Below are 72,089 nucleotides of genomic sequence, written 5' to 3' on the forward strand. Positions count from 1 at the left end.
AGCGGTTGTCCAGGAAGGAGCGGAGCCATTGCAGCGCCAAACCACTGATACCAATCTCCTCGAGCCGATGCAGGAGGATGCTGTGAGATACCGTATCGAAGGCGGCACTGAGATCTAACAATATCAGCGCCGCCGTCTGACCAGCATCCAACCTTGCACGCAGATGTTCCACCATCACAAGAAGAGCGGTCTCCGTGCTGTGACCAGCACGGAAGCCATTCTGTGTGGGGTCGAGGGCGTTGGTCCGGGCTAGATGTTCTGACAGGGCCAGATTAACATGGGCCTCTGTCAACTTTGCCAGCCAGGGTAGCAGCGAGATGGGACGAAAACTTTCAGGCTTAGACGGGTCCAAGGAGGGTTTTTTAATAATTGGGGACACCACCGCCTGCTTCCATTTAGTTGGAACTACCCCCGACTCCAAGGAGAGGTTGACAAGGGAACGCACAACAGGGCGTCCCATAAAGGTCTGGTCTCGAAAGAGAGCAGGCCTCACTGGATCGGATGGAGATCCAGATTTAACTTGCAAAGCAAGTTTATCAAACCCATCCGAGGTGAGAGGGGGAAATGAGAGCAGGGTGATCTGACGAGGTGTCTCATTGGAACTTCCCGACGAGACCCCAATGCTAGGGAATGTCCGATAAATAGCTTGGACTTTTCCCAAGAAATAGGAAGCAAGGGATTCGCAGTGGGAGACAGAACTCTCGGCTGTAGAGGTAGTCCGCTTAGCCATAAGATCTTTAACCGCCTTGAAGATGGCCTTTGACGGGTTGGTGCTGTTCCGGAATTCTTCGGCATAGAAGGCCGCTCGAGCACGACATATGGCCCGATGATAGAGCTTGACGGACGCGGCATATGCAGCTTTTAAATCGGCCCCATATGTCTTCCGCCAAGCCCTCTCCGCCTGTCTATTGGCTCCCTTCAAGGCGCGTAAGGCCCCATCATACCAGGGACTCGACTCACGAGGATTGATCTTCGTCGATACAATAGGTATCAGAGCGTCCAGAGCCCTAGTAAGCCAGGAGCAGAAGAGGTCATACCCCTCGTCTACATTGTTAGATGGGCCCAGGGGCTCCACTAACAGAAGACGATGAAAATCTTCCAACCTGAGTTTATTCCAAGGTCTCCTAGGTACCCGTCTTGCTGAAGAAGTGGGAGTGGTCGCTGACACGGGACACTGGATAGACACCAGGAAATGGTCAGACCATTCTACTGGAGTAATCGCAGTGATTTTAGCCTCAGTCAGATTGGTGAAAAAAGGGTCAAGAATATGTCCCCCGATGTGAGTAGGCTGGAAAACCAGCTGGGAAAGTTGAAGAGCCTCTAAGTCCAAAGAGATGGTACGAGCTGTCAGACTGGACAGTGTATCGAAATGCAGATTTAAATCACCCAGTATGGAAAAATTGGCGCAGTCAGTGATCAAGGTGCCGACAATATCCGAAAAAGTATTTCTGAACAGCACGTCACTGCCCTGCGGACGATATACCACCATCCCAGAGAGTGTGAACTCTGGGCTGACAGAGACTTTAAAAGAGGCACTTTCACAGCCAGCGATCTTAAGGCTGTTCCACACACAGGGAAAACGAGACCTAACTATCAGCGCTATTCCACCCCCTCTAGATGCTCTATTCAAGGTGTACATAGAATAGTCAGAGGGGCATGCCAGATTAAGAATGGCAGTGTCAGCTTCCTGAAGCCATGTTTCAGTTATGGCGAGGATATCCGGGGCTTCATCCTCAATAAGGTCGTACAAGTTCTGCTGATGTTTCAAGACCGACCTCACATTTAGGTTCGTAATCCGCAGAGAGGGAGGAGAGCCCCTACTATGGTGGACGACAGAAGGATATTTCCGGGGGAGAGGCATTGGGGGGTCAAGTATCAGGCCATTGCAGGGACAATGATACGGACCACAGAGAGGGTGGACAAGCGGAAATGTACAGCAGAAGCTCACCTGGCCGATGGAAACCAGGCTCTCCCTGGAGTATGTCCGCATGGCGACGAAACAGAAGTAATGACTATCGCAGACCAGAGCCCGCCACGTCCCGCACGGCCTTAGCGCGGACGGGCGCAGACGGGCAGGACTCTGGCACGACTCCGGCCACGCGAAGACACGCCCGCTGCGCGATCCCGCTGCGCTAGGGGAGGAGCATTAAATATGCGTTCCCCCGCTGGCGCATGCGCAATGAAGCGCTGTCAGTCTAATCCCTCACCTCACCCCAAACCAAGATGTCCGCCACCCCAGGACCAACCCGCCAAGCGGCGTTGAGGGGCACGATTATAGTGCAAGTAAGGGGAGCAGGAGAGCCAGGGTCTGAAAGACCTAAAAGAAAAACAATCAGGTGAGTTAAAATTCAGCTAAGCAGCAAGCGCCGTAACGCTCCTGTCCGCAGTGCGCTCCTTGTCAGGGGGAGGGAAAGGCGGGGACTCGCGTTAAATATGCGTTCCCCCGCTTGCGCATGCGCAATGAAGCGCTGTCGGTCTAATCCCTCACCTCACCCCAAACCAAGATGTCTGCCACCCCAGGACCAACCCGCCAAGCGGCGGTGAGGGGCACGATTATAGTGCAAGTAAGGGGAGCAGGAGAGCGAGGGTCTGAAAGACCTAAAAGAAAAACAATCAGGTGAGTTAAAATTCAGCTAAGCAGCAAGCGCCGTAACGCTCCTGTCCGCAGTGCGCTCCTTGTCACTGCGGACCTTGTCCTATGATCCTAACTGACCCAGGGAACATGGTAGAAGATCGAGTTTAGTATGTCTGAACTCAGAATAATAAGGTACATCTTTTCGTAAGGTTTAATTTAATATTCTGCGTTTGCAAATGCCACTTTTAGAAAGTTGACCTTTGCTTGCCTAACCATTTCAGCCAGCCTCTGCGTGATGTGTATCTGCTGTCTGGCTTGTGTGAGTGACAGGGCTGGGGAAACCCAGATGGGCAGGGCTAGGTAGCCTGGTGGTGAATAGAAAGATCGACAGGTAGATGGGTGGGAGGAGTACACCTGGACTCTGAATAGGACTGTGCTCTGCCACCACAATGCCGGCTCCGCCCCCTGTGGAGCGTCTGATGACTCTGCCCTGCACTCTGAAAGAAGAAGCCTGCATCGCGTCAACAAAGTGCTCCAGAACTGGACTGAACTAGGCAAGGGCCCCCCTGGCCTGGGAGAACAAAAGAAATGCAGTATAAATGTAGGAGCCCTGCTCCTAAGAAATCAGATCCGCTTTTGACCCAAGAAGAATCTCTGCCTCAGGAGGAGGCACCGGAAAAGCTGTAAGGAGGAAGACTGTCCCTTTCCTGGGGGATTGGCCTGCAGTGGTGTCCTTGCTGCCAAAGGAGAGAAGAGGAACCTTTTGCTGAAGACTTTGCTTTATTTTTATTTTAAAAAAACTTGTGCTTTTCAAAACGATGTCCAAGGGCTTGGAGGTGAGCTTGCCCCCTGAACTGAGCCCCAGGACCATTGGGCTCAACCTGACCTTCACTCGCCCACCGCTGGACTGTGGTGTTCCTTCCCTCGCCGGAGCCATGACTCTCGTGCCCCCAGCCCCTCCTTGAGCCGTGACCGGATTGCTTAGCCGCCCCTGCCTTGGGAAGAGCCTTGCTCGATCTGAGCCGCTCTCCCTACGCCGTGCTGAGCTGCCCCCGTCACCTCGCTCGCCGGAGGCCCACTGCGCACCTTCACCCCTCCCGCCGGAATCGGCGTTGTGAGCATCTTCAAGCCTCGGACGGCCCGGACGTAGAAAGCGTGCCCAGCTGCCCCGCTTTGCTCACTTGCCAAACCTGTAACACCCCGCTCTTGCTGTGAGCCTGAAGGACCAGACCCCCCTCGTGAAGCGTGGAATCCCCGGACGCCGCCTCGCCCTTCTGAAAGAGCCGCTGAGTGTCCCGCAACCACCTTCACAAAAAGAAACAAAGGTTCTCTACTTACGAACTCGACCGCGAGCTCACATCAGATCCAGGGTCCGCAACGTTCTGTCTTCCCTGCCGTCTGACGCGTGCCTCCCGGTTGCCGCCTCAGCGCAACGTGCGCTGAGGCCCACAGTTCACCTTGTTGCCCGCATAAGAACTTTCTGTATAAAAAGAACTGTCCGTATCATAGAGATCGTGGACCCACCGTTTCACCGTTACTGGTTCTTGTACTAAATCTGCTGAAAATATATAAAAGCCGTATTTTTGTATCAAACCTGCATGGTGTCCGTTTGTGGTGCATGCAAAGAGTTTACTGTGTGTATAATTGCAAGTGCTTAACCGTGTACGCCCTGAAGTTTAGCCTAGGCTGCTCGCGCCACGCACCTAGAGGGTGAGCAGGAGTTATTCTAAGGAGTCATCCTTCGCCCTGACTAGAAGTAAAGGGTCCCTGCTTGTCGCTGGTACTTGCCTGCGCCAACCAGAGTCCCCTCATTTCTAACAGAAATGGTGCCATATGACAACACCAGCCCTCTCATTGCACAAATATGCACACCTACCCCATTGCCACGCACAGTGTGCACACAGGTAAGCTAAGGAAACTGTCACAGCTACCAAAGTGTGACACACCAATGCACATGTAGAAGAAAGTCTGGGCACAATCATGCACAGCACCTATTGACATGTGCACCGCCATGGGGCAAGTGCAACAAGGACCATTCGAGAAATACGAAAGCATGTGTGGTGGTACAAATCAAGATATGCACATGACAGGACAAAGGTATGCAGGAGATTACAATGGCCAGTCCATGGCCAGATGTGACGCCTGCCAGGTCAGACAAATCAACAAAGAGTCCTCAATGAAAAACATGTTGTGCCAGTCCCTAGATGGCAACAGGACCCTGTAATCATGAATTATGCATGGCTCGCATGGTATGCCTTGACACCTCACACCATGGACAAGTAATGCATGTACCACTGCATCATGTCAGGAAGCAGAGTAGTGCACATAGTAAACAATGTGATGATCAGTCAATTGTGCAGTGTAGAAAAAGTGAATGACACACAGCTAACACAAAGCTTGCGGGGTGCACTACAATGACCATTTCCCATCTGATCCACAGGTGACCAAGAACTTACTGCAGAGGACAACACCAGCAACCTGCAGAGCCAGTCTCCCCCCCCCCCCGGGTACATGGATTCTTGGATGTTGACTCCCAGGATTCCCTGGACGATGAGCTCGAAGCCGGCCCATCTGGTGTGCCAGGGAACAACAGGTCCCAGGACCCCATTGTCTCCCCCACCACATCTGTGGCAATAACAACTTCACTGCAGACCCCTGTTGTTACGGCCTGTGCGGCCACCGCCACCACCGCCACCACCACCACTAGTGCTGCCTGCAACACCCTCCATGTCCCAGAGGATGACCACACCACACTACCGACGGAGGAGGGCAGGGAGAGGATGCGGGTGCCTACAGTGGTAAGGCAACAGGTCCGTGGCAGCAGGGTAGATGGGAGGTGCAGGGTCACCCACAGACATCAGGAGGCTGAGACCCAATCCCTGGAACACATCACCAGAGTCCTTGGCGCATACGAACAGGCCCAGGGACAAACGGGCGGGTCGGACGAACTGTTGCACAAGCTCATCGTGCTGATGAGGTCCATCGACACCCGCATGCGACAAATCGTGGACCTCTTAGGCCAGCAAGTGGCAGTACTGAGGGACAGGCCTGCGCCACAAACAACACCTCTACCTCCCTCTGGTGGGCCGCAAGATGACAGTTCACCATCCTCCCCTGCGCCCACAGAGGAAATATACACCCCCTTACATGTCACCATTGCAAATAAAATATCCTTACACATATGTTGTGTGTCTGCTCGTCTTTATTGCAGGATGTACAGTCTTCATCATTATCACAATGTACCAGGAGTATGGGCTGTATGTAGGCAAGGAAAAGTTGAAGGCACCTAGGGAAAGACAACAGAACAACATTCACTGGTCTGGGTGTGGCATCACAGACATCACACAACACCTACCATCAGGATAACCCAACATACACAGGTCGCAATGGGCAAAAAGTGTCAACATACACATCCTGTAGATGTTCCCAAATGACATGTCCCAGAAACATTGCCAACCACTGCTGAGTCTACAACTGGCTGCTGTTACATTTCTCACATACCCCTTCACGACAACAGCAATATCAGCACACAATGGGTATGTTGTACATTGTCACCTACCTTCAAGTGAAGTAGCGGGTGATGAGCTGTTCACGCAGGTCAACACCTTCCTCCTCTCCACTGTCCTCATCACTGGACACAGGTTGGTTTGCAGGCTGGGGCCTTGGGTCCTCACCATCATCCAGGAGCAGGGGAATCTCCTTGCGTATGGCTAGGTTGCGGAGCATGCAGCATGCCACTACAATCTGACACACCTTCCCGGGTGAGTATGCCAGTGCACCTCCGGTCTTGTCCAGGTAGCGGAAATGTGATTTGAGCAGACCAAAAGTACGCTCCAGCACACGAAGTGTCCTCCCATGTGCCTCATTGAAGCGGACATCAGCCAGGGTCCTGGAATTCCACAGTGGGCTCAGCAACCAGGGACGGTTAGGATATACAGAGTCACCTAGGTATGACAAACACAAATAGACATTGCAATGTCGCTGAGGCATAGGGCAGCAGGTCACACACCCAGCATGCCATACGACTAGGCATACTCACCCACAATCCATGCACGTGCGGGAAGCAGATTAACCATCAGCTGGGGCACAATGCTGTTCCGCAGGATGTAGGAGTAATGGGCCGAGCCTGGGAATTTGGCACACACGTGGGAGATGATCATATCTGCCAGGCACACCACTTGCACATTTATGGAGTGGTAATGTTTGCGAATCCTGTAAATGTGCTCACTTGCCTGTGGTGGCACAAGCCCGACATGGGTGAAATCAATGGCACCAACAACATTGGGGATGTGTCCAAGGGGATAGAAGTCTCCCTTCACAGCTGGCAATTCAGCACCCCTGAGGAAATGGATGTATCTGTCCTTGTATATCATCATGGCAGACAGTACATCACACAGCACCATGCTGAACATTGGTTGTGAAATCCCACCAGCGCTGGCCACAGTCTCCTGGAACGATCCAGTGGCAAAAAAATGCAGGGCCGCCATCACCTTATAAGTAGGGGTGAAAGCAGTTGAAAATGCCCTGCGAGGCTGCAGGTGGGGCTCCAACAGATCACAAAGGGTTTTTAGGGTGGTTCTATCCAGACAGCATTTCCGGATGATCGCCACATCCTCCATGTCCTCCAGCACCGTCAAGTGACGAGTCATATTTGGCCTCCTCCTATTTGAGATGATAGTGAACACGTCAATGCAACACATCATGAGATGGGCACAGCATATCACGTTCTGGATGACACAACGACAACAATGACTGCCATCAATATTGAGTTACAGACCAGCTTACATGGAGGGACACCTTCAGCTACACAATTGGCACACCTGTCAACTTACACAAAACAAGTGTCTCAAACACCACCTTGGTCAATGTGAATGTACATAGGGATATGGCCACAGTTCACATGGGCACGCCTGGGAGTATAGGATACAGCATATGTGCAACAAATCAAACCAACTGTCTCATACATAGCTGCTGCACCTGTCACACCTTCATGCGTCATTTCAACCTGGCACACATCCACCACACAATGACCACAGTTGGCGCAGAAATTACGAATGTGTGCATGAGCAGACATGAGAGGCCATGCAAAATGGATCATCATTCATTAAGACGAGCATTGCTGTGATTGTCACTGCACCTCAACACATTGACATGTGTATACATTGTAGAGTCCAGAACAACACTGTCCTGCCTACACGACCATCAAATTCATAAGTGACATGTGAGGGAGTACAGGCCAATTTACGAAATCACACACACAAGCATGGCATGTGTAGCCATCAGTGGAGTAAATGGAACATTGGCATTGTGTGCACAATGATGTGCCATTGACCATTTGGGTACTGTGCACTGTTGATGTTTGCCAGATGGCCATTGTCATTGTATGTCACCCATATCGCGGTAGCTACCGCCTGGCCCCAGCGGTGTGTCACCAGCACCCCCATTCACAGAAGTGCGGTAGTGATAGGCATGGAGACATGGGGAAATGGCGGTTGGAATGCTCCGCCATCCATATCGCGGTAGCTACCGCCTGGCCCCAGCGGTGTGTCACCTGCACTCCCATTCACACAAGTGCGGTAGTGATAGGCATGGAAACATGGGGAAATGGCGGTTGGCATGCTCCGCCGCCTGAATCGTGGTGCCTCGTGTCAATGTATGGCACCCATATCATGGTAGCTACCGCCTGACCCAGGCGGTGTGTCACTGGCACCCCCATTCACACATGTGCGATAGTGGTAGGCATGGAGGCATGGGGCATTGGCAGTTGGCATGCTCTGCCACCTGAATCGCGGTGCCTCGTGTCAATGTATGGCACCCATATCGCAGTAGCTACCGCCTGGCCCCGGCGGTGTGTCACCAGCACCCCCATTCACACATGTGCGGCAGTGATAGGCATGGAGACATGGGAAATGGCGGTTGGCATGCTCTGCCATCCATATCGCGGTAGCTACCGCCTGGCCACAGCGGTGTGTCACCAGCACCCCCATTCACACAAGTGCGGTAGTGATAGGCATTGAGACATGGGGAAATGGCGGTTGGCATGCTCCGCCGCCAAAATTGCAGTAGTGCACACCTGGCCCCTGCGGTGTGTCAACGCCATGGAGCTTGGCCTGGAGCCAATGGGAACCTTGATAGCGGTGGCATGATGCAATTTTGAAGATCGTGGTAGGCATGCTCCGCCACCGCAGAGGCGGTCATTGGATGCATTTGAAAGATGCACCATCGCGCTAGCGCACACCGGGCCCCTTCGGTGTGTCACCGCCATGGAGCTTGCCCTGGAACCAATGGGCACCTTGATAGTGTTGGCATGATGCAATTTTGAAGATCGCTGTAGGCGTGCTCCGCCACCGCAGAGGCGGTCATTGGATGCATTTGAAAGAGGCAGACCTGGACCACCAATTGCTGCAGCTTGACAGCTTTGAAACGACCCCAGGGGGCTATACACTTGTGGGAGTGAGCCTCATATTACCACTGCTCCCAGAGCCTGCTGCCTGAGACCCCTCACCTGCTGCTGCCTCCAGGGACTGCTGCCAGAGACCCCTCACCTGCTGCTGCCTCCAGGGAAAGCTGCTGAGACCCCTCTCCTGCTACTGCTTCCAGCAACTGCTGCCTGAGACCCCTCACCTTCTGCTGCCTCCAGGGACTGCTGCCAGAGACCCCTCAACACCCAATTCCGCCTCTGTTGTCTCATGTCCATGGTGATGGCAAGGACAGAGAAGATCCATGCCAGTCCTTTCATGAGCGAGGAGCTGGAGGTCCTGGTGGACGAGGTGCTCACACAGTACCCAAGGCTATATGGTGCCCCTAATGTCGTGGTAAGTCCTCAACAGTGAGGGGTAGGGCAGGGGGGGCACACATGGAGTTGGACTGATGCAGTATGTGCCTGGGAGTGTGGGGTAGTGTCATGCACTGCCTGACATGCTGTCTCCAGGGGGAGGGTGTGTGTACCCAATGCCACTGGTTTGCCTGCCTGCACATGTATGTATGAGTGACCTGTGTTGTGTTGTCAGCCATACAGTGATGCGGGCTGCGCATTCTTGGACACAGTGAGTCTACCCCCAAACACAGGTTGATATGTGATGCTCAACCCAACAATGGACTCGAGATGTGGGCAGGCTACATAGGTGTTTCAGTGCTGGCATCCTGCATGTGTGTGAGATGTGCAGGGACTGTGTTCCCCCTCACAACTGCATGCATTGACATCAGCTTTTCCCATGCAGATGTACCATGTGAGATGTACTCTAGTCTCTGATAGACATATCTTTGGATATGTGCTGAGTTTGTTTTATGCTGCTATACTGATATATGTCGGTACATAACACTGTGTCACTGATCATTTCCCCCTATTGTCTCCCATGCCTGCAGCTCAAGGTACACCAGTGTAAAGCCGTGTGGAGGGCCATTGCAGCGAAGGTGCGAGCTCTGGGGGTCTCAAACTGACGGCGCACCCACTGCCACAAGCGGTGGGACTGATGCAGCGTGGAATTTCAAATCCTCCCTTCGTCACAGACCAGATATCATACTAACGCTTTCACTCCGTACATTCATTGGTGGGGCCCACAACACCAACACTCTCACTTCATTGGTCTGCTCTTACGGGAGAGATAAGTGTTCCAAACGCTGACATGAAAAGAATACCTTATAACCTAAAGGAATTTTCTTTTAAATAAACATACACTAAATATCCTTAATCCAGCACATCTTAATCCTAAACCTCGAGATATTCCTTCCACTTAGCTGATGGATCAAATTAGCTGAGTTGGAGAAGTGATTTTAATCCTCTTTCATTTATATTCAAATCTTAATCTATTCCTTCTCAATAAATAACCCAACACATTTGCTTGTTAATCAATAATATTGTTTATCTAATTAATGCAAATTTTAATAAAACGTTAATCAAACAACAGAACACCATATTTACCTAATCTGGCTATTAGTCGTCCTCTAAATCAATCAAGTCATCAAGCAGCACGCTACAGTCCCAAAGATTGGGTCTGGACCATAAGCGTGTACGCATCAATCAATGCCCATCAGTTTGAGAGTTCTCAGTTCATCAGGAAAATGGGCAGCAATTTAGTCTGTCAAAGATTCAGGGAAACAGCTGTCCTGCAATGTCACTGTCCTCTCCGTCAGCATAACGTCAGGAAAAAGAAAAGGTCCACACAACTCACTATTCTACCATCTTTTTATAATGAAAGTAATGACAAAATGTAACAAAAGTCAGTTTTGGGCACTTCTGATTGGTTGGTTAAGATCGTCCGTTTCGGTCTCCCAAAGTCTATGATGTCACTCCGTCAGACATGATCCATCCGGGTGTCAAAAAATTGTCCATTGTTAAAGCTCTTGGCAAAAGTCCAGTCGTGACCTTGTTTGGGTACAGGCTGTGAAGGTCATCTTGAGGCCACTTGTTCAAGAGCCTGGGACATGGGCACTTGGTCTGAAACCTCGTGGAATGGTAGCTGTCTCATCGTGTACGTTGGTCGGCCATTTTGTCATAGGCCCAATCGGTCAATGGTGATGGCAAGGACAGAGAAGCGAAACAAACACAAAAAGTAATTAAAACATGTAAATACCAAATAAAATGTTTAACCCTCACTAATTCCCCTATGTGTGTGTAATTATCTAGCATAATGACGACATTTAAAGCGTTTATATTCACCCAATGAATGCAACTGGTGCAACTTACAATTACGTCACAAAAGCAACATATATCATGCAATATTCTATTTTTCTAGTATTAGTATGCGTTCGTATATTAGTTTACAAATTATTTCAGTCATGCAGAATGCAAATTCCACGTGTAATTCATACATTAGTAAGGTTGGTTAAGTACCACTCAAAACACATTAATATTATTACAATTAATAGATTATTCTAATTAGTATGAACATGCAGAAATGGGGGGGTATACAACATTTTGTACTACCCGCTCCATCAGGACGACATCAGCCGGCTGGCAAAGAACGTGGCAGAGATGACCTTGGGGCTGCTTCCTCACACTTGGCGTTTGGCACGGCGCAGCATGACACCACTAATGGGGCACAACTTGGAGGTGACACAGCCTGAGCTGGATGCACGTTTGAAGGAGTATCAGCAGCAAGCCAGGGGTGGGCATTTGGGGAGGGTGGCTTTGGCTGGGAGTGGCTGCATGTGTACAGAGCCTGTGCCAGCGCTGGCCTATGTGATGTTGGTAGTGTGATGCAGTTGCATGTAAGTGGCTGCTGGGCTGGGTGCCGGTGTCATGCATTTGACCTACCTGTACTTACAAAGGTGATTTGGATGCTGTGCATTCCCATTGCATTCTGAGTTGTGCTCTTCAGGTTTCTTCTGCATTTGGGTAGTCTTGGGAATCCCATGGGAGGGAACGGCAGTGTGCCCGATCTGACTGCCTTCATCAATGCGTCCATTGCATGCACCCAGATTGTGGAGGCCTAGACATCTGACAACAATGTGCACCAGTCTTTTGTCCCAAAAGTACAACATGGTGGGTGGCATGGGCTAATGGCCATTGTGGACTGTCATGTTGTGGTCTGTGTCTGTGTTGTCCCCTCCTGTTCCATCCAGATCAGTCAGTGGCAACAAGTAGAGTGCCCCCATCATGTCCCTAGGTGTGCCCAGAGCTAGTTGTGTGACTGGTTGAACAGAGCCACAAGCAGGGTGTTGTGCTGTGTGGTCATCACATTGCTCACTCATGCCTGAGTTTCCAGTTTCCACACACTGTTTGAGTCTATATAGTGAGTTGGCACGATGTGATTGCACAGGGTGGTGTGCAACATGTAGATTTGGTCGCCTTTTGTTATGCATTGCTTGCATAAGTTTGTTCTGTTGCTGACTGTTGGAAGGCGTCCCCCGGGGAGGTTGCGGAATGTGTTCCTGACCACCCTGAGGCCCACCTTTCCCAGAGCTAGGCCGAGCAAGAGCAGGGAGACCCTTCCTGGAAGGGGCTCGTACCTAGGATCGCACACGCTGCACTTACTCTCTTCTTCGGATAGAGGGACACCACACAGTAAGTCGTTGTAAGAGAATATACTTTTATCGATGGTTATCAAGGATCTTTATGATCCGGCAGGCAGGTGCAGAATTAATGCCACAAGCGGCAGCGATCTTGTGATGAGGGGTAAGGGGTAGCGGGACAGTCTTTCAATCAGTGTCTCTGCGAGGTATCCGGCGCCCAGCTCTCAATCCTCGAGCTGAGGGGATGTTGCTTCTCTCGGCGATCTCTGCCGATTCTCTTGGAGGAGCGGGCCGCGAGTCACTCAGCAGGCACCGGAGGTTCTTAGTTCAGGGAGCCGCGACGGCGTCAGCAGGGCTCAGATGGTTCAGAGTTCGGGGAGCCGCGACGGCGTCAGCAGGGCTCAGATGGTTCAGAGTTCGGGGAGCCGCGACGGCGTCAGCAGGGCTCGGATGGTTCAGAGTTCGGGGAGCCGCGACAGCGTCAGCAGGGCTCAGATGGTTCAGAGTTCGGGGAGCCGCGACAGCGTCAGCAGGGCTCAGATGGTTCAGAGTTCGGGGAGCCGCGACAGCGTCAGCAGGGCTCAGATGGTTCAGAGTTCGGGGAGCTGCGACAGCGTCAGCAGGGCTCAGATGGTTCAGGGTTGGGGTAGCGTTCTTCTGTTCGGGGAGCGATCGAGCCGCGACCAAGTCCGCAGGCTCTCGTCAGTCCAGGTCTTCTCTACCTCCCGTCCCTTCAGCACCCCTTGTTATACTTCCCCTCCTCTTTGAAGTCCGGAGTCCTCGCAGAGAGGGGTCTGGTGCCTGGGGGCGGTGTGTGGGGGTTTTCCCTTCGCTCGGCCCTTTGATCTGTTCAGGTGTGTCCGGGAGGGACTCCAGACGCCCAGCAGGCAAGGCGCCCGCTCACCGGGGGCCTGGTGGTCGATCGAAACCTCCCTCGGGGGAGAGACCAGAGGTGTGACCGGGTCGGCGCCTCTCGGTCTGGTCTGGGTTGGGGGGTTCGCTCTCCCTCGGCCAGGCATGCGTGTTGGGGATCTGGTCGGCCCTCGGGATGTTGGTCCACGGGAGCCGGAAGGCCGTGCCCACGAGGTTCGGCGTGGTTGTCGTGTAACTTGCTGGTCGGGAGGGCCCACGCCACGAGGCCGGTCTCACACATGCCCCCCCCAGCTGAAAGGCGGGGAGAACTACCCAACCACTTGGGAGTTCTCCTCGCTGAAGCGGAAGAATCGGGACAGGCCGTCCGCGTTGGCGTGGTCCGTCCTGGGGCGATGTTCCACAGTGAAATCCATCCCCTGGAGAGAGATGGACCAGCGTAGCAGCTTGGGGTTTTCTCCTCGCATCTGCATCAACCACCGCAGGGGTCGATGATCTGTTTGCACTCGGAAGTGTGTTCCGAACAGGTAGGGCCGTAGCTTTTTGAGGGCCCAGACTACTGCGAACGTCTCTCGTTAAATTGTGCTCCACCGCTGTTCCCGGGGCAGTAACCTTCGGCTGATGAAGGCTATGGGTCGATCTAGGCCCTTGTCGTCGAACTGAGAGAGGACTGCCCCGATGCCGTGTTCCGAGGCGTCCGTCTGGACTACAAACTCCTGGGCGTAGTCGGGTGCTTTGAGTACTGGAGCCGCGCACATTGCGGCCTTTAGGGTGTCAAACGCCTTCTGGCAGGAGGGAGTCCATTGTACTTTCTTGGGGTGTTTCTTGGAGGTTAGTTCTGTGAGAGGGCCTGCGATGCTGCCATAGTTCTTAATAAACCTTCGGTAGTAGCCAGTGAGGCCCAGGAAGGCTCGGTCTTCCGTTTGGGTTGCAGGGGGTTCCCAGGACAAGATGGCGTCGATCTTCGGCTAGAGGGGGGCGACCTGCCCACTTCCCACCTGGTGCCCCAGATAGGTTACGGAGCCGTGCCCAATTTGACATTTGCTCGCTTTGATGGTGAGGCCGGCCCGGCGCAGAGCCAGCAGGACTTGACGGAGGTGCTGGAGGTGCTCGGCCCATTGGGAGCTGAAGACCGCTATGTCGTCGAGGTATGCTGCGCTGAACCCCTCTAGTCCGGACAGGACCCTGTTCACCAGCCGCTGGAAGTTGGCCAGGGCATTTTTCATTCCGAACGGCATCACCCTAAAGCGGTAGTGCCCATCCGGGGTGGAGAAGGCGGAGCGCTCCTTGGCTCCCTCGGTGAGGGCAATCTGCCAGTACCCACTGGTCAGGTCGAAGGTGCTGAGGTAGTGAGCGGCCCCAAGGCGGTCAATGAGTTCGTCGGCACGGGGGATAGGGTGAGCGTCCGCTCGGGTGACCGCATTGAGGCCTCGGTAGTCCACGCAAAACATCAGCTCGGGGGCAACACCCGGGGTCGTTGCTTTCGGAACCAGGACTACTGGGCTGGCCCAGGGGCTGTCGGAGGGTTCGATCACCCCGAGGGCTAACATCTTTGCCACCTCGGTCTGGATGCAGGTTCGAACTCGATCAGGGACCCGGTAGGCCCGATGTCTCACTGGCGGGCTGTCCCCGGTGTTCTCGTTGTGGACACACCAGTTGGTGACCCCGGGGGTCAGGGAGAAGAGATCCGCAAACTGCCCTAGTAGCTGGCGGCAGTCGTCGGCCTGTTGGGCTGTGAGGGCGGTTGACAGTCTCACTCCCTCCACGGACCCATCGATTTCTTTCGCCCCCAGGGGGTCTGGGAGGGGCTCAGTGTCTTCTTCGGCCCCATCGTCGGTGGCCAGGAGTAAACTTAATTCGGTCCGTACAAAGTGAGGTTTGAGGCGGTTCACGTGGAGAACCCGGAGGGGGTTCCTCGGGGACTGCATATCGATGAGATTTGTGACTTGGCTCTTCCTCTCGACCACCTTGAAGGGCCCAGTCCATTTATCTTGGAGCGCGCAGGGCCTCACCGGGGCCATGACCCAGACTTGTTGGCCCGGCTGGAACTCGACCAGCGTGGCATTCTGGTCATACCAGCGCTTCATTTCTTCCTGACTGGCTTCGAGGTTTGCTTCTGCGAGTTCTCTGAATTTTCAGGTCTGGTTGCGGAGCGCCAAGATGTATCGGAACACATCCGGGGGGGTCCCCCGGGGGGTTGTTTCCCACCCCTCCTTGACCAGGCTCAGGGGTCCTCGGACGGGGTGCCCATATAGTAGTTTGAATGGGCTGAATCCCAGGGATTTTTGAGGAACCTCCCGGTATGCGAACAGGAGACATGGGAGGAGGACGTCCCAACTCCGGCGTAGGGGTTCCTCGAGGCCCATGATCATCCCCTTCAGTGTTTTGTTAAAGTGCTCGACTAGTCCGTTTCCTTGGGGGTGGTACGGGGTGGTGAATTTGTACGATACTCCGCACTGCTGCCAGAGGGACTTCATATATCGGGAGATAAAGTTCGTGCCCCGGTCACTCACAACTTCGCGGGGGAACCCCATGCGGGAGAAGATCCCCATCAAGGCCCGGCCTACCATGGGGGCCGTCACGGTGCAGAGAGGGATGGCTTTGGGGTAACGGGTGGCATGATCCACTAGGACGAGGATGAACCGGTGGCCCTGGGCGGTCTTGGGGTCCAGCGGCCCCACAATGTCTATTCCTACCCGCTCAAAAGGGGTACTGACGACGGGGAAGGGTTGTAGCGGAGCCTTGCGCTTGCCCCCACTCTTTCCGCTGGCTTGGCACGTGGGGCAGGACTTGCAGTGGGCCTCCACATTTGCTCGCATCTTGGGCCAATAGAAGTGGGTGACGAGTCGTTGGTAGGTCTTATCTTGGCCTAAGTGTCCGGCCAGAGGTACATCATGGGCCAGGCCCAGGAGGAGACTTCGGAAGCGTAGGGGTACCACCAGTACCCGGGCCGATCCCAACTCGGCCGACTTCTGTTCGCTGTACAGGAGGCCGTCCTCCCAGTATATCCAGTGGGTGCCAGTCTGGTCGCCTGCGGCTTGAGCCTCGGCCTGTTGTCGGGGTCCGATGAGGGACGGGCAGGTGGATTGTTCTTGGCAGAACTCTCCACGGGAAGGGCCCCCTTCGCAGGGCCACTGGGCCAGTTCTGGTAAGCCCTCGAGGTGGGTCAGGGTTTCGTGGTCGGAAGGCACTGACCCTTCGTCGGGAGCGGTCGGCTCGTCCAGAGGGGGGTCATTGGCCTCTGGTGGTGTATCCGTGATCTCGGGGGTGTTGGCGGTGTCCAGCGGCCGGGCCTCTTCCACCTCGGAGGGAGGCGCCCTGAGAGTCATTGACCGCGTGGTGGCGCATACCCACTCGGGTAGGCCCATCATCTCGAGGTTGGCTCTTCGTTCCACTTGTCCCCACGGGGAGTTCTCGAGGTCGTTGCCCAGGAGGCAGTCCACGGGCTGGGAGGTTCGGACCGCCACCTTTAACTTGCCGGTGACTCCCCCCGAAGGGGACTAGGGCCATCCGGCAGAGGCTCTCGGAATTGTCTGAGGATATAACAGGGCAAAAGGCGCCAGGCAGGATCTGATCTTCGGAGACCAGGTGACAATGAACCGCCGTGACACTCGCCCCTGTGTCCCGGAGGCCCTGGATGCGGTGACCGTTGACTGTCACCTGCTGTCGGTACTTCTTCGTATTGGCGGGCAGGGACGTTCCAGGGACCATCTCCCGGTCCCCCAGGTAGACCAATGCCATGGCGGCTGGTTCCCATTCCTCGTGGTCTTCTATCTCTTCCCCCAGGGCTACGGAGGCCATCTGTCGAGCCGGCGGGGTTGCTGTGGTGGACCGCTGGAACAGGGGACACTGAGGGTCGCTGGCATAGTGTCCGGTCTGTTGGCAGCGAAAACAGGTGATCCTCACTCGGGGCCCCGGTCTCCCTGGTGGCCCGGTGCTGGCCGGAGGTGGAGCCGGAAACGGCGGAGATGGTCCTCTGGGCGGGCTGAGCGGGGGTCCCCCTGGGAGCTCCCGTTGCTGGCCCTGATTCCCTCCGCCCCTCTGGTGGGGGGGTCCTTGACTGTGGCGACCGTAGTCTCCCACGGGGCCCCGGGAGGCCCGGGTGTTCACCCATCGGTCAGCCTCGACGGCCAGTTTTCGAGGGTCCGTGAGCTTGCTGTCCAGGAGGTGCTGGTGTAGCTCTACGAAGCAATTAGCGGACAAGTGTTCCCATGCGATTAGGTCGAACAGCTCCTCAAAGGTGGAGACCTTGCTGCCCTTGATCCACCCGTCCAAGGCCCGGCTGTAGAAGTTCACGTACTCCACCCAGGTGGTACCGGGTATCTTTTTACAGTCTCGAAACCGTTGCCGGTACATTTCAGGGGTGAGCCCATATCTGGCTACTAGAGCCTCTTTCATATGACTATAGGAGTTCATCACTGTGGAGGGCAGGTCCAGCAGGGTATCTCTTCCCTCGCTCAGGAACCGGCCCCACAGCCCAGCCCCCCAGTCTTTCTGCGGGACTCGGTGGGAGGTCATGGCGACTTCGTAGGCCTTGAACCATTGCTGAATATCGTCGTTCTTATAGTATTCTTTTACCACATCCTTGGGGATGTGGATCTTGGGTTCCACGTAGGAGGAGATGGGTTGTGTTACCGAGGGTTGGGCCCCCTCCTTCCTAGCCTTGAGCTCGATTTCTTTTAGGCTACGTTCGTACTCTAGTTGGAGTTTTTTTTCGTCGTGCTCTCTCTGTCATTTCTTTTCCTCTAGTTCTCCTTGTAGGCGTAACTGTTCCACCGCTAGTTTTTTCTCAGCCAGTTTTAGCTCTCCTTCGATTTTCAATTTTGCTAGTTCTAGTTCGTGGTTGCGATCTCTTTCTCGGTCCGCTAGTTCCTCTGGGGATAGGCCCCTCTCGGGTGCGCCGTTCCTCCCCGGGTTGCTTTGTGGTTCGTTGGGAGGCTCTCCTTCCGTTTGTGTCCGGGGAGTTTCCGCCTCGACCCATGTTTTTAATGCCCCCTGGAAGTCCTCTTTCGTGCTTAGTCCGGTGGTAGCGATTCCAAAGTCTTTGCAAAATTGTTTCAGTTCTCGGTGCGTATAATATTCTAACTGGTCCTTTTGGAATGCCGTACTTGGGTTGGTGCCTGCGGCACCTAGGGAAGTTTCTCCTTCCATTCTTCTTGCTGGTGCGTACGCCGTCTACTGTACGATCTCTAGGCGTTGGCTCGGATCCCGTCGCCTGCCACCAAATGTTGGAAGGCGTCCCCCGGGGAGGTTGCGGAATGTGTTCCTGACCACCCTGAGGCCCACCTTTCCCAGAGCTAGGCCGAGCAAGAGCAGGGAGACCCATCCTGGAAGGGGCTCGTACCTAGGATCGCACACGCTGCGCTTACTCTCTTCTTCGGATAGAGGGACACCACACAGTAAGTCGTTGTAAGAGAATATACTTTTATCGATGGTTATCAAGGATCTTTATGATCCGGCAGGCAGGTGCAGAATTAATGCCACAAGCGGCAGCGATCTTGTGATGAGGGGTAAGGGGTAGCGGGACAGTCTTTCAATCAGTGTCTCTGCGAGGTATCCGGCGCCCAGCTCTCAATCCTCGAGCTGAGGGGATGTTGCTTCTCTCGGCGATCTCTGCCAATTCTCTTGGAGGAGCGGGCCGCGAGTCACTCAGCAGGCACCGGAGGTTCTTAGTTCAGGGAGCCGCGACGGCGTCAGCAGGGCTCAGATGGTTCAGAGTTCGGGGAGCCGCGACGGCGTCAGCAGGGCTCAGATGGTTCAGAGTTCGGGGAGCCGCAACGGCGTCAGCAGGGCTCGGATGGTTCAGAGTTCGGGGAGCCGCGACAGCGTCAGCAGGGCTCAGATGGTTCAGAGTTCGGGGAGCAGCGACAGCGTCAGCAGGGCTCAGATGGTTCAGAGTTCGGGGAGCCGCGACAGCGTCAGCAGGGCTCAGATGGTTCAGAGTTCGGGGAGCCGCGACAGCGTCAGCAGGGCTCAGATGGTTCAGGGTTGGGGTAGCGTTCTTCTGTTCGGGGAGCGATCGAGCCGCGACCAAGTCCGCAGGCTCTCGTCAGTCCAGGTCTTCTCTACCTCCCGTCCCTTCAGCACCCCTTGTTATACTTCCCCTCCTCTTTGAAGTCCGGAGTCCTCGCAGAGAGGGGTCTGGTGCCTGGGGGCGGTGTGTGGGGGTTTTCCCTTTGCTCGGCCCTTTGATCTGTTCAGGTGTGTCCGGGAGGGACTCCAGACGCCCAGCAGGCAAGGCGCCCGCTCACCGGGGGCCTGGTGGTCGATCGAAACCTCCCTCGGGGGAGAGACCAGAGGTGTGACCGGGTCGGCGCCTCTTGGTCTGGTCTGGGTTGGGGGGTTCGCTCTCCCTCGGCCAGGCATGCGTGTTGGGGATCTGGTCGGCCCTCGGGATGTTGGTCCACGGGAGCCGGAAGGCCGTGCCCACGAGGTTCGGTGTGGTTGTCGTGTAACTTGCTGGTCGGGAGGGCCCACGCCACGAGGCCGGTCTCACACTGACCCTACATCTCGCACTCTCATGCAGCATCTCCTGTGGTCACGGAGGGACAGGAGACAGACACCAGTGGTGGTGAAACTAGCACAACATCTGCACAGGAGCCCAGTGACACAGATGTCACCAGTGCCTCAGAGGGGGACAGGAGTCTGCTGGAGGAATCCAGCCTGAGATGCAAAGTACCACATCATCTGATGCCAGCGGGGATGCATCCATGTTGGCGGGCACAGGGAACAGGGACTCTGCATCGTCTTCCACCACACAGCGGCCAGTGCCCACCCTCCCAGCCACTTCCTCTGGTGCTGCCCGTGTCCGCCTCAGTAAGAGGGGAAGAGTGTCCTTCACCCCTGGCACAGCTGCCCCTGCCCCTGTCCCCCCTGCTGCCATCAGTGCTGAGTCTGTGGACCTTTTGTGCCAGCTGTGTGTTGGCCAGACAGCTCTCCTCAATTCCTTCATTGACCACGACAAAAAATTAGCACAGGTGGTTGCTTTCATGGAGGGTATACATTCAGAAGTGGGTGGGCTGCACCGGACTGTCCAGGCTTTGTCCTTGTTGGACTTGGCCCTTTTTGCAGGGTCATCCCTAAACTTTTTGCCTTCCTCCTGCATTTTTTCTGACCTGTTGTCGACTGTTTTATGACTCTGGGCACTTTACCACTGCTGTTCAGTGCTAAAGTGCATATGCTCTCCCCATTGTAAATGTATATATTGGTTGGATTCCATGATTGGTTTATTTGGTTTACTATCAGACCCCAGTAAAGTGCACCAGGAGTGCCCAGGGCTTGTAAATACAAATGCCGCTGGTGGGCTTGCAGCACTGGTTGTGCCACCCACAGAAGCGGCCTGGTAAAATGTGTCTAGGTCTGCCATTGCAGAACCTGCGTGCAGTCTGGTACTGACATGCTGACTGGCAAGTGCACCCACTTAACAGTCCCTAAACCTTCCCTTAACTTCATGTTAGTCACCCCTATGGTAGGCCCAAGGGCAGGGTGCATTGTAACATAAGGTAGGACAAGCCCTGATGTGTGTGGCATGTCCTAATAGTGAATTACAGCCATTTTCGTTTTTCACTATTGTAAGGCTACCTGTTCTCATAGGCCAGAATGGGCTGTTAAGATTGTTACATCCTATGATCCTAACAGACCCAGGGAACATGGTAGAAAATCGAGTTTAGTATGCCTGAACTCAGAATGATACGGTACATATTTTAGTAAGATTTATTTTAATATTCTGCGGTTGCAGATGCCACTTTTAGAAAGTTGGCCTTTGCTTGGCTAACCATTTCAGTTCGCCTCTGCGTGATGTGTATCTGCTGTCTGGCTTGTGTGAGTGACAGGGCTCGGGAAACCCAGATGGGCAGGGCTAGGTAGCCTGGCGGTGAATTGGAAGATTGGCAGGTAGATGGGTGGGGGAGTACACCTGGACTCTGAATAGGGCTGTGCTCTGCCACCACAATGGCCCCCTGTGGAGAGTCTGATGGCTCTGCCCTGCACCCTGAAAGAAGAAGCCTGCATCGCATCAACAAAGTGCTCCAGAACTGGACTGAACTAGGCAGGGGCCCCCCTGGCTTGGGAGAACAAAGGATTTGTGGTATAAATGTAGGAGCCCTGCTCCTAAGAAACTAGATCCTGTCCTGCCAAGAAGAAACCTCTGTCCGACCTGAAGGAACTGGAAAAGCTGCATGGAGGAGTACTGTCCCGGACCTGGGGGATTGGCCTGCAGTGGTTGCCTTACTACTGAAGAAGAGGAAGAAAAGACTCAAGAAACTTTTATTTGACTTGTGCTGAGAGATCTCCAAGGGCTTGTGAGTGAGCTTGCCCCCTGAACGAAGTCCCAGGACCAGTGGACTTCACCGCCGTGAGATCGCCTTGGAAAACGGACCGTTTTCCCTGCATCTTCGACTCGAACTGCTGCGTATGTCTCGCTGATCGTAGTGTACCCCCTGCAAGCTGGTATCCCGCTGTCCGGCCCGAACAAAGTGACTAAGGCCCCTCTACGAGCCGTAGCTCGCACCGCAAAGGAAGGTATCGTCCGGTCTGAGCAACGCGAGTAACAGGCCCCTACGAGCCGTAGCTCGCACCGTAACGGAAGGACTGCGAACCGTACTTGCTTCTATCCCCTACGAACCGTACTGCCCAGCGTACGCTCCTTTCCCTGCTTTGGAAAGGCTGCGGTGCATATGGTAGTCACATACGTCTCCCCTGTGCGGAGCGTACTGTTCGCTTATACCCAGCGCTTCGAATCAAGATTGCCGATCTCATGGTACGGCGCGAACGCCGTGACGAACATTGAAAGCACCGTACCTACGCACCGTACCCTGAAGCCCTGCACGCCCAAGGGCTAACGTACCGTAGTACGCATCGCACCAGGAGGACAACGCACCGTACATCGCGCTTGATGTCAGCGCAGCATCCGTGACGAACTCACCAAAAGTAAAGGTACTGTGCCTGTTCGCACCGTAGGGTGTACGCTTCATCCCGAAGCGCCTACAGTGCGTGTGAGACCCGTTCCCAAGCACTTTTTACCAAGAACTTTAAAAATACGCTAAAACCAAGAAATCTTTGTCTAACAAGTATTGTGGGCCGTTTAACGTTATCTGGTCTTGTGCTAAGCCTAAACTATATATATAAAGTGTTATTTTTCTATATCCCAGTGTGGAGTCCATTTGTGGGGTTGTCACTGAGTTACTGTGTGTGTGTTCACAAATGCTTAACCTGAACGCTCTGAGATAGGCCTTGTCTGCTCGCGCCAAGCTACCTAGAGGGTGAGCAGGGGTTCTTGTTGAAGTGTACCCCCCTACCCTGACTAGAGGAAAGGTTCCCTGCTTGACACAAGTACCTACCTGTGCCAACCAGAGAACCCGGATTCTAACAGTTCTCCACAGTGACATCTACCCTTCAACAGGCACATACTCACAGTCCAGCTCCGGTTCCTTTGTCCACCCCCTTGGCAGTAGCCACGTCTGACGATAGTGACCACGGTCCACATACATCAAAGTCACGTTACGGCACATGAAGCACACAGCAGCAGCAACCCAAGCGGTCCCGGGCGCAGACATCATCCCCACAGAAGACCAAAGCCACCCTGGAGCGCAGAGAGAAAAGCCTGTCAGGCGACACCAGGGGACAAAAAGCAAAGCAGCGGACCTCAGGCACACATGCCTCAGAGGCATCCCCATCCAAGGACTCTCCTGTACCTAAAGCATCTTACAAAGAGAAGCATACAGTTTCTGTGCCCACCGAGGAGGTGGTGCATGCCAAGGGTACACCTAGGAAGGGCTACAAGGCAGATTCACCCACCACCTCGACTCCCATTCCAAGCCCAGTGAACCACGGTCCACCCTCGGTAGTGGAGGGCCCAGTTGAGAATAGAGTATGCCACGGTCCACCCTCAGCAGTGGAGGGCCAGGTTGAGAATGGAGTCTGCCACGGGGCAATCTGGGCAGTGGAGGGCCCGGTTGAGAATGGAGCCTGCCACTGTCCACCTTCGGCAGTGGAGGGCCTGTGTGTGAATGGAGTCTGTCACGGTCTACCCTCGGCAGTGGAGGTCCTGGAGTGAGAATGAAGTCTGCCAGGGTCCACCCTGGGCAGTGGAGGGCCCAGTTAATAATGGAGTCTGCCACGGTCCACCCTCGGCAGTGGAGAGCCCAGTTGAGAATGGAGTCTGCCACAGTCCATTCTGGGCAGAGGAGGGCCCGGTTGAGAATGGAGTCTGCCACGGGCCACTCTGGACAGTGGAGGGCCCAATTGAGAATGGAGTCTGCCACAGGCCACCCTCGGCAGTTGTCTCTTATTTTAAGCATTATGTGTTTGCTTTTTCTATAGCAGTCTCTTTCATGTTTCCTTTTGTGCTTACCATGACTGTCTTTTTCCACTGTATTCCATAATTATTATGGGACCTTGCAGCCCTTTCCTGGTTCCTTATCTATTTTATAGTCAACTTTGTTTCGAGTTAGCCGTATTAGTCTATTCACTGAGGCCTTGTTTTTGGTACAGCTTTGCCACAATTAGATGCTTTCTCTAGCCTTGATCATGCACCTTGGTCGGCCGCAGTCCACTCTGGGCAGTGAAGGGCCCGGTTGAGAATGGAGTCTGCCACAGTCCTCTCTGGGCAGTAGAAGGCCCAGTTGAGAATGGAGTCTGCCACGGTCCACCCTGGGCAGTGGAGGACCCAGTTGAGAATGGAGTCTGCCACGGTCCACCCTGGGCAGTGGAGGGCCCGGTTGAGAATGGAGTCTGCCACGGTCCACCCTGGGCAGTGCAGGGCCCGGTTGAGAATGGAGTCTGCCACGGTCCACCCTGGGCAGTGCAGGGCCGTATTGAGAATGGAGTCTGCCACGGTCCACCCTCGGCAGTGCAGGGCCCGGTTGAGAATGGAGTCTGCATGGTCCACCCTTGGCAGTGGAGAGCCCGGTTGAGAATGGAGTCTGCCACGGGCCAATCTGGGCAGTGGAAGGCCCGGTTGAGAATGGAGTCTGCCATGGACCACTCTGGGCAGTGGAGGGCCCGGTTGAGAATGGAATCTGCCACGGTCCACCCTCGGCAGTGGAGGGCCCGGTTGAGAATGGAGTCTTCCACGGGCCACTCTGGGCAGTGGAGGGCCCAGTTGAGAATGTAGTCTGCCACAGTCCACACTCTGCAGTGGAGGGCCCGGTTCAGAATGGAGTCTGCCACAGGCCACTCAGGACAGTGGAGGGCCCAGTTGAGAATGGAGTCTGCCATGGTCCACCCTTGGCAGTGGAGAGCCCGGTTGAGAATGGAGTCTGCCATGGGCCACTCTGGGCAGTGGAGGGCCCGGTTGAGAATGGAGTCTGCCACGGACCACTCTGGGCAGTGGAGGGCCCGGTTGAGAATGGAGTCTGCCACGGTCCACCCTCGGCAGTGGAGGGCCCGGTTGAGAATGGAGTCTGCCACGGACCACTCTGGGCAGTGGAGGGCCCGGTTGAGAATGGAGTCTGCCATGGTCCACCCTCGGCAGTGGAGGGCCCGGTTGAGAATGGAGTCTTCCACGGGCCACTCTGGGCAGTGGGGGCCCAGTTGAGAATGTAGTCTGCCACGGTCCACACTCGGCAGTGGAGGGCCCGGTTCAGAATGGAGTCTGCCACGGGCCACTCTGGACAGTGGAGGGCCCAGTTGAGAATGGAGTCTGCCATGGTCCACCCTTGGCAGTGGAGAGCCCGGTTGAGAATGGAGTCTGCCACCGGCCATTCTGGGCAGTGGAGGGCCCGGTTGAGAATGGAGTCTGCCACAGTCCACCCTCGGCAGTGGAGGGCCCGGTTGAGAATGGAGTTTGCCACGGGCCACTCTGGGCAGTGGAGGGCCCAGTTGAGAATATAGTCTGCCACGGTCCACCCTCGGCAGTGGAGGGCCCAGTTGAGAATGGAGTCTGCCACGGGCCACCCTGGGCAGTGGAGGGCCCAGTTGAGAAGGAGTCTGCCACGGTCCACCCTCGGCAGTGGAGGGCCCGGTTGAGAATGGAGTTTGCCACGGGCCACTCTGGGGAGTGGAGGGCCCAGTTGAGAATGTAGTCTGCCACGGTCCACCCTCGGCAGTGGAGGGCCCGGTTGAGAATGGAGTCTGCCACGGGCCTCCCCGGGCAGTGGAGGGCCCAGTTGAGAATGGAGTCCACCAGTTCTCGCTCCAAATCTGGTTCTCATATTACTCCTCGGAGACCGCGGCCAGGCTCCTGGTCTGGGTTCTCCCCCAGGGCTTGGTTCCTGTTCCCAGCTGCAGGGTGATGTCCCCTCTTGTTTCTGTGGTGCACTTCTGTGCTCTTTCTTTGGTGGAGATGTCTGGTTCCTTCTCTTCCTGTTGAGCAACTCTTAGTTTTTCTCTAGGTTTTATCTTCTCTTTCGTTACTTCCTGCTTCCTGTCCAGTCTTTCTTTCTTTCCTTCTTTGTTCTAGATTAGTCTCTCTTTCTCGTTTCATTATTTTTTCTTTAACTCTTTCTTTCTGTGTCCAGGGCTGTTGCTGCTTCAGCCTCTGCTCAGGTGTCCGTCCCCCACCTTATGACAGGGACTCTGAGGGGTTTTATTGCCTTTGGGGTACACACAAGAGAGGGAGGGACAGAGGGAGGGATGAAGGAAAGGTAACACAGGGGTGGTGAGGGCTGGGCTTCTGGCCCAGGCACTGACTGCCTCACTACAGACTGAAAGAGGGAACACACTACAGGAAACAGGGAACACACTACGGGAAACAGGAAGCACACTACAAGAAACAGGATACAGACTACACGAAACAGGATACAGACTACACGAAATAAGGTACACACTACAGAAAACAGGGAACACATCACAGGAAACAGGGGAAATGGTACAGGAAACAGGGAACACACTACGGGAAACTTGGTACACACTACAGGAAACGGGGAACACTCTACAAGAAACATGATACACTGTACAGGAAACAGGGAACACACTACAGGAAACAGGGCACACACTACAGGAAACAGGGCACACACTACAGGGAGCAGGGAACACCCTACAGGGAACTGGGTACACACTACAGGGAACACACTACAGGAAACAGGGAACACACTACAGGAAACAGGCCACAAACTACAGGAAACAGGGCACACACTACAGGAAACAGGGCACACACTACAGGAAACAGGAAACACACCACAGGAAACAGGGAACACACTAAATGAAACAGGGAACACACTACAGGAAACAGGGAACACACTACAGGAAACAGGCCACAAACTACAGGAAACAGGGCACACACTACAGGAAACAGGGCACACACTACAGGAAACAGGAAACACACCACAGGAAACAGGGAACACACTAAATGAAACAGGGAACACACTACAGGAAACAGGGCACACACTACAGGAAACAGGGCACACACTACAGGAAACAGGGCACACACTACAGGAAACAGGAAACACACCACAGGAAACAGGGAACACACTAAATGAAACAGGGCACACACTACAGGAAACAGGGCACACACTACAGGAAACAGGGCACACACTACAGGAAACAGGAAACACACTACAGGAAAAAGGGAACACACTAAATGAAACAGGGCACACACTACAGGAAACAGGGCACACACTACAGGAAACAGGGCACACACTACAGGAAACAGGGCACACACTACAGGAAACAGGAAACACACTACAGGAAAGAGGGAACACACTAAATGAAACAGGGAACACACTACAGGAAACAGGGAACACACCACAGGAAACATGGGACACACAACAGGAAACAGGGAATACGCTACAGGGAACAGGAAACAGGGGACACACTACAGGAAACAGGGAACACGCTACAGGGAACAGGGAACACACCAGGACTGTAAGTGGGCCGGTTCTCATCGGTGCTGAGCACCCGCAGTTTTTTAAAGGGGCCTCAAAACGGGTCTCAATCGGGCTCTGTTTTGTGCCCTGAAACAGGTGGTCCATTTTTTCTGGACTGCAGAGACAGCAGTCACATCGATGTGCGCTGCTCACTTCTCACTAGTGGAGAAGTTACGGCATGACGTCACGCCAGGTGAGCGTTCTAGGGGAAGGGAAATCCTTTAAAGAGAGTCATTTTCTCTCTGGATTTCCCTTCTCTTTTTGAAACTCAGGAGCAGCAACATTGTCGTGATGATGGGAGCTTTTTCAATATTATATACAAGCCATAGTTGCTGCTTATTATCTTATGCAACTAACAACCATTGACAAAGCCAAGAGCCCTGACTTGTTGAAGGTATGATGTTAAGTGTTGTATTATATATCTGGATGCATTGACAGACACAGCAAAATACAAGTCGGGCAGTACACTATGCTAAGCACAGATTTTTCTGCTTACGTGTTTTAAGCCACGCCCTTAATTACATTGGCCACGCCCCTTTGAGAGACCCTTCAGCTTTTTTCATCCCACGTAAAGCCCTGTAACACACTATGGGAAGACGCCCTTACCCTCTGCCTCCATGCCTGGGCATAGACGCCCTGGATGCAGAAGCTAAAGGTGCACTAAAGGCACAGGGGATGGATGGCCCAGCAGTGAGGCGAGCAGGCCCAATGCGACGAGCGCATGTGGAGGGGAGAGCGTGGGAAAGCGAAGGGCGTGGGGCCCGTCTGTCTCTGCGATCTGGAAGAGACTGCGGTGCAATTTGCCAAATATTTAGCACATTGTAGACCTCACCCTCCGGCACTTTTTGAACACTTGTGGTGCCGGCTGTTTTCACTCCTTGCTCCTCGTGCGCCCCTCAGCAGCCAGGTGGGTGTGGCTGAAGCGCCAGGCACATCTCTCTCTCTCTCTCACACACACGTCTCCACAAGTGACGTAAGTACCGCCGTCTAATGAGTCCACTATAAGGTTCTGCTTCTTACGTCACAGACCTGGGCTCGTCTCCCTTATTTAACACAATCCGGGACCTCAATCCTGTGTCTCCTTCTAGGCACGTGATCACCGGCCTACGCATGACCTGGTGCTGTGCAGACAGATGTAGGAGTCCGGCCTACTGACCCCTGGCTAAGCCCCCACCTGGCAATCACAAGAGATCCCGCTGTCATCTTTCCAGCCCCTCCTACGCAGTACTTAATTTGTAAAGAAAGAAGTGCCGGAGCCCTTGTCAGGAGACCACTGCACTCCAGCCTGCACCAGCCATTGCACTACTAACGACAATTCATACTTTTCATACATGAAAATTGGCTAATAGCTCACACCCGAGCTATTTGTATAGCTTTGGTGGCAGGTGTTAGTTATTTTAAATGTATATATTTTTATTAAACAACGCTGATTGTGATCATCACAAAATTAGACAAACAGCGCCACCGCGTGGCTGGCTGTCATAAGTCCCGGTGTTGACAATTATATGCGAGTGCCGAGCACCAGAAACCACCTGCATAAACTGCTCCTACGGATTACATTCGTAAACTATTAGAAATACCGAATGTGAACAGGAATCAGAGAGGAACGAGCTTCCGATAAGATCGATTCCAGCCCCCTGTGGGTTTACCCTCCCCATCCTCAGAGTCGATGCACCCACAGCCCCCGTCGCTCACCTAACTCGACCACAAACAAATTCAGCTTTCATACCCAAACCCTTTCACAATATTTAGACATTTGGCGAGCCGCTCACGTGACTGGTTCCACCATCACATCCTTTCTCCTAACTATCCTTCTTGTGGTTGGATGATACTTTACACCAGAGGCGCAACTAGAGCCAAATTTCGGGGGGGGGGGCTAATAAAAAATTTCGGGGGGGGCTGAATCTTTTAAGCCATAGGCAGAGTGGAGCTGCAGGGGCTCTTAGAAGGGGTGAAACAACAGCGAGGCCTCATTAACATGCAAATGGTCTTTTTAAGACCTGTGAAGTGCTCGGGTGCGGCTGTGTGTGTGCCCGGGAAGCTGTCTCATCCCGGGCTGCCACACACGACGGGGGGGGGGGCTGAAGCCCTGCGAGTCCAATGGGTGTTGCGCGCCTGCTTTATACCAGTGTCGCAGGGGGGGTCGGTTCCCTTTGCATACTAAGGCGAGTTACATGGTGGACACGGCTTCTTCTGGGCAGGTCTCTCTTACTCGGTGCCAGGGGGCACAGGGCCAGTTTAAGAAGGCGGCCCCACTGGTAGGAAGAGGACTGTATCCAGGGCACGAGTCGGGGTACGCGCAGGTACACGGCGTCCACCCACTCTTTCCACAGGGTGGACGCCGTGTACCTGCCAAGAAGTTGGGCCCCACTGAATAATGTGCTGAACTCGCCCCGGTGTAACTTCAGACACCGGGACACATTCAGCGGCGCCTGTACGTTGTCTGCTTTACATTCACAGCTGCAACTGCAGGCTGCAAGGGGGGTTCATTTTCACCTCTGGCAGAGCCGACGTTAAGGGGCCATCGGGCCTCCTTTTGTTTGCATATCCTGACTGGAGGCGGCCTGGCACCTCCCACTTCAATGGAAATGCCTCGGAGGGGAAACAAAGGCACACAGCTTATCTCTTCACACGTACTTAAGAGCGGCAGCTTTTGCCTTTGTTCGGTCCCTGTATAGAAGAGATGCAAGCACTGTAAGACTGTCAGGTGTGTGGGTCTGTCCCAGTATTTACACAAATAATAATTTCCTTTATAGCGCCATGCAATGCAAAGCAGGGTGTCAGAGCTCTTTGCGTAACACACACATTATACATTGACAATAAATGATGTACATGTGTAAATCACTGTACAAGATGAGTTACATGAGACAGCGTTACAAGGTGTAGGAGTCACATGTCCTTCATAGCTCACTGTGCCACGGATTACAATTTATGAACTGGAGGTAACAAAGTGATCTGTATTCCAAACAGTAACCCACTTTACTATCTACATAAAATAAAAATCTGTCATCTGCATGTTACATGATGTGCTTCGCAGGATCACATTTACCTTCTCTACTACTTTGATTCAAATCTGGGACTCTCTCCAGCAAGTGCATTAGCCACCAGAGTTATCTCACCATTATTACTATTCCCTGAGATTTACTGGGCACCTTCACAGTAGATCCCTTAACCCAATCAAATATTTTAAAATGCAGACTTTGCAAACAATTAAGCATCACATCTACTACCATGCTTCTCCTTGTTGTCAATTTCTTTGTGATGGGACTTAAAAAATAAATGTATTAGTTGAAGCCCAGATTTTGCGTCAGGATTGCACCAATTTTTTGGCACAACTCCAACACCAAATCTCTTTTGTTAAATCTCATAATGCACTTAAATGTACTCCTGATAGACCTGATAAACCTATGTGTGAGGTCTTAATATCTGATGTCACTTCTTGTTATGTCACTTCCCATGAGGTCACATCCTGTAATGCCACATGCAATGTCACGCGTCGTGACATTATGCGCCGTGATGGCCCGCGTCATGATTTCACTTGCATACTGCCTAACCTTGTTAGTCCCCGCCCACTTCTTTTTAGGTCGAGCATTCGAGACCTATTGTAATTTCTTATGTTGGGTTAAACCCATCCCCCAGCTTTTCATTTGTTTGTGTCAGTGTCCTTCAAAAATCCTTGCTTGCCTGTGGTCAGTCTTGCCTCTTTGTCCCTCCTTTCTCTCTTCCGTTCCTCCCATGCAGCAGGGACCAAGTACTGTCTCATCACAATATAGTTCTACATCTGTTCTTTGATGTACTACTTTTTTCTTGGTTTACTGCTCTGTTTCTGGATGCCTGTGTGTAGTTTCAGCACCATAGCTGATTACATTTAAATATTGTTTTCCTCCCTCCCACCTCCTCCTAATTACACAGCTGTATTGGGGTACATCTTTTGCCATGCCTCCTTCTTCCTTGCTTATATTTTTTAGACTTTTAGCAATTTTTGATGTCGACCATAATTTGGGCAATTTTTAGTAGGATTGGGCTTGTTCCCAAGATCCAACCTACTCCTAGCATCTATTCTGCCGTCGATTCTCCCTCTCACTCAATTGCCAGCGCCCACAGCACAATTATTCATCCTGTACATATCTAAACATGATGAGTGATGTCATTTTGCCGCACGATGCCTGTACCGGCTACAGCACCAAACACGGGGCAGTGGGACGCAAGTGGCCTGGGACACGAAGAAACATCCTTCTTGCAAAGCAGTCGCTTTTTGACAAATGCACTGCCCAAGAGCTCAACCTCGGTGCTCCAACATGTGCATAATGCACATTTGTCTTGCTAATGCAACGCTCCCGTGGAAGCTGGTGCAGGGATTACTCAAACAGATAATACATTGAATGATTTTCTGCCTAGCGTGTCTGCAATTCTCTTCAGATGTCAGCGTGCAGAAAAGGAGCGCGCAATTCCTTGTCTAAACCCACAGCCCAGTGGTAACAGGACAGCCTGTAACTGATTGAAGAGCTGGCATCAGCTGAGGGAAACTGGCACAACAGCGAGCAGCTGATCACTCAAATAATGAACCCGGGGTGCACGCGCCTGACATCTCATGGAAACAAATAGGTCCTGGGTGCGCTTTTCTGCAAAGAAAATGTGAAGGCTCAGTAGATTTTCCTTTCTAGCCGGGGTTCATACTTCAAGCCCTTCTTGTGCTCCCAAAGGTGAATAAGCACCAATCAGGAGATTTTCGAGTCAGGTCAAGACTCAACTCCTGGCCACACAGGTGCCATGCACACACGAGGGTGAAGGACACAATGGATGGCAGGTTGCAGGTCTGACAGACAGCAAGTTGACCCGCCCGGTACTACTCTTCGGCTCAATACCTCTTTCAGGGCCCAGAGAGCCCTGCTCTTTCAGTTTTTGTGAGGAGACATCCTCCTGGCATTTTAGAATTCCCTCCCAGATAATTTCCGCGGGAGATCATATAATATGAGCCCTTTTGAGAGACATTTCGGCCCAGTCTGGTGGAATGCTCTAAAAACTATAGTTAGTGATTTGAACAAAGTTTGCTTTTCCGCAGGAAGCCAATGAAGTTCCCTTAACCTGTGAGTGACAGAAGTCCTACGAGGGGCTTTAAGTTGAACTGCAGCATTTATTCGCACCCTGGCGCTTCTTAATCAGACCATTAGCTGCAGCAAGGTGCAGAATGTTCCAATGGTGGATCCTGGAAGTGATCTGGGTGTGAGCTGCTGTTCGCCTACCTATTAGTGGAAGAAACTCAAAAAAGCCTTTTAGAGCCTAGATCATTGAAAAACAGGTCCCAGCTGTGGCTCGGTGGTGGAAAGATCGGTCACTGTCAAGTATAACCCTCAAATTTCTGTTGACATCAGTGGAGGGAGGGGGCTTGGTAAGGAATTCAGGCCACCAGTCGGAGGGAGAAAATTGATTATTCTTTCCAAAGGGAAGGATTTCAGTCTTCGATCAGTCTCCTCCTACCACATCACTTATGGTCCCGCCTCTGGCATGAGGCCTTTGATCCAAACAATAGCAGCCAAAAGGGGCTATATTACAAATAGTATCTCGCTTTTTGTGCCCCTGGGGCACTGTGGTATTACAGAAGGGGGCGTAGGGTGGCAGATATTCTTGCGTCCCCTTCTATAATGCTGATATCATTGGTGAACATGTAGTGCCAGCGCTATCATGAGAGAGCATTCCGTCATTTGCATGGCACCATGTTCTGGATGCGCGTGCAGAGGCAGCCAGGCATTTAGAAAGTGAACTGGCAATATGCCACAATAAGGCGGTGCACTCAGGGGCAGCTCCTCCGTAATGGCAGAGGAGCGTCGCCCCACTGGCCAGAGTCTGTCGCAGGAAAATAAAATGATATTAAAACAATATTATCATTTTATTTTTCTGTGAGAGGGTCTGGCTGACAGTACGTGTGTGTGGAGCGGGCCATGACAGGCAGGAGTGGTGGGCACTTAGAAGTGCGCATGTAAGTTGGCGGGCTGTCTTAGGCCGGCCAAACAGACATAGGCACTTTGATTTTTCCAACCCAGCTGTGTTCACGGCCGGGTTGTAGAAGAGCCACAGGCTCCCAGGCAGTGTTTGAGCGGCAGACCAGGCCACTCAGACCAATCCTGGTGCTGCTCTTATAGAATGAGAGCAGCGTCTGGATTGGGTGGGAGCCTGTTCCTTCACAGAGACTGCCAGGAGGGAAGCACCGAGGCAGCTGTCAGCATTGGGGCAGCAAGAGGAAAGTTTTCTATTTTATATTATTTTTACTCTTAATTGTCCCCCGTCCTGGCCCCTCTTCCCCTCCAACCCCGAAGTTTGTTGTGGGGCAGTTGCCAATGGGTGCACTGTGAGTGCGCCTCCATAAGCCAGCCCTCTGGAGGGGAGGAAGGGGGTCCTTTGTACCTCTCAGACATCCCCTTGTAAGCAGGTGCAGTCAGTCACTTTACCTGCCTGCTAAGGGTCTCTCTCTCCCACCTGCACTGTGAAACACAGGGCGGCTGTAGACAGCCAGCTTGTGAATGCACTGCCCCTGGCGCAGGTTTGTGGCTGTCCTAAAGGAAGCATATTTATTGTAATAGGATGCACTGTCCCTGTTAGTGCCATGTGTGGCGAGGCGCAAACAAGGACATTGGGGCAGATTTACAAGCCCCTTGCGCCTCTTTTACGCCGCCGTTGCGTCACTTTTGTGACGCAGCGGCGGCGCAAAACCAGCCCCATGCTGCGGGGTATTTACAACGTGGCGCATCTGGGAGATGCGTCACGTTGTAAAGCCCTGCGCCAGAAGCAGGCGTTCCTGTGCAGGGGGGGCGTTCCGTCGCAGGAACGCCTCCTAAAAATGGCTGAGTGAAATCTACAAGATTTCACTCAGTCACTTTTGAGCCCATGCTGCGTCAAAATCCTGCGCCTGCTTGAAGCAGGCGTAAGGATTGACGCAGCATTGTGCAGATAGGGCACCACAGAGCCTCGCTGGAGCTGCGTCACGCTTGCGACACAAGTCCAGCAATGCGCTGCATTTACGGCACAGATGCGTCATGCATCTCTCCGTTTTTGCCCCATGGTGCGCCGCATTGTAAATGCGGCGCATCCATGGTGGCGGAGCCGTGACGTACAATAACTGGCGCATCCCTGCTGATATGCAGGGATGCGCCAGTTATTGTAAATCTGCCCCCATTATCTCTAATATGGGCCCATTTCCTGTTGTAGACAGCTCCCACCTCAGCCTCTCTGATGTCAGCAGCAAAGTTTGTTGCTGGAGTGTGCGGGATACTGCGGCTCACGTGTGTCCAGGGAGAGCGGAGCCTGCGCACACCGTGTTCATCCAAGGTCCCCGGCCATGGGGCCTCGAGGAACTATTTCAACGCATAACATGTAAAAGAGCATGTCGATTATTTAGAGGCCTGTATTTCTTTTTTGTGGCTAACTGATTAAAAGTTAAAATACAACAATTTACAGCTTATCAATTGACTACAGTGATTCAATGAAAATCTTTAAAAGGGATATCCCCTCCACCAAACAAGGCCTTAAAACATGTTCATATAGATATCTGAATCGATCCTAAACAGTTCACCAGGATGGAAACAACTGTAAGGTTTGCTTTCATTTGAGGCCCCCGAGGGGAGGGCGCTCAGTGACTCCAGAGGAGAGAGACACCTGTATGTCTGTATCGTATTGTTTCCCAATCTCCAAGGTCTATGTCGTCCCCCCCCCCCCCCCCCGCACTTTCCTCCCCGATGAGCTTCGGGCTGTAGAAATACCAGTATATCCAGCAATGCACATCTGCCCTGGGAAGGAGACGCCTCACCGACAGGTTAGCATCTTTCTATGGCTGCACACCTCAAAGGCATGCCCCCCCTACGCGTCCTTTGCTGACCTTGATCACGGGTAATGGCAGTCCCACGTCGCTGTTAGTATCAACAGGCGTCACGCTGTACTACTAGGACCACATTGCAACGAGGAGGATCGCTGTGGGCCACAACCTACATGAACGGCAATCCTGGTAGCCACCAACTCAGAATGTAAACCTTGAAGGCTTCGACCCCTCTGAGAGGCTGCAAAGGCTTCTGAGGGCTTCTTGGTCACCTTTCCCAGGGCCGGCTTTAGGGCAGTGCGACTGGTGCAGCCGCACTGTGCGCTGACATGTGGAAGGGGCGCTGACTTCAGGGGGGGGGGCGCTCTGTTTAGCAATAGCTTATGATTGCAGAGATGAGGGACACTGTTGCCCAGTGGTAGTGAGAGAATCCGGGGAGGCGGTCATTGGGTGTGGGGGCGCCAAAAATGATTGTCGCACCTGGCGCCACCAGCACTAAAGCAGCCCTGACCTTTCACGAATAGGATGGGCTACAGAATTCAACACCGACAGTTATAGCTTCCTGTCGAGCTCCGCGTTTTAAGCAGTGTTGCAGTGTTTAAAAAAAGAAAGATAAACTGGGTTTTTGTGCAGGATTAAAACGTCAGGATTTACTGTCATATTTCACCTGTGCTGGCTCCTTTAAGTAGCTGTGTGTGATACAAGTCTCTTTCGTATCATATCCTATCATATAATGTCATATCATGTCATATCATATCATATAATGTCATATTATATTGTGTCATATATCATATAATGTCATAATATATCATATCACATCGCTCTTGACTGGGGTCTGATTGCAGGGAAACCAGCGGCTGCAGGACTCACCTGAAAGGCGGACGCTCTCCCTCCCGTTGCTGGCGGCGCTTGCTGGGCTTGACTATCAGAGCGCAGGAACTACAGCTCCCAGGGTCCCAAGTAGCAGCCACGCCCCCAATCACCGGCACTTCCGCGCCTGGAGGCGATAAAACCGAGAGGCTCCCTCCGCGTCGCGGGACGCGCCCGGGCGGCGCCGGGCTGAGCCCGGGCAGAGGGCGGGCCGTCTGTGGCCGTCAGGGGCCAAAGAAGGCCAGGGCAGGGCCACGTCCCGTTCCTCATGCATGTATATTCCTCCTGGCCTTAAGTCATTTTCTGATACTCTTTGCAGGCGTGGTCACGAGAGGCCCCACATGGTATGCTGCTATTCAGGTGACTCAAGTTTATGTTGTACGCCTTACTGACCCGGCCTTGTGCATATTGTTGTGCAGGAAGATTGCCTGAAAGCGGCAGGTACTGAGTATAGCCGGTTTCATTGTAATTTTGTTAGTGTATTAGATCTGCGTATCTAAAACAAAAGGGTCTGTAAAAGGGATAATAGGCATTGTGTCGCCTAACAATGGTTAAAAACAAGATCTCCAAGCCGAGGGCGGAGGGAGGGGTCAAAGGGACCCTTGATGCTTTTATTACAAGAGCCGAATCGCTTTTAGTACATGAGATTCAGTTGGCTGAGCATAGACTTTCACTGGATTCCCAACTAGCAAAGAAACAATCCTCTTTGGGTAATATAGCCTCCTGCCTAACGCCCGGCGGAGGGGCACATTCAATTGAACCCTTTACGGTCCACGAGATTCAGTCTGACATTTCTGACACACCACTAACCATCGATCTAAGCTCACAGGGGGATACTACGACTGTGGGGTCAATAGGGCCGACTAACGGCAGGCAAAATGCAGTACTGAGTTCACAAGACACAGGGGACGCTCAATTGATTACACAACAAGGAGTAGTAGTGCAAGGGGACGCCCCAAGGGAGGGGACTAGTATTCAACTAGTACCAGGAGAAGCTAACCCCATACGGAGCCCTAGAGGAGAGGTAGTAACACGCTCTAAAAAACTACAAGTCGTAGCAGGGCTCTCAGTGCCGGGTGGCTCACAATGCTCTACCCGTGCCAGTAGACCCAGTCGAAAAGGGCCGGCTAAGCCCACCAAAGGCACTATTAAGAACCCTGATAACATAGCTTGACCAAATTGTTGTTACGAAAAAGGGAGGGATGGGACCCAAGAAATTATTTCAGCACTAGAAAATAAAATGGAACAACTTCTCCACCGCTTATCAGAGCCAGTAATGGCAAAAATCTCTAATATGGAAGGGATTATAAATAGCTTTGTGGCCAAAAATAGGGGTAACCCACCAAGGATCTCCCGCAGGAGAGAGAGGAGGGCACCACAGTGACCGACTGTAGAAACAAGGTAACAAATAATGGGGAGAAAAACCAGAGCGAGAAGAGAAATATTCCCCCGGAAACAGACAAACCTAGTGGCAAGGACCCGAGCAGGGAGGCCTCGGATAACTTAGGTATACGACATGAGATCAGGGATACTGGTCCAGTACATAAGGAGCGCAAGAGGTCCTTTAAGAATAACAATATGGACTGTATCCAGGGCACTCCAGGACTCCAGACATTAGACTTACCCCCGGCCTCCTGTCCTTACTCAGTAGTGCTAGTAGGAGTACCGGGAGTAAATAATGGCAGCGAGGAATCGGCCAGTACCCTGATTAATAAGGCCGCGCACTGGATTAACAACAACATACCAGTAAGGAGATTTCAGCACGACCAAATCCTCATGGCCAGGAGGGTAGCTTGGATCGGGGGTGGAGAGAAAAAATTCGCAGGCGACTGCATTATTGTAAATTTTAGACATCCGGAGTTAGTTAAAGAACTCCTATATAATCGGTTTGGGGAGAGTGAGAGAGGGTCATGTATAAGGATGCTCCCACTGTATTTTTTCTATAGGGACAGTGCCCTGGACCCAGGGCAGAATTTGCATTGGCCAAGAACAGTTAAGAAAAGCAGAGATGATAATATGCGCTTGGCTTCAAACAGATTTGCAGCCCTCCCCAATTTCTCTGCTTTGGACGAACAAGATTGACTGGGGAGTCCGGTGAGCATTGAGGTTGAGAGAGCACGAGACACCCAAGGGAACCTGGGAATTGTCACTAAAAAAGGAAACAATGCCCAGGAGTTAAAAGCTGTTATAGCCGAAGGGCAGGTGAGGGACGCAGAAGACACACTCCTGAAAGTACCCTGTTTAGAGATGAACCCTGTACAAAGGAAGATCAGGGGAGGAAACAGATGCCGGGTTCAAATAACCTCGGAGCTGAGACTGGCGTCCTGGAACATCGCGGGACTTGCAACTAAAGTCACCAATAGTGAATGGCAAGTCTTTATTAAAGGGTACAAAGTCATCTGCCTGCAGGAAACTTGGGAAACGGATTGCAGCGGGCTATTTATGGAAGGATACAAACTGTTTTTTGTCCCGGCCCGCAAATCGCCTATGGGTCGAGCCAAGGGTGGCCTAATTACGTATGTGGCACTGATGCTGCAAGGAACCTGTCAAGACCTGGGGTGGGACTCTGATTGTCTCCAGGGTATAAGATACACTACAAGGGGCCTCAAGGTCATTTTTATAAATTTTCATAATGTGGGACAATTGATGTCAAATTTGGTGGAGTTAGATGAAAGATTAATGGGGTTAAACGACACGGGGGACTCAAGCACCCAGTTAATTTTGATGGGGGATTTTAACACCCACCCGTGCCCCTACTTGAAATGGGAAGGAGGTATATGGGACGCTTGCCCCTCCATACAGGGTTGGCACACAGAGCACTCCAGAGAGGGCACGGCATTGGGTACAATTTTGGGTAAACTGGCCCTAACACACACAATGGATTTAATCGATGATGGATCACCAAACACAATGACCCCCTCGTTTAAGGGACGGGGCTGCGATTCTATCATCGACTACATCTTTATCTCTAACGCCTTAATTAGTAGGGTCAGTCATTTTTCGATAGTCCCTAGCGCATTTAGCGACCACAACCCGCTAGAAATAACAATAGGGATTTTAGACTTGCGCTCTAAAGTGGACAAAAGGACCACCGAGGGACAATATAAGGCAAAGGACCAGGGCAGGAGAATTAAATGGAGTAAGATCAATGGGCTAGCATTACACAGAGCGCTCCTTGCAGACAGTGATAGCCACACGTGGAAATTCCTGGACAGCACTGTAGAGGGGAGCGACCTGATTGCAGCATTTGAGGGAACTGCCCAGCATATTGACAGTCTTTTAAGGCGTAAATCGAAAAAACAGACCGACCTCGGCCCCAGATGGTTTAATAAAGAATGCTCTAAGGCTCTCAGAAATCTGAAGCAGGCACTTAGGACAGTACCAAGGGACAGAGGTGTGATTACTGAATGTAGGAATCAGTATAAAAAGGCTATCAATAGGCGGAAAAATTGTCTCCAATCTCAGGCTTGGGAGTCTCTAAGAGAAACAGCGGAGCGCCGCGATATGACAAGCTTCTGGGGAATAATAAATGACCCATGTTTCCAAGCCCCGAACAAGCCACAAGTGGCGTCCCATATTTTGCCAGAGGCTTGGGTAGCGCATTTCACAAGTTTATATAATCGGGGCAATCATGAGATGCAGCAATCTCAAGTCATAGAACTACCTGAGGGGGAGTGCACTCCATTTACGGTTGCAGAAGTTAAAATAGGAATAGACGGCCTGGCATTGAGAAAGGCGCCAGGGCCTGATGGGATTCCACCAGACTTATTCAGAAGTCAAGTGGACCTCTGGGCTCCAATATTATCCAGGGTACTAAATGCAGCTAGAGAGGTGGGCATGCCAAGATCATGGTCTACTGCCGTCATCGTCCCAATATTCAAAAAGGGAAACAGAGATGACCCACAATGCTATCGCCCAATATCCCTTATAGATGTCACGGCGAAAGTTATGGGGAGAGTTATCTTAAATCGTCTCTTGGATTGGGCCGAAGAACATAATATTATCACCGATCTCCAGTATGGGTTTCGAAATGGGCGCTCTACCACAGACCAGTGCCTTAATCTCTATCATCTAGTGGCCAAATACACTCTGGCTAGGGAAGGTACTGTGTATCTAGCCTTTATGGATCTCTCAGCAGCTTTCGACTGTGTCAACAGAAGAAAGCTGTGGGAGATATTGGCAGAGATGGGCATTGAACCAGGATTGATATGAGTCTTGCAGACACTTCACCTCGATACAACGGCACAGGTGAGATTCACCGATGACGGTGACCTCACAGACGACTTTCAATGCCGGGGAGGGGTGCGGCAAGGCTGTATCTTAGCGCCATTTCTATTTACGCTGTACATAAACGGGCTAGATAAGGCGTTGGGAGTACTGGAGGCAGATTGCCCCTGCATAGGGAGGAGAAGTATACCAGTCCTCCTATATGCAGACGACACAGTCCTTTTGGCCCGCACAGGAAGAAGTTTACAGGCACTTATTAATGGTTTTGTTAGGTTCATGGCGGATTTAGATCTAGTGCCCAATCTTTCAAAGTCATATGTCATGGAAGTGGGTAAAAAGCCAGCTAAGAATAACAGTTTCTCGATAGGAACCCATATACTGGAAAAAGTTAAAATTTTCAATTATCTGGGGATTATTTTTGACCAAGACCTTAACTTTAAGCCCCTAGTAAGTTATAAATGTAGCCAACATCCCAGCGCTGCGGGGTCTATCATGAACTATGCGACAAGATTGGGTCGCTGGTCCCCGCATGAAATCGCTCAACTATATAACTAGGTATGTTGTGCAAAGATCTTATATGGGCGCGAGGTCTGGGGTTTTTCAGATGTGGGGAACATCCAACGTGAAGAAGACAAATTCCTAAAAAGGGTTTTGCAAGTGCCAACATGTATTTCTTCATTTATTGCACATGAGGAGCTAGGCATAGATTATCTCACTGATAAGGATGCCCTTAAACCAATCACTTGCTGGATAAAAATTTGGACAAACCCAGAGGCAAGCTTAAGCAGATTGTTTTTAGAGGATTGTATGAAAGGGGACAAGTGGCCCCGAATACCATGGCTTAAATATGTAAGGGATGTACTGACCAGCCTGGGGCATGAAAATCTTTTTTATGAACCATGTACGTTGGTTAGCAGAGACAAGGGTGTCATAAAGATAGATTGTAGGCAGCATCTGACTAGGGCCAGAGAGGTAAGAGAAGGGCTGAAAAGCACAGTCAGGTCATACCAGCTCATTAATGTTCAACCGGGCATGGAATTCTATCTTGCCACTATGTATAATAGACAGGATAGATTCCTAATGTCCAGATTTAGTCTGGATTTGCTGCATCACATTCTGTCCGTCCCAGCGGGCTTTATACATGACGTTAGCTTAAAAGGGTGTTGCGGCTGCGATCTTAGATCTCCGCAAGACACCCTTCACTTCGTCCTAATTTATCCCTTTTATGCTTACCCACGTTCACTGTTTTTAAAAACAATCCTAAAACGCGCCAATATAAAACAGGCCAAAGTGGCTCTCTTATTTCTCAAACTCGCCTCTGAACCTTTCACTCTATTTAGTATGGTACATTTTTTGCGTTTGGCAGTCAGATTAAGAAAGACCAGGGGAGAGGATTAATCAGGCTGCCCTCATTATAGGGAGTAGAAACGAAAGAACCAAAAATAGATTGGCGCCTCATGATACTTCTCTCCAGGGAGGTTGGAAACTCTCACTTGACCAAATGAACAGAACACCATTGTCTCGGTTTTTAATATTTATATTGATCAATTGCTTTTCACATGTCTGTTTGAATATGAATGATGTATAGATGTATGAATTATTCTGTATTAGATGTAGGCCCGATTGTATTATATGTATCTTTTATGGCTATTTTTTCATAACCGAATAAAGATTATTTGAATTTGATATCATATCACATCAGATTCTGTCATATCATATCATATCACAATCTATCATATCATGCCATATCATATCGTATCATATCATATCACATCCTATCATATCATATAATGTTATAGTATATCATATCATATCATGTCATATAATGTCATATCATATCATATCACATCCTACCATATCATATCATATCATGTCGTATTATATTATATCATATCATATCATGTAATATAATATCATATTACATCCTGTCATGTCATATCATATCACATACTATCATTCCATATAATATCATATCATGTCATATCATATCGTATCGTATGCTTTCATATCACTGCATAGTGTCCTGGGACCGATTGGCTGCTTGTCAGCATTCACAAACTCCTCTCGCTCCCTTTCCACCCTGGAATGAGTTGATGACTTACTCCAGACAAGGGGTCGCTTGAGGTACGAATATGACCCCACTGGGAATGTCACATGGGCTTGAGGTACGAATATGATCCCACTGGGAATGTCACATGGGCTTCCCATGAATCTGCATGGAAACCTGTGCCTGGACGACGTGCTATGGATTTGTAGCTTGTTTTGTTAATCTGGAACTTTGGTTCCCACCAGGGATGCTACCCCCTCTGCACTATGACAAGGTGAAAACGCATCACAAGCGGTCTGTGTTATGGGTTCCACCTCTACGGTGAGTCTGGTGTCTCAGAGCCAACAGCTCCTTCTGTCCTTCACAAGCCTCACCTTATCCCACGGTAGTTAGCCGGACATCTGCAACTACCAATTCTGTCAACAACCATCCTGGGCGTAAGTAACAGCCCCCTCGCCCCTAGAGAAGGAACAACCACTATAGAGGTATCTGCTGCTGTGGGGAGAACTGAAGCGTTGGTGTCCATGGCTAGTGAGAAGAGGTTGCTCAATGATTCAGAGTCCACAGAGTAATAAAGACGCCCTCCAGGATGACTGATGGCAAAGGGTGGACTCCACCAACCACAGCATAAGTGATATCATGGCTTACTGACTCGCAAGCAGGGACTGCTAGGGACTCAGTGAATACCTCGTCCACGAAACTCTTGGATGACACCAAGGAATCAATGAATGGCAAGTCCTTATCTACAAAACTCTAGGACGACACCAGGACATCAATGAATGGCAAGTCCTAATCTACTAATCTCTTGCAGGACACCAAGAAACCAAGGATTTCCAGGTCCTCATCCACAAAACTCTTAAAGGACCCCAAGGAATCAATAAATACCAGCTCCCCATCCACAAAACTGTTGCAGGACAACAAGGAATCAATAAAAATTAGGCCCTTGTCCACGAAACTCTTGGAGGATTCCAAGGAGTCAATGAATACCAGGTCCTCGTCCATGAAACGCTCGGAGGACATGAATGTGGGAGAGTCATTAGCCACAGATAGACATCAAAGGTTCTGTGGACTTGCTGACAACCAGCTATGATGATGTGGTTTCAAAAGACACAAGTAACTTTGAACCTCAGAAAAGGGAGAGCAAGCGATTATTCACTACAGACTCCCAGGAAAGGACTGATGGTGGATCAGATGTTATAAATTTCCAGGTCTTAACTTCCATAGACTCATTACTGATCCACTCCAGTCTCCACTTACCGGAGACGACCTGGCCCCTGTGATGAGGGTGTCCTCAGATAATTCAGTGACTAGCAGTGTACAGACTAACCAAGAGGAGGAATTAAGGAAGATCAACTTCAAAACCAATGCTGCTAAAAGATCAATAACTGTTGACTCAGAGCTCACTATGGGTGAGGTATCAGTCATCAGTATGTCCAGCATCACGACCGATAGAGAAGAGCTACTTAACTCACTGCACTAGGATACCAAGACCACTGACAACTCAGTGTCCATCGACTCAAACACAACTACCTACCAACTACTAAGGAATTCTGATATTTTTGATTGATATTGCCAGTTATTACTACCATGGGCAAGCCCAGATCAAATGCCTCTGAGGATCTCTCCTGGGAAGAAGAGAAAATAGACACCTACACTTCCAACCAGCTCAAGCATTTTTGCAAACGCTTCACAGTCCCTATCACAGGTCTCACTAAGAGGGAAGAGTATTACAAGGCACTCTAGGCTTGGCTAGAAGCCAGGGATGCCCTAGGAATATGGGAGAACCTGTGGAGGGGGAAGACAATGCAGGAGAGCAGCAGGACGAAGTGGTAGATTTGGTGGGAGATAAAGCAGTTTCCAGCCCGGGCACTAGTGTGTCCTCAAGGGGTCTGACTCCAGAAGAGATGGAGGACAGGGAGAAAGATAGGCGGCATAATATGGAGATGGCTAAGCTTAAAATGGATGGTCAGAGGGACCTAGAGAACAAGAAGTTAGAATTTGAACAGGGGCGTAGCTAGAGCTTGTGGCGCCCGGGGCTATCCCTCAGATTGCCGCCCCTGGGGGGGGGAGGGGGGGGGGAATAAGGGGAGGAGGGTGCTGGGGAAAGGACCAAGAGACACGTAGTATCGCCGCTAATAGTTACCTTGATCATGCAAGTTACATGCACATACATGACACGATCCAAGGCTACACAGTTGAATACACTGGTGACCGGCAGTACAAAGGAGAACACACAGACTGCCACACTGCAGGATTTCAGGAAGGGCCTAAAACCATGGTTATTCGATTAAAGTCATCATCAGCAGCACCGCCCCCACCCTCCAGCACCTAGATACCCTTACAGGTGATAAGTGGCGCTATACAAATCCTGTTTGTTTGATTGATTGAGACCCGATTTCCACACATCGTTTTTGCGCTATATTAGTTTTATCTGTAAAACTGTATGTCTTTGCAAGTTAAGTGACCCCTTCAATGGAGATTGTGCTGACTGTACCTTGGGGCACATGGCCTCTGTTTATAACTTCCCTCAGCTCACTCCTTGTACTTGCCAGCCCTTATCACTGACCTACTCCTGCCCAGCAGCTTCAGCTGACACCACGTGCCGGTGGATTTGAGGGTGGACTCTCATCCAACCCTCTAGCTTACTATTTTTCTCCTTTTTGTGCATACTGTGGAAAGTTTAACATGTTGCTTTGTACAAATTGTTACCGATTTGATTATTCAAAACTCCAACCGAATAAATTTCTGTGACTTGGTATTTCCTGTATCAGGTCATTTAAATCTGCCATCATGCCCTGGGAAGCTGCAGCAAAAGAACGACTGTGCTGCGAATTACATTGCGAAAAACTCCACTCTTTGCTAATAGTGGTAAACTGCAAACAATATTAAAGAATCTGTGGGGAAGGAGGTAGTACATGCTTTGCAATACAAGGAAGAAAATGCCCTGATGTGTGACTCAAACTAGACACGGGACACCATGAGATGTCTAACAGCATAGGGTTTCCACGGTGCCAACCTGCACTCTAAACACTTCCTGGCAGGTCTCCCCTCTTCTAATGTTTTCCTTTCCCCTTCTATCCTTGTCATCTTTTTGCGAACTGTAAGCTCTTTCTTGCGCTACACCACCCCCATTCCAGTTTTTCCTGGCTCTTTTTATCTCCTTCATTCTCTTCTGTGCCGCTTTCACTGTACTGTAATACCTTTGGACCTGGGCGAAATTTAAATTATGCTGGCAAAATCTATATCATTTTGGAAATTTCGCCTTAACCTTGCTATGTAAAATTTCCAAACTTGGACCATGTCGTGTAATCGTCATAAAATTATAGCAGAGGGGTACAGGAACAATGCGAACAACCACAACATGAGCAGCTATAGTTTGCAGTAATCAGTTTTTTTTGCACTTTTTTAAAATGCAAAATACGTTGTTGCATCAAAAATTGAGGCTAGGATGCAAATATTGCACTAAATGATGGCTTTGCATTTCACGAAATGATACATAATTTTCTGGAATGTTCCTGATATTTTGCGATTTACACGAGCAAATTAGATAAATTTTGCACACCCCTAAAATAGTTTCCTTTCACCTCCTTTTCTTTATGTTTCCTTGTTCTTAGTTCGTCTCTTCCCTTTGCTACTCCGAGCTCTAATCTCCTGTCCATGCATGCAGGGAAGGATGGGACAGACCTACCGTTTCTGAACTCCCAGAATTTACTACTGTTTCGTTTATCTTTTTCTCATTCGTTCCTCCCCTCCTCCAACGCTGTTTACTGCCTCTCCCTCTCCTTGGTTTCCTTTCCCCTCTCTCTTTCGTTTCTCCTGGTACACTGTGCCTCTAGATTCCTTTCTCAGTCTCTCCTGCATCGCGCTGCGCCCCCTCCCTGTCTACCTGCCCCCAATCTGCGGAAAATCCCCGATCCCTGCATCTCTGATTGGACACACAGAGTGAGTACAGAGGGTACGTAGTGCATTCACATTCAGAACACACAGGCCCTATCTGTACTTTATTAACTGTATCTTCCTGTACATATAAAATCCCAATAAATATTTTCTGACATTAAAGAGAACACACAGGCTCTTCTTAAGAATATCACGTAAGCAGTAGAAGGTGTTTACTTCTGCAGAAGGGACATCAGTGGTCCTCAAATTTGATAAGGGCATCTTATTTCTTTGTCGCTCTAGAAACATATATCACAATAGTGTCCAACATATAGGAAGGCTTCTAGGAGTGATAAAGTGACACTTTTTATGCAATTACAGTTAAAGCTCCCTGTTTTCCGTTTTTACTGATTTTTACAGGTAAATACAGACAGAAAACTTTTATTTTCTTGTCTGTATTTATTTCTAAATGTGGACAAAAACGGAAATTTTGTTGCTTTTTGAGTAATTCTAAATACTGTCTCCCATGACTGCCAGGCCAATAGCTGTGTGGATTGATAGGTAAGGGAGCTAAAAAAGAAAGGAATTCTAGTAAAGAAGCTTTAACAGCAGTAGATAAGTGCAAGGTTGACACTGACATTTGCATAGTTTCATTAAAGTGCATTGATTTATCTTCTGTGGGTGTTTACAGCATTGAAACCTGGAAGGCATTCAAGCATTAGTGCATATATACTGGTTAAATAAATATGGAAATATACTAATTTCAGCTTAATTTTTCAATAAAACCCACAATAAATATGGATAAATACAGATAAAATTTGCAAAAAATAAATATGGATAAATACAGGCGGAAATGTCCAAAAAATAAATACCATAAATCCGGGAGCCCTAATTACAATACACTACAAACTCCCATTCTCATTGCTTCGGTCCTCTCACACTCTTCGTGAGCTACCCCCTCCCGCACATAATAGCACAGCCAATGCCCCCCCACCGCTCTCTCACCATTACATCTGCACTTCCGTGCCCTTCCCCGAAAGTCTAGCAGTAATAGGTCCATAGAAGATTCTGTTGCTACCTGAGTCAATGCAAACTCATACCTGCCAACTCACACGGTGCCACCGCGTATGACACGATTTCCTACACGCGCGCTGACATCATGCAAGGCTGGCACAGTCTCACTTACTTGGAGGCAGCCCCCATCACTAACTGTACCCAGGACTGTACCCAGATGAAAGACTCACGAGCTGAACATGCGGGACCCTGCACCACAACAGCTGAAACAAACGCGACTATTATTAAAAGAAAAAAATGTGTCCTACCTTACAACGCGAACCAACTGAAAACTTTGGGAAAGGGAGGCCCCTGCACTTCGAGGAAATACAAGCCGAAAGTGTGTGGCAACTCTATGTATGCTACATCACCCTGCTGCCGTGGCTGCCCTGAAGGTGTCGAGGTCAGGGAGGGAGGGAGGACAATCCAGCTCCTGGGGGGAAGGTCCATTAGCAGGAAATTGACAAAAAAAACACATAACGGTGCCTGCCTCACGCTGAGTACGATGAGTGCAACATTGTCGGAGTCTGTTCACGTGACCTGATAGACTGGCGCCAGCGTTCGGGTCCCACTCTAGCAGAGGGCGCCAATTTGATACTAAATGCGCAGCTGTGATCCTCGGCGTATAGTGTCCGAGGCGGCCGCCAAAAGATGTCAGTGGCATAATAGGGAGTGGGTGTTCAGAAGAGCAAAGTGGGAGTTTTAAAAAAATTAATCGGGAGAATGGGGCCTTGAATCAGGTTACTGTCACGTGTGGGCTTTGGAAGTGTGCTGCTGCAGGATCGGGCATTTGAAACGAAAATGCACGTTTTTCTCTTACCTTTCAAAAGCATGGAGCGTAATGGCAGGCAGAGAGAGGGTGATACAAGTGTTGTGTGCACTCACTGGTTTGACAGGTTGCTGGCTAAATCTGGAACCCACGAAGGAGACGCCGATCCCGGCCGGCCGCGGCAGATTCCTTTGTTGACAGGATGTCCCGTCAGCCATGTGAGGAAAGCAGTAAAATGACACTTCCTAAGCCAGGCGGGTCCCAACCACGATCCCAGCGCCCTCCGGACGCACAGGCCAGGACCGCGGCCTCTCTGCGGTCACTACAGGGCTCAGGAGCGCAGTGCCCTAAGAAGGGCGCCCTACAGAGGCGAGGTGAAATAGGCCACCGTCGACTGGGTGGGTTCTTAAAAATAACACCAATAATTGGAGATAAAGTGGGCCCTTAAAACGCTGGGCCTGGTACCACTGTACCTACTGCACTATTGAGAGCTGGGTACCCGAGGGTTGAGAGCTTATCAGGGGCTTTCAACGCCACCACCCCTTACAGGCCCCAGACCCTTTAAATAAGAGCCTTAAACTACGGGAGCTGACGTGGGCCCCTGTAGCATGGAGGAGCCCCACTCGTGACGTGTCCGCCTATAGCATGGCAGAGCCCCTCTCGTGACGTGGGCCCCTATAGCATGGTAAAATGTGACGTGGGCCCCTGTAGCATGGCAAAGCCCCACTAGTGACGTGGGTCACTATAGCATGGCAAAGCCCCCGCTCGTGACGCGAGCCCCCATAGCAAAGCTCCACTCTTGACGCGACGCGGGCTCCTATAGCAAAGCCCCAATCGTGGCGTGGGCCACTATAGCATGGCAAATCTCAAGTCGTGTCCTAGGCTCATATATCATGGCAAAGTCCCCACTCATGTCGCTGGCCCCTATAGCAAAGCCCCACTCGTGACGTGGGCCCCTATTGCAAAACCCCACTCGTGACGCAATGCCCCTACAGTACAGCAAAGCCCCACTCGCGGCGTGGGCCCCTATACACTCGTGACGGGGGCCCCAATAGCATGGCAAATCCCTACCCGTGACGTGGGGCCCCAAAGCATGGCAAAGCCCCACTCGTGACGCGGGTCCCAATAGCAAAGCAAAGCCCCGCTCGTGCTTGTGGGGCGACCTGAAGTGACCTTGCTGCTATTCCTGTGGTTAAACGCAGGTGGCGAGAATGCCAAGGACCTTTGCCACACAATGAATTTTGCCCATTTCGTAAGGGGGTGGGAGACAGGCCCGGCTCTAGGAATTTTTATTTGGGTGGGCCAAGGGTGCAGTGGCAGTGCAAACACCACCGCCCCCACCCCCCTGTGTGTCAGCCCGGGATTACTCGCTGAGACAGCTTCCTGTGAACACACACAGCCGCCCCCAGTACTTCACAGGCCTTTAAAAGACCATTCGCTGGTTAATGAGGCTTTGTTGGTTTTTCACCCCTTCGAGAGCCCCTGCATCGCCACTCTGACTATTGCTGGAAGAATTAGCACTTTACTCGATACAAGCTCTGTCAGCTGAAACCCCGAGGAATCTTGCTTGCAGGAATCGGGAGGCGGGAGACTAGCCTTAACATCGGTAGTCTCCCGCCTGAATCGGGAGGGTGTCTGTTCTTGATCTGGTGACGTCTGGCCTGGGCCCGGGGCCGTAGTCTGATTGACTGGTGGCCCGTCCGTTGCGGAGGCCTTTATAATTTATTTGTGGACTCGACTCGGGACACTGACTGACTACTGTAAAGTGTCAGACAGTGAGTGTCCCCACTCCTCAAATAAATTATAAAGGTCGCCGCGACGGGCCACCAGTGACCGCCGCCGCCCCAGAAATCGTGCCGCCTGGGGCGGTCCGCCCCCCCCGCCCCCCCCTAGCTACGCCACTGAATTTGAAATTATGAAAGTGAAACTTGAGCATGAGAGAATATTGAGGGAGTTGGAGATTAAGGCCAAGAGTGTAGAGATCTCCCCCTCTGGTGGCAGCATACCAGTCGTGCATACTGAGAGTAGAGTGTATATACCCAAGGAGGTTATTAAGGATTTCCATAAAAGTGAAGATATTGGGCAATGGTTTGCCGCTTATGAATTAGCTATGGTGTCCCACCGGGTCCCTGAGAAGGATTGGGGAGTGGGGTTGTGGGGACGCTTTGTGAGTGAGGGGAGGGATACCTTGTTGGATTTCTTAGAAAGTAGGATGGTTTATGCCCACATGAAATAAGCTTTGATCACCTGCTATGATTTGACCCCTGAGATGTATAGGCAGAGATTTAGGACCTGCAAGAAGCTAGAGGGTACCACGTGGGTTGAATATGTGTCTTTTTTTTGCAGAGCAATGGAGCGCTGGGTAAAAGGTAGCAAAGTAGAAACTTTTGAGCAGCTTTATGATTTGATTGCATGGGAGCATTTATCTAGTAACTGTTTTCCTGAGCTACGCCAGCACCTGATTGATTGCAAGTAACTAACCCTAGGAAGCTTGCTGAGGAGGTGGACCGCTGGGTGTGCACCTGGGTTCGCAAGGGTCCAGTGGGAGACTTCGCCAAAGGTGGGCAAGGTCCCCAGCAGAGAAGTGGGGGGGACAGGGGTAAACCGAGGGAGTTCCAGAGAGGGCCCCAAAGTAATTCCCAAGGGAACCAAGCAGTGGTGTCCCAGCATCCCCAAGAGAGGAAGCCAGTGCCCCGACAGGTAGGCCTGTTCAGAGGGGGCCCCTTACTTGTTATAAGTGTGGTCAAATGGGCCACAGATACTTTGATCCCCAGTGTCCTCAAAGGGATGCTCCTGCACCACCCCGTGCACCACCCAGCCAGCTTGCTTGTGTAGTCCTGGGAGGGGAGGAGATGGGTGCCCAAGGTGGGTGGGATCCCGTAGAGTTGACCCTTTTCTCACTTGGAGACTTTGAGATGGTCCCTAAGCCTACACTTCCTGATAACACTAAAAAGTACAGGCAGTGGGTAACCATCAATGGCCATAGAGTGGAGGCTCTAAGAGACACAGGAGCCAGTGTAACTGCTGTCAGCTCCCGGTTGGTGTCCAAAGAGCAGGTTGTCCCCCATGCATTCCACCCAGTAGTGTCCGCAGACAACTCGGAGAGCCAATGTGAGGTGGCTCAGGCTCCCTTTGAGTGGGGGGGTCTCAGGAACTCTTCAGGTGGCTGTGAGGCCCGCCAGGCTTGTAGACCAGAGCTTTCCAAACTGTGTGTCCCGACACAGTACTGTGTCGCCTGCAAATGGTGGGTGTGTCGCGGGCACTTAGCACATAACTGCTGCTAATTAAGAGGCTTTCCTAGACACTCTGCTCTATGGGGGCCGGGCGATTCACAACAAAGCCTCATTAACAAGTAAATGGACTTTTAAAGACCTGTGAAGTGCTCGGGTGCGGCTGTGTGTGCCCAGGAAGCTGGGGTGAGGTGACAGAGGGTGACAGACTGAGGGAGACGGAAGGAGGAAGATAGAGGGAGGGAGACAGAGGGAGGGAGACAGAGAGAGAGGCAGAGGGCGACAGACAGAGGGAGACAGACGGAGGGAGGAGGGCGACAGACAGAGGGAGGAGGGCGACAGAGGGAGGGAGACAGAGGGAAGGAAACAGAGGGAGGGAGACAGAGGGAGGGAGACAGAGAGAGGGAGGGAGACAGAGAGGGAAAAACTGAGGGAGACAGAAGAAGGGAGACAGAGGGACGGAGACAGAGGGAGACAGAGAGGGAGGCAGAGGGCGACAGACAGAGGGAGACAGACAGAGGGAGGAGGGAGACAGACAGACGGAGGTAGGGAGACAGAGGGAGACAGAGGGAGGGAGACAGACAGAGGGAGACAGACAGAGGGAGACAGACAGAGGAAGGGAGACAAAGAGAGAGGGAAACCATGGGAGACAGAGAGAAAGGGAGACAGAGGGAGGGAGACAGAGGGATGGAGTCCAGGGTAGACAGAGCGAGGGAGAGGTAGACAGATAGAGGGAGACAGAGTGAGTGAGCCAGAGGGAGACAGACAGAGGGAGACAGAGGGAGAGAGAAAGAGAGAAGAGAGAGGGAGACAGAGGAAGGGAGACAGAGGGAGGTAGACAGGCAGAGGGAGACAGAGCGAGAGAGAGGGAGGTAGAAGGAGAGATAGGGAGGGAGACAGTTAGAGAGGGAGACAGACAGAGGGAGTGAGACAGAGGGGGAGAGAGAGAGAGAGAGAGAGAGAGAGAGAGAGAGAGAGAGCGAGAGAACGTTTTTTTTGCTCTAGCCCCGCCCCCTTCCCCACAAATGTGTGGCCTTTTTTGTAACTCTCGATGTGTTGGTGCTTTTAGAAGGAATAACGCTTAACATCTTGGGTTACTTTCCTTCTCCTGTAAGAGCATTACTAGCGTATGTTCATGTTCTGAATGTTGCCATCCGTTTTATTGCTTTCACCCATATCATTTTTCAGAATGCATTTTATGTTATTTGCCTGCTTGGGTGATGTCAATCCTTTGGTCTTAAGCTGTGTAGCAGAGAAGCATTTTCCTCTCGGATTTGGATGAGGATGTCAGGGGTTGAGCTTGTGGGGTTGTCTTGTAATACCCCTCTGTTTGGTATCTATGTTTTCTGGCATATTCTTAAGTGAAGGCTTCGGTTGACAGCCAGGTCACTAGGGTGAGTTTGTTTTGTTTGTGAGCATCGCCAGGGGATGGAATTCAGTTTTTATGATTTCAGATGTGATAGTTCATTGTGAGCCATTAATAGTTTAACATTGTTTCTCCCATTTTAAAATAAGAAAACTTGTACAGACCTTTATTAAGGAGATGATAGTAGATTGTTCGTACATTTCTCTTTTTCTCATGCAATGAACCATTCAATGTATCTTCTATTGTAGGCCCTTGCTGGTATTGTGTGGGGGTCCTGCATGCTGGAAGGAACTATTATAACTATAATAAGGCTTGTTATTGGAAAGAAGCGCTATGACTTATGAAGAATGTGGTATTCAACTGTACATAATGCTGTTTAGTTGTATTACTCTGTCACTCACTGGACATTGTTACAGGTTTCCCACAAGAGAATGGTCTATGGTTAATCAGGAAAATTCATAGCACTTTATCCTGCTTCACTGAGAAATCTCACTAGGAAATGGGGTGAAGTCAGGTTTTCAGGGCATTCTTGGTGCAGTGTCTTTCTGTGACTGAAAACATCAGTCAGAATTACAGCAAAATTGACTCACCCTTCCATACTTCCAAAACATTGGTAACTATATTGCCTGTATATTACAGCACTTAAAAACGGAGAGCGGTCCCATCTGAGTTCAATGCACAGAGACCAGCTGATAAGTTGCATGATTGTTTTACCACTCACAATTTCCCCTTCCTGAACTGATTTTTGTATAAGTCATATTCAACAAGGCAGCAGGCTGACTTTGTGCATGGTTGAAAGGGTTGGCAGTGCGTGAACCAGCCCTCTTTGTGCCATAAATCACTGGGGCATGTGTCAATGTGTGCATGATTATATTCTTGCTTCAGGCACAAACCTAACCTTACACCCAGTTTTGCCAGACACTGTCTTTGTTAGAACAGATTCACAATTGCTTTAGTAACCTTCCTGCTTTCTCAAAATTTGCTTGAAAATACACCATTTGCCAACTTTTATTTCAAAATGTTCTTCCGGAGGAAGAACCCCCCCCCCCCCCCCCGAATCCCCCTTAGGTTGTTCGGGCTCGATCGCTACGCTCGCTCGCTATACTGCCTTACTGTGTCCCAAAATGATGTCTCTCCAAAAAGTGTGTCACCAACATGAAAAGTTTGGAAAGCTGTGCTGTAGACTGTCTGTTGGGCAATGATTTAGAGAACTCCCCGTGGGCTACGGTGGAGAGGAGATCTCACTTGGAAATGTTGGGTCTGCCTGAGTGGGCGTGTGCTAACACTTGGTCCATGGCAGCCAAGGAGGGTGTTGAGAAAGACCTGGAGCCTGAGAGTATGGCCCACGCCCCTGCCATAGAGAGAAGGCGCAGGGGGCGTGGGAAGCCGGCCCCCTTGGTTCTCATGGCCCAGGAGGGAGCAGATCCTGAGGGGGATGCCCTGGAGCCTACCGGGGAACAGATCGCTGAACTGGGGGACCTGCCTGAGCTGACCCATTGGCAGCAGGAAGGGGGCCCACCAGGGAGGAGTTTTATGAGCAGCAGAGAGGGTATGCGGCGTCAGGCTGCAGCCCAGGCAGCAGGTGACATGTATGGTTCACATCTGATTTATTGGGAGAACAGTCTCCTGTATAGCAAGCCTAAGGCTGCTGAGCCGGGGTCAGCCCGTGTGCTGGTGGTACCCGAGTGCTTCAGAGCCTGCCTACTGGGGTTGGCTCATGACATTCCATTGGGAGGACATCTGGGGCAGACCAAGACCTTTGAGAGGCTGGTCACCCACTTTTATTGGCCCCAGATGCGCAAGAGCTCAGACGCTCATTGCAGGACATGTGAAACTTGCCAGGCAAGTGGGAAGAGTGGGGGGAAGATCAAGGCCCCACTCCAGCCCTTTCCAGTTGTCAGTACCCCATTTGAGCGAGTGGGCATTGACATTGTGGGGCCTCTGGACCCCAAGACAGCCATGGGCAACAGGTACATCCTGGTCTTGGTGGACCATGCCACCCGGTACCCTGAAGCCATCCCGCTCAGGACAGTGAAGGCCCCCGTGGTTGGACGTGCACTGATGGGGATCTTCTCCTGTGTGGGGTTCCCCAGAGAGGTGGTGTCTGACAGGGGAACCAACTTCATCTCCCAGTATATAAAGTCTCTGTAGAAGGAGTGTGGGGTAACTTATAAGTTCACCACTCCTTACCACCCCCAAGGTAATGGTCTGGTTGAAAGGTTCAACTGGACCTTGAAGGGCATGATCATGGGTCTAGAGGAGCCCCTGCGGCATAAGTGGGACGTCCTCTTGCCATGCCTGTTGTTTGCCTACCATGAGGTGCCACAGAAGTCTTTAGGGTTCAGTCCCTTTGAACTGCTCTATGGCCATCCGGTATGAGGACCTCTGAGTCTGGTCAAGGAAGGCTGGGAGCAATCTCCCAGGAAACCTCCCCAAGATGTATTTAGCTACATGTTGGCCTTCAGGAACCAGACTCGGCATTTCAGAAATATTGCTGAGGCAAATCTGGAAGCCAGCCAGGAGGAAATGAAACGTTGGTACGACCAGAATACCACTCTGGTCGAATTTCAACCTGGTCAGAAGGTTTGGGGTTTGGATACTGGCCCCAGTGGAGCCTTGTGCGCTCCCAGATTAGAGGACCGGTCCATTTGAGGTGGTGGAGCGCAAAAGTCCTGCTACCTACTTGGTGGACTTTAAGTCTCCCAGGAACCCCTTGCGGGTTCTGCATGTGAACCACCTGAAGCCCCACTTTGAGAGGTCTGAAGTGGGTATGCTTCTTGACACAGATGCTGGAACGAAGGAGAAGAGTGAGCCTCTTCCTGACCTCCTGTGTGCAGGAGAGAAGGATGGGTCAGTGGAGGGTGTGGTCCTCTTCACCACACTGACCCCCGGAGCAGCAGAGAGATTGTCACCAGCTGTTGGGGCAATTCCCTGATTTGTTTTCCCTGGTGCCTGGTGTCACTGAGTGGTGCGTCTATGAAGTGGACACCGGGGACAGTCCTCCTGTCAAGCACAAGGCTTACAGAGTGACTGACAGGGTCAGGGCCTACATTAAGGAGGAGGTCTCTAAAATGTTTGCCCTAGGGGTGATTGAGTCCTCTAGCAGCCCCTGGTCCAGCCCCGTGGTCTTGGTACCAAAAGCTGCAGCGCCTGGTGACACTCCTGAACTTAGGTTCTGTGTGGACTACCGAGGTCTCAATTCGGTCACGAAGACAGACGTGCACCCCATCCCCAGGGCTGATGAGCTCATAGGTCAGTTAGGGGCTGCCCGGTACCTCAGCACGTTTGACCTAACGTCTGGGTACTGGCAGATCGCCTTAACTGATGGGGCAAAGGAGAGGTCAGCATTCTCCACACCAGATGGGCACTACCAGTTCCGTGTGATGCCCTTTGGGATGAAGAATGCCCCTGCCACCTTTCAGAGGTTGGTCAACCAGGTGTTGGTTGGGCTGGAGGATTTCAATGCCGCCTACCTGGATGAAATTGCAGTGTTTAGTTCCTCCTGGGAGGACCACTTGCGCCACCTCTGGGAAGTGTTGATGGTGCTGCACAGAGCAGGCCTCACAATCAAGGCCGAGTAAGTGCCAGATTGGGCAGGGTTCTGTGGTGTACTTGGGACACCAGGTGGGGAGTGGCCAGGTGGCACCCCTACAGCCCAAGATTGAAACCATCCTGGCTTGGGAGCCCCCAAGGACCCAGACCCAGGTGAGGGCCTTCTTAGGACTCATGGGTTACTACAGGAGGTTTGTCAAGGGGTATGGTAACATTGTTGCACCCTTGACCGAGCTGACATCCAAGAAGCAGCCAAAGATTGTGAACTGGACACCTGTCAGAAAGCTTTTGATGCCCTCAAGACTGCCATGTGTACAGCATCCATACTCCATGCGCCCAATTTTGCTAAGGAATTTATTGTCCAGACAGATGCTTCAGAGCATGGGGTGGGGGCCGTTCTGTTACAGATAAATGAGGAGGGACTAGACCAACCTGTAGCCTTCATCCGTAGGAGGTTACTTCCACGGGAACAGAGGTGGAGTGCAATTGAGCGTGAGGCATTTGCTGTGATCTGGGCACTGAAGAAGCTGAGACCATACCTGTTTGGGACTCACTTCCGGGTTCAGACAGACCACAGGCGCCTCAGATGGTTGATGCAGATAAGGAATGAGAATCCCAAGTTGTTGAGGTGGTCCATTTCCCTACAGGGTATGGACTTCAAGGTGGAACACCGTCCTGGCACAGAACACGCCAATGCTGATGGTCTGTCCAGATTTTTCCGCCTTAGTGATGAAAACTTCCAAGGGGATGGGTAGTTCTCCCCACATTTCAGGTGGAGGGGACACGTATTAGACGTGGCACCATTGGCGTGGGTCTCCCTTCCATTTTTTGCTGTTGTCTCCTCTGTCAACAGCCATTGCCATTCAGTGCCACAGCGCGAATGCTCCCTGTGTAAATATGACATGTGAATTGGTATATCCATGATTGGCTTATTTGGTTTACCTGTTAGTCGCTAGTAGCGTGGCCTGTGTGTGCCCAGGGCTGGTAAACCAAATGCTGCTGGTGGGCCTGCAGCGCTGGGTTGCGCCCACCACAGAAGCAGCTTGTAAAGTGTGTCTCAGACCTGCCACTGCAGAGTCTGCTTGCAGTCCAGAACTGCCATCTTGGCTGTGAAGTGTACCCACTTCCCAGCCCCTGAACCTTCCCTTGGCATCATGTAAGTCACCCCTATGGTAGGGTGCATTGTATGTGTAAGGTAGGATATGTCTTGGTGTGTGTAGCATGTCCTGGTAGTGAATTACACCCAATTTCGTGTTTCACTACTGTAGGGGTACCTGTTCTCCATAGGCCAGAATGGGCAGTTTTGACTATTACATTCTATAGTCCTAACTGACCCAAAGAACATGGTAGAAAAACAAATTTAGTATGCCTGAGCTCAGAATATTAAAATACATCTTTTAGTGAAGTTTATTTTTATTTTCTATGTTTGAATATACCACTTTTAGAAAGTAGGTATTTTTTTGCCTAAGCCTTCCAGTGTGCTCTGCTGTTATGTGTATTGGCTGTCTGGTTTTGGAGGGACAGGGCAGGCTGAGTCAGACCTGGGTTGAATAGAGAGATCTGCATTGGAGTATGGGGAGGGGTAGCTCCTTGACCTGAATAGGGCTGTGCCTGGCAAGGTGAATGCTGGCTCCACCTCCTACTGTGCGTCTGATGGCAGACCCCATCTTTCTGAAAGGAAGGATGCAGCCTAGTAAACAAAGTGCTCCAGGACTGGGCAGAACTGGTACTGGCTGGGTTCAGTGACTTGTAGCTTCTGAGAACAAAGACTTTAGGGGTATAAATATCTGTGCCCCAACCCCTATAATTTGTATTGCTCATGGACAACAAGAAGAACCTCTGTCCGTGTAACTGAAGGAATCTGCAGGAGGTGACTGTCCTTGTGCTTGTGTGCTGTTTCTTGGATTGGCCTGCAGTAGTTTTCACTGGACTTGGAAGAGGAGGAAACTTTGAAGACAACTTTTATTTCAACTTGCTAAAGCAATCACCTAAGGGCTAGAAGAGAGCTAGCCTCCTGCTGGAGTCTCAGGAACATCAGACTCCACCACAAGCCTCCTGTTTCCTCCCAGCGAGGATTTCTATCTGCAGGTGAGGCTCCTGTGAGTTCCAGGGCCTCTAGTTCTACTACAGAGAAGAGAGTGCTGAAAATCGTCACTAACACCCGTTTGCGAGCCGCCGCAGCTGAAGCGCGTACGAAAAATCATCGCGCTGCTGCCGCTGAGGGCTCGCTACCGGAGATCATCGCATCGCATGTTTGCGGGCTGCCAAAGGCTTGCTAACCCGAAGATCATCGCATCGCACGTTTGCGGGCTGCCAACTGCTCGCTAACACAAAGATTATCGCATCGCATGTTTGCGGGCCTCCAAGTGCTCGCTAACCAAAGATCTTCGCATCAAGTTCATCGCTTCACGACATCGCAGCGGGGGCGCCGGGCATCCGCCATTTTCATCGCATCGCACCCGGATCGTTTCTCCCTCGCGGAGCGCCATTTCTTCTCATCTCAACAGGGTCGCACACGCAACAGGCTTGGCGCATCATCCTCCCTTGCGGCAAGGATTTCAACGCATCGCCGGCTTAGCGTGGAGAAGTTTGTCGCTTTGTCCCACACGCATCTGTAGATCAGCGCATCATCCTCCCTTGCGGCAAGTATTCAACGCATCGCTGGCCTCGCGTGAGGAAAATCATCGCTACAGCTCCTTTGCGACATTTTGTTTGTTTTGGTACAGAATCCAGGTAATTTGTAAGTAAAAGGGTCGCAGAGACCACTGCTTTGAACTGAACTCCTTTTTGCACGCTTTGAACTATTTTTGCAGCATTTCAAGAGTAACACTATTTTTCTAGTATTGTGGCTAATACTGTTATTGGTCTTGTGTTAAGTGTATATATAAAGATACTTATTTTTTATAACTACTTGTGTGGTGACTCTTTGTAGTGTTCCTCACTGTGTTATTATGAATGGTCATAAATGCTTCACAAACTGCCTCTGAGATAAGCCTAGCTGCTCGTGCTACGTTACCACAGGGTTGAGCAGGGCTTATCAAAGGGTGTAGCCCGCTTACTCTGATTTAGGAAGAAGGGTCCCTACTTGGACAGTGCCCAGCTCTTGCCAACTAGAGACCCCCATTTCTAACAGCAAGCTTCCTAGGGTTAGTTAACTTGCTATCAATAAGGTGCTGGCATAGCTCGGGAAAACAATTAGCAGACAAGTGCTCCCTTGCAAACAAATCATAGAGCGCTTCAAAAGTATCCACTTTGCTACCCTTCACCCAACCATCCATAGCTCTGCAAAAGAAAGACACATATTCTACCCAAGTGGTTCCCTCCAGTTTCTTACAATTCCTGAATCTCTGTCTATAGAGTTCTGGGGTCAAACCATACCTTGTCATCAGGGCTTCCTTCATGTGGGCATAAGACATCCTATGTTCACTGGGCAGGTCTAACAAAGTATCCCTCCCCTCGCTCACAAAGCGGCCCCACAACCCAGCTCCCCAATCCTTCTCAGGGACCCGGTGGGCCAACATTGATTTCTCATAGGCTGCAAACCACTGCCCAATATCCTCATGCTTGTGGAAATCTTTGATGACATCCTTGGGAATATACCCTCTGCTTTCTATAGGCACAGATGGTGCGCTGCCACCAGAGGGATTGATCTCTAAGCCCTTTGCCTTGATCTCTAACTCCCTCAACATCCTCTCATGCTCCATTCTCATTCTCTCTCTCTCCAAGGACAACTTGTTATTCTTCATTTCCCTCTGACCCTCCATCTTAAGCTTAGCCATCTCCAGCTTGTGTGCCCTATTTCTCTCCCTGTCTTCCAACTCTCTGGGGGACAGGTCTTTGGAAGAGACACTACTGCCAGGTAGGGAAGGTACCCCTTCCCTGGCTGGAAACACTGGCCTATCCAGTTGCCCATCTGCATCCCCAGCTGGATCCACCACTGACTCAGGGGCATTTCTTGCTTCTACCCAGGCCCTCAGCGCCTTTTGGTAGTCATCCTTTTTAGAAATGCCTGGTGTAGCAACTTTCAATTTCTTGCAGAGATGCTGGAGCTGTTTCACTGTGTAGGTTTCCAACCTCCCTTCCTCAAAATCAAGATCCATAGATGCAACAGATGCTGGTCTACTCATGGCAGTAAGAATTGGCAGTTCTCAGGAAAAAATAACAGTCCAAGGAAAAACATTTCTACCAAAAAAGTATGTGGTCGCGTTTGGTCTGCACTCACTAGTAGTGTACACCAATCACTGTATATGAGTCACAAATGCAGGTTCAAATCCTCACTGCTGACCACCAGTGTTAGAACTGGGGGTCTCTAGTTGGCAGAGGTAGGTACCTTTGACCAAATAGGGGCCCTTGCTTCTAAGTCAGGGAAAGGGGATTACACTACTGGATAACCCCTGCTCACCCCCTTGGTAGCTTGGCACGAGCAGACAGGTTATCTCAGAGGCAGTGTGTTAAGAATTTGTGAACACATAAAGTAATACAGTGAAAACACTACAGATGGACACCACACAGGTTTTTATAAAAATAAGTATTCTTTATATAGACTTAGCACAAATGACAAAAATCCACAAAACTGTACCCAAAATTGACTTAAAGATGGTAGAATTAGCTTAGTTCAAGTTGTTGGTAAATGCGACACAGTTCTCACCAAAGTACCTGGATGTGTAACGCAAAATAAACAAAAGGCTCGCAGCGTTGGAGATGTGTCGGTTCCTTGCTTAGGGGGAGACGATGCGTCGCGCCTCAATGCTTGCGCAGAGTAGGGGATGCGTCTTGATCCTTACCGGAGAGGAGGTGATGTGTAGGTTCTCGTGCTGCAGCCCGGTTGCGATGCGACAAGATGGTGCCTCGATGCAAAGCGACAATCTGGTGCGATGCAATAAGATGACGCCCTTGATGCGACAACTTTGAGATGATGCGACACGCCCTGGCAGCCTTGCGGCGACTCTGTACTTTGGAGCCGCGACAGGCCCTGCGACACGCTTCTCTGATGATGCGACAGCGACCCTCACGGTTGCGACGCTCTTCTCCGGTGATGCGACAGCAAACAGCTGCAACGAAGGCACGCTTCTGGGAGATGCGGCGGTGGCACGCTTCTTCGGCGATGCGATGACTACAGCTGCGGCGGCGACACGCTTCTTCTCGTTGCATCGCGCTTCCAGCTCCCAGCGACACGCAGGCTTCTGCAGTTAGAATTTCCAGCAAGGAAATTCAGAGGGGAGCTGGTGGTGAAGTCTGTTGTCCCTGAGACTTCAGCAGGAGGCAAGCACAAGTTCAAGCCCTTGAAGAAATATTCTGCAAGATGATGAAAGTTCTATAAAAGTTCCTTCTCCTCTCCTTGGCAATGATGACACCACTGCAGGCCAACCCAACAACACAGTACACTGGCAGGGGTGTCAGTCCAACTCCTACAGCTTCCTTTGGTTCTTCTCCTTGGCAAAGGTTTCTTCTTCTCGTTCCAAAAGTCATCTAAATTCTTTGGGTTTGGGTCCCCATATTTATACTACCTTTCTCTTTGTTCTCTGAAGGCAGAGAGGCCTTTGCCTAGTCCAAACCAGTTCTGGTCAGTCCTGGAGCACTTTGTTTACCTGATTCCTTCTTTCCTTTTAGAGTGCAGGGCAGAGACATCAGACACACCACAGGAGGTGGAGCCAGCATAGTGGAGGGAAGGCACAGCCCTATTCAGGTCCCAGGTGCAACTCCTCCCACCCATCTACATGCAGATCTTCCTATTCAGCCCCGTGCTGACTCACCCTCTCCCCTAGAATCCCCCAGCCCCTGTCACTCACAGAACCAGACACACAATACACAACCTAGCAGAGGCAGGCCTGGACAGCTAAGCAAGAAAATACCTACTTTCTAAAAGTGGTATTTTCAAACACAGAATATTAAAACCAACTTTACTAAAAGATGTATTTTATCATTCTGAGTTCAGGCATACTAAATTCGAATTTCTACCATGTTCCCTGAGTCAGTTAGGATTATAAGATGTAATAATCAAACTGCCCATTCTAGCCTATGGGGAACAGGTCCTTGCAATAGTGAAAAATGAAAATGGCTGTAATTCACTATTAGGACATGCCACACACACCAGGGCATGTCCTACCTTATACTTACAATGCACCCTACCCTTGGGCCTACCATAGTGGTGTCTGATATGAAGACAAGGGAAGGTTTAGGGACTGGCAAGTGGGTGCACTTGGTCAGTCAGCATGGCAGTACCAGACTGCACATAGGCTCTGCAAAGGAAGACCTGAGACACACCTTACAAGCTGCTTCTGTGAGAGTCACAACCAGTGCTGCAAGCCCACCAGCAGCATTTGATTTACAAGCCCTGGGCACCCATGGTGCACTGTACTAGGGTCTGACAAGTAAATCATATAACCCAATCATGGAGTCACTAATCAATACATCAATTTAACATAGGGAGCACTTGCACTGTGGCACTGAGTAGCAGTGGCACAGTGCCCAAAGCATCTAAACCAGCAAAACACATCAAAAACAGAGGAGGCAATCAGAAAAAATGGATGGGAGACTCACGCCAATGGTACCATGTCTAACAATGTCCCTTCCATACAACCCCCTACCAACCACTAAGGAATTCAGTATCTCACCATCAATCACTGGTGTAGAAACCACCACCTTGCACACAACCCCCTACCAGTGCTTAATTTGTGCCGGTGCTTTCCGGTGCTTAGCACCGGCACCTTTTTATCAGCACCGGGTCTACATTCAGGCCCTTGTCAGATGCCGACAGCTGCCTTTGATGACCTGAAATAACGCGCCTCGTGACGCTCGAGAACACAACTTCAAAGGCGCATCTGTTCCTCTCTCAGACTTCTGTTTCCGGAGAAAATACTGCTAAAGGATGTGCTGGGTAAGCCTTAAATGCTTTAATAAGGAACATGAAATCCCTATAAAATAACAAAACGCCATGATGCCACTTAATATGGACGCAAAATTACTGTGAAACGATGTAAAACTGCCCTCTTCAGTGGCTGGCCGGTGCTATAGGTGACGAAATCCTTTCTTGCTCAGACCCTCGAAATTCTTTAGCATTATTTTTGCAGCTGTGTCCCCTTCCTTCAAAATGCTGGCATGGGATGGTTTGCCGCATAAGACATCAGACTCCTCCCAGTGCACAGGCCCATGATGACTGCATGAAGCTGGGCTTGACTATCGCCGTGTTAATCCCCCAGTGCATCATGGTTACGGTAGTCCCCATTAGCGCCTAAAAGGACATGTACACGTTCAGGGAGGGCTACATTTATGTGGCCAAGAGGAGCCAGTGAATCATACAGAAACAGAGCTCGCCACTTTCGGTCCAACAGTGCAAGACGGGGCGGTTTGTCAATTCCTGTTAGCCGTGGACTTCACCAGGCCAAGTGAAGAACGTGAGGCGAGGAGGCCACGTGGCTACGGTGCGTATTTCACCGCCATGAGATTTTATCAGACTCCGTGGCACACTGTGTGATCCTCGCCAAGTCACGAGATTTTATTCCAGAGCTTCCAGTCGCGGCTCAGTTCGTTGCGGGTGCCAGCACATGACTTAAGTCCACTGGGAAACAGAAGTCAGAACCCACGCCCTGCCGAGCCTCCTCCTCCCAGTCCTAATGATTGACGTTCAACCCTCCCCCACTTCAATTTACATCAACTGCATGACTGCACTGCATTCTATACATCATGCGTGAATGGCAGTGCACTCATGTGGCCTGCACGTGCTGCTCTCGCAGGCTTAGAGTCTGCTGGCTGAGCTAGTAGCGGTTGCTGATGGCAGGCTTCTACAACAATGTTTCAATTTGGGAGATTGATTTCATTTCCCCGCTTTGCGCTCTCACTCTCAGACCTGACTTCACGTCGGTGGTGCCCATTGCGTGATACAGGCTGGCGCCACGGGGACTGAGGTCATGTCCTGCTACCTTCCGCTGCTGGATTTTGTTGGAGTAGGCTGATAGTGCCTCTCATTTTGCAGTAATTTCTAATCCTACACAGCGCGGCTGTCTGCTCGCACCGGCCGTCACGTTGCGCAGGTGCAGTATGTTTAAAATCATGATCAGTTGACCCTGGCGCCACAAATTCAGTATTTGCTGAGGGTCAGAGAGACGAAGTGAAGCTGCAGCGGCAGCCAGGACTCTGTCACTGCCTGGATTCACCAATGAGCTGCGTGGGAAACCCGAATTCTCGTGAGCCGCGGTCTTGCCTGAGCCTGCCCTTGTATGTTCTACGTTGAAGTAAGTGAGTCCCCAGTCAGTACTTTATGGCTGCAGTGCACCCTGTAATGTGTGGTGTTAAATAATTCCTTTAAAGGTAGCGCGCCTGCAGGCAGCTTGTCTGCAGTCAGTGGGTGCCGGGTGTGTTACAGTACTGTAGTTCAGAAGCCCTGGCATAGCTGCAGGTGAGGTTGCCAGCAGGACCGGCTTTAGTGCTGGTGGCGCCCTGTGCAACAATGTTTGTTGGCACCCCCCATGACCACCTCCACCATGGATTCTCTCACTAGCACCCTTTAACAGTGACCAAGTCTCCATAACCACACTCTCTCAGATGCATTGAATTAGTTATATAGCGCCACTGATACCAGTGTAGGGTGTCCGAGCACTTTGCATCACACACACATTACACAGAGACAATCAATCATACGTGTGTAAATCCGTGTATAGGAAATGATACATAAGCCAAAGGACTGAAAGTGTAGGAGTCACATGTCATCCATACTGTTAGGCAGTATAGTTTGAGTGCTTGGTGTGGAGAAGCACAAACGCAGAGTCGAAAATAAACAGCATAGTTGGGAGTCTTCTTTAATAATAAGAATCGATTTCTAGCCAAATTAACCCTTGTTGCAACATTAATCAATGTTATAATAATGTATATTTTGCGGTGTGTATGCAGTTCTGGGATGAGAAGTTATTAGCTCACTGTTCTATATTAGGACTTTACGTTATAAATTGCAAGTAACAAAAGGATGTCTCTTTTGAAAGCAGTAATCTGCTGATCTGTTTACATCATATACACTCTGTAATCTACTTGGTACACGTTCTTTGCAGCAAGCACATTAACCCTCTGCACTAACTTCACAGAGGTCAAAACCTCAACTTTACAAAACACTGATCTCTCTCCAGGAAGATAATTAATCACACGAGTTTTCTTGACATTTATGTGAGGCCTGGTAATTGCCGAGGGAAAGAAACGCTGCAGCAGGTGCTTCAAAAGCTTTATAAACTTTCAAACACAGCGCCCCCAGAAAGCCAGCACCCGGTGCGATGGCACCGGTCGCACCGCCCTCAAGCCGGCCCTGGTTGCCAACCGCGGGCAGTGAGCAGATGTGACTGTGTACAGCACCGGGGCATTTTGTGCCACATAGTGTAACATCAAACGACATATTAGCGCAGTCTGATTGATGTGATGCAGCAATATACTGTAAGGAATATGTTCTGTGTTCTGCCTCGTTCGTCACTGTGCTGCCACCATTTCCGGCTGTGAAACTACATACAGTGTGACTGAACGGCATATTAGACAAACTATCTAGTCATCTAAGCCTGTACGCCAGAAAATAACCCTATCTTTCAAATGCTAACTATTTCTCTGTGAAAGACACACATATACCGACGTACCATGGTGCACTGCAACATGCTTCACTTGCCACTTGCTTTCAGTTTTGTTAAGGCCTCAGACCTCGTTGCGCCGGTGCGTGTGCACACATTTTCAAGCACTTCAAGTTTGCCGAGTGCAGCCTGGGCCCAACGCGTGCTGAGCAGATTTTAATCTCTGTAATGTTAAACGTAGCACTAGCACCCGGACATCATGGTTTCACCAACCCTACAGCTCTCTGTTGTGGCTGGCGGGAGCTGATGCATTTGCGCTCCTGTCAGCTCAGGTGAGACAGCGCTGCACTCACAAGAGGGACACTCATGGCCTGCAGACCTACTGGAATTTCGGCAGCCGCTTCATGCCTGGTATCGGCACTACCACTGGTCCATGCAGGCTGAGCAGAAGCAGGATGTTTTAATCAGAGACGTTTTAATGCATGGGCAAAGTGGGCTCTGGCCCAGGGCCCCAGCCTATCAGGGGGCCCCCTCAGAGTCAGCTCCGTTCTCCAGAGTTTTGCCCTAATGACCTTGAATATTTCTTAAACAGATTGTTTTAAATATTGTTTTCCTTTAATTTATTTTTTATGCACCTGATGTGTGAGAGTCTAGTACAGCCAGTTTGCGGAGAAATGTTGTGTTTATGTTTCATGCAATATACATAAAAAAAGTTTCTTTTATATCAAAACAAGGCCTAACATATAAGAAATGGGAGGGCGTCACAGAGATTATTTGCAGTAATATTGGTGAGCTGCTGCTGTGTTACGATATTGAAAACACACATAACAATCCCTGAATATTAGATGTAAACACATTTAGGGCTTTCTTTATGAGAAGTGATACATCGCTGTGTGAAAACAGGGATGCGTCACTTCTTAGTGCGCCCTGCTTGCGACATGATGGATGTGTCATATTTACTGTATGACGCATCATGTCGCAAGGAGTTACAGATACATCAGTATTTCTGATGTATCTGGGGTGTGTCTGAAAATAGATACAACTCCAGCAATGTGTCTTTTCACATGGGGCAAGCCCCATATGAAAGGGCCTGCATCAGTCTTAAGCCTGCTGAGTGGCAGTTGTTAGATATTGACGCAATGGCGTCCTAGAAGTGGTGCACTGAGTTCTCATAGATTTGAATGCGCCACTTCTACAAGGCTTTTTGCGGGACAACACCCACCCTGCATACATTATGCCTGGCGCAGGTATAATGTGATGCAGGGGTTTACAAAGTAACGCATCTGCCTAGATGCGTCACTTTGTGAATAGGGCGCAACATGGCACATTTTTTACACTGCCGGTGCGTCACAAAAAGTGACGCACCAGCGACATAAAAGTGAAGCAAGGCCTCATAAATAAGGCCTGTAGAATTTGGACGAGTGTTCCTTTGCACTTTCAGGTACCTAAGGAAATGAAATAGTGTATTTAATAAAGTGCGCAGCTACCCAGACTAGAGTGTCCTGGCTTGTGACAGTGGGAGGAAAACGTGCGTAAAAGACCCATCAGTTATTAAAAAGCCAGTGTTTTAAGTTCTTCCTGAAAGAGAGTGGGTCTGTGGTTAGTCTCAGGGACTCAGAAAGGCTATTCCACAATTTTGCACCTATAAAGCCGAGGGATATGCCTCCAGTGCGGCACAGCATATTTGAGGCATGACGGCCAGGTTGGCATTGGAAGATCTTCGGGGTCTAGATGTTGTGTAGCGATTAACACGCCTATTTAGGTAGCCAGCTCCTAAGCCATGGAAAGCTTTAAAGAAGATGGTCATCGCTCTGAAGTCAATCCGTTCTTTTATGCTGAGCCAGTGTAGAGACTTAAGAATAGGGGTCATACTAGATCTGGGTTAGGTCTCAGGATGGCTCTGGCCACCATGTTTTGTACCACTTGTAGGTGCTGGATAAGGGATTTGGTAATACCGAGGTACAAGCTGTTGACATAGTCAAGCTTTGATGTCACCAGAGCCTGCACCATGATCTTTCTGCTCTCAAGCGGTAACAGTGGCAGGAATGTTTTTAGCATCCAGAGTATGCCAAAGCAAGCGCCAGTTAGATTTTGGATTTGAAAGTGCATGGAGAGTGTCTCGTCTGCGACATTCCTAAGTTTTTGACTTTCTCCTTTTCCGCGGGCGGGGGCGGCAGATCTTTTGGCCACCAAGAGCTCCAGTCAGGCGTTTATGGATTACGAAAGAAAACAACTTCAGTTTTGTCAGGATTGCACTTCAGCTTATTAATCTTAAGCCAGTTAAAAACCTTTGTGAGGCAAGACCTAATCATTGCCCCGTCAAAGTCGGTTCCTTTGTCACATGTAAAAATCAGCTGAGTGTCATCAGCATAGGAAACAACTTTGGCGCCCTCTTCCTCTACCAGAAATGCAAGGGGGGATAGATATATATGAAAAAGGGTAGGACTGAGAATAGAGCCCTGAGGAACACCTACATTCATGGCAGGAACAGAGGATGAGAAAAGGGGAGCCAGATGCCCCGAGATCTATTTGTCAAGAAGGATGACATCCATGTTAAGGAGGTGCCCCTCGGCCGATGTTAGCAAGTCTCTCCAGGAGCCTCTCATGTGGGACCGTATCGAAGGCTGCCAACAGATCGAGCACTATCAGAACAGCCTTTCCTCCCTGGTCCAGCTTACCCTTGAGAAATTCAGTCACTACCAGCAGAGCGAACTCCGTACTGTAGTTAGCCCTAAAACCAGACTGGGACTCATGAAGGAGCTTCCCATCTTCAATGTGTTTTTGAAGGGCCTTGGTTACATGCTTCTCTAATACTTTGGAGAGGGCCGGAAGAAGGGAGATTGCCCTGTAGTTGGCAGGGTCAGTCGGTTTGGCATTAGCCTTTTTTATCAGTGGAAGAATCTTAGCATTCTTCCATAATTTTGGCGTGTTGCCTGAGGAGAGGAAAGCATTAAAGAGCTGGTTTACCATGGGGTTTATGGTGGGAGCTAATAGACCCAGGATATTTGCTGGATATGAGTCGGTAGGAGAGCCAGACTTAATGCTTTGGAGAAAGGTCAGTGACTCTGTGGAAATATGAATTTTTATGGTCAATCGTGTCCCCTATCTTAGACCCCAACGGCTCCATGTACATGCTATAAGTACATGTATGTTCCCTCCAGTTCCAGCTATAAAGACGCAAATACATGTGCGTCCAACGTCAACATGCCCTCTTTCAGATCCGCCATGAATGGGTCGAATATTCCATTCCTAAGTATGAAAGGCCACCGACTTTATGTGGTTCACTTTTCTAGTTTTGTAGTTCAGGCGAGTAGGCCCTGAATTCTGCCATCAAGCCTTTTTCTGCTTCTGCCTCTGAAATGCTCCAGCTTGGACCTGCATCCGTGTCCATGAACTTTGTCTTACTCCCTGCGCGGCTAACGGTGCCTGACGCGGCCTGTTGCCTGCCAAAAACTGTATTCAGCCTTCAAGTTATCTGCTCCGCTCCTCATCCAATGCATTCCTGTCTAGTAGTTTAGGTAAATATCCTTCCAGCTACTGAGCAAAGGGCCCGGCCTCGCTGTCTTTTTGCAAGTAATTCATAGCCCCTGTTACTATGGAAGATGCCTGCCCCCTCGCATCGCATGTAGACACATAGACGCTTGTACACGCACTAACAGTCAGTATAGAATAGGATCTGTCCGAGAAGACCTTTCCTTCCAGATAATATAGTTCCTTAAACACAAGATATCAGATATGATTTAGGACTAGGTTGTCCTGACACCCCAGACTTCTGTCTCCACATGTAGGGCCAAATGTCAAGTTCCCTTCACCCTCTAGTTGTACGTCAATCACACGTCATGCGGCTGCGCGCGCATCTCTGCCAAATATTTCTGCTGACACTGCAGGATTCTCTTATGGATCCACCCACTTGTGACATCATTTTAAATGACGTCTCTAGTATACGCCTGTATTTACGCCTATTTTCATTACGTATGTGTATTCTTATCTGTATTATCAGCTGTTACGCCTCCTGCATCTGTCTTAATGCAATGCTTTTTATATATATATTGTTACTTGCCAATAATGTATTGCCTATCCCTTCCTGAACCTTCGTGGTGATGGAATAAGATTGCCTGGTTCGAACTATAATTCCTTTGTAAGGAATAAAGTCCTTTTTAGAACCTCTAATACCACGGATTCTGCCTCTTATTTTGACTGAGTTATTCTTACTAGACTTTACCGCATAAAAAAATAGTACAGGTAATTTAAATATTTACCACATAAATTGGCGCCCGAACAGGGACACTTTCTCATCTCACGCGCCGGAGGTGCGTTGCAGGCCCGATCTCCTGCCACAGCTGGACGGACAAAAACGCGTACCCGCAGGATTTCCTGTATCTCCCTCCGGCCAAGCGGGGGTGACTGAGGCTGCGATCAACACCCAGACGAGGCGGTGAGAAGTGCGAAGTATCCCGACCAGAGCCTAGCTGAGAGAGCAAGATCCGAGGTATACAGAGGCCCACCAGGTTCCGAAGTTCCGAGTCGAGTCGAGTCCAGTCGAGTCCAGTCCGGTCCAGTTCAGTTCAGTTCCGAGGCCTTCCGTTCCGTGCTACCCGGTGAGTACCGTTGCTGGGGAGGCAGTTAGACGTGCACATTAATTCGTGCCGGTCCTGACGGGTTTGGGTACACAGATCCGGTCTGCACTGTTTTAGCAGTGTATCTGTACTGTTTAGCAGTATATCCAGTATGTTCATGTATATAATTCAATATCATCTAGTATTAGTATTATGTCAGTAACTAGTTTTCTTCTAATTATCATTGTTCGTTAAAAGTTAAATGTTAAATGTTAAATGTTTTACGGTGTTCAAAACTTGTGGTATGAATGAGTGTTTATTATTGTGTTTTTTGTATTCATTGTGTTCAAGTCCGGTTCAAGTAAGAATCAAGTAACAAGGTTTAAAGATGCCGTTCTTTTCAAAATTAAGACAGATCAAAACTAGAAAAGGAGTACTCGAAGAAGCTGTTCCCATTCCACCTAGGGACACTCCAGGGTATTTTATGTATCATAAACATGGCCTAGATGCCGTATTATATCTTGACTTATGGGTGGACTACACCAAGGATCTAGCAGAAAGTCAGAGGTGGCCCGCAGCTGGGACATGGGATGCAGATTGCATCATGAGAGTAGAAGAAGAATTATGGAAAAAGAAAGCCAGACAGTCACAGAAAGATGCTATTGAGTTATGGCGTAAAGAATCGCATAGGCGTACAGAGAAAGCGCTCAGACTGGAAGAGAAAAGTAGGGAGAACTCAAATAGAGCCCGAGAAAATGTATTAGTTGAGGAAGGTATCCGAGTAAAAACAGAACAAGTAGACAGACAACGAAACACTCTTATGAATGGTATGTATCCTCTTTTGGCCGAAGGTTTACCTAAGGCCACCCCGGAAGTACCGAAAGATTTGCCAACCCCATTACTCCCGATTAAAGCACACCCCAAGACCGCAAAAGATATTTTCCTTTCCTCCTATTTAGACGATGTAGCTCCAGAATATGTTAATGGTCCACCACACACGCCACCTGTCGATGGTGCTCAACGCCGAGATCATCCGCCCCCACATCCGCAACAACAAACTCCTCCGCACAATCCCACAGGTCCATCTGTTTCCACCGCTTTTCCTGCATCCACAGTCTCTACCTTACACCCCACAAATCCTTTTGTGCCTAGCACCTCAGAAGGTGCGACAGCGATTTTTGCCACGCCACCATCACGAAGTAAATCGTCTCTTAGAGATTTAGCAAACCAACGTACACCCCAAATAGCAACGTCCGACATGTTTAAGGAACATCTTGTAGATTGTAGATATGATCCAGTGCCCGGTAAAAATGATAGAATGCTGCTATCATCACTACGTATACGACGGGCTTCACTATATTTAACGACGCTACCAGGAATGATTAAACATTTAGACAATATATATCGCTTTGTCCAAACAGGGCAAGGCCCTGAAAGTATTGACGATGCCATGGAATACCAGAAAGCGGATATACAGAGACAACTGTTACGTTTCTTCATAAACTGCTTGATCAGAGACAGAGATAGGTCCGAGGTAGACCAGGATGAAATGCAAGTACTTACCCGATGGGGTCAGAATATATCCGAGGGAAAACATGATAAACAGACATGTATAGCAGCTATGTGCCGAAAGATCCGCAAAGAAGTAGAACGAACACATAAAGCCAGAATGGAGGCAGACAAAACTGAATCAGAGGGAGAGGAGGAGGAAGAATCAGAAATGCCCACAGGACAATTAGAAACGATAGCCTATGTAGGTAGGGGAAGACCTTGTAACAATACCAGATACTTTAATAACCCGACACGTCCGATACGTCCAGAATATAACAGACATTTTCAAGCCCCTATGTTAAATACTAAGTCCCCTGAACACTTATTCCAGGCTGCTGATAAATTACTCCGAGATCGAAGGGGGTATCATATGCTCGATTCTATGGATGAACAAGAATTAGCCAGGTCAGCGGTACAATGGGCTGACAGTTCTGAAAAATAC

This window comes from Triturus cristatus, chromosome 1_1, assembly GCF_964204655.1.
Source record: "Triturus cristatus chromosome 1_1, aTriCri1.1, whole genome shotgun sequence".
In the NCBI taxonomy this organism is placed as follows: Eukaryota; Metazoa; Chordata; class Amphibia; order Caudata; family Salamandridae; genus Triturus; species Triturus cristatus.